We start from the raw sequence: 71,370 nt of genomic DNA, 5'->3' as shown, positions 1-71,370 counted from the left end.
CTCACAGCCTCACCAGGATACAGGTCTGCACCAGTCACCTGCATGTTTAGTATGCATTTAAACACAGATGTGTCAGTCATTCTACCATGGAAAGGTTTAACCATGTACAGTAACTTATCAATGCACCCAGGATCTGAACAAATGATGCAACTAGGGAAATAGCAATTTTCTCCCAGGAAAAGTTAAAGGAAAATGAGTCAACGGTATAATTAAATGTACCATGTATTATACAAATATTTATTCTATTTTAGAAATGCAATAGGATCTCTTGCATATCAGGAATATGACAGACTCTAATTGTAGAATAACTTTAGTTTTAAAAACTGAAGTCAAAACAAGACAGATGTGTTTCCATACCCAAGAAGGAACCCTGTGAATCTGCCAGGTCCTACTCCTTCAGGGGGAGATTTTGTTAGACTACCACACCTGTGCTCCCATGCCAGAACACTGAGACCCAGCTCTAATTCCCAAAACTGTGAGATGGTTACAATCTGCAGAGCCTAGGTAACTTGGCTATGCTCATTTTCACAATGCACATGTTTTTAAACCAATACCTAGAAATGATTCTAGCCTGGAACAAATCTAAATCAGAACAGGAGGCAACAAGAAAAGGGTGCAGTGTGCTGTACAAGGTGATGCCAGTCAGACGTACCTGATCCAGCAGGGTGGGGCGACTTGTGTCCTCTCATCAATTCTCACTCAGTTCTCTTACTTGAGTGCTTCACTGGCTGCAGGATGCCTTGGCAGCTGAAGAAAGGAGCTGGAAACCAACCTTCTTTTCTCCACCTCAGCCTTGCACATGTCAGAGAATGATGGGTACTTTCCTCTAGATGTCTAGGGATATGGAGTTTTGTGTTTTACCTAGGATAACCCATTCAATAATGGGTTATCATTAGTCATTCAATAATGACTGTAGTCTATACAAACGTTTTGTTGCAGAAAAATCTCTCTAGAAAGTTTGCAGGGAGCAGACCTGCAAAGGCTGACTGACAGTTCACCCCCAATGAGAGACAGTGAGTAGATAGTACACTTATGCCTTCCTCAATGGCCTTTTAAATGAAATTACCATGTTTGTGGTCATTTTTTAAAAAAAATTTAAAAGAGATAGAAAATCGAAAGTGCTGCGATGTGATCTGAGGAATGAATCCCCTTGAGGTAGGTCATTTGATGTAGGAAGTCTACACTCCCATGGCCACCAATCTCCACTGTATTTTAGGAACTATGTCTACACTATTGTCAGCGCCTGCGCCGCCAGTGTATGAATATCGGGCATAGGTCTGCGGGATTGAAATAAATCAAGTACATGGATCACCAGTTTTCAGCGAGTGCCATCAAGGCTTTACTGAGATCTCCTTATATACCAGGGGAAAATCCCTAACCAGGAAAACAGGAAAAGTCTGTGAGGTGAAAATCCGGCCCAACCAGGAAAACAGGAAAAGTCTGTGTGGTAAAAGTTCCGGCCCAATCAAGGGCATAAACAACTTCTTAACAACAACAAGCAGGAAGGCTCGGTGGGGAAGAAGGGTGCCATGGAGAATCTCAGCCCCAAATCAGGGGCTAAGAGCAGCTGCCAAGGGTGTAAACAATTTCTTGCTATAGCAGGCTAAAAAGGCTCAGCAAGGGGGGAGGGAAACACCAAGGTAGGGCCCAACAATTCCCCCTCTTTTATTTTTTTTTTAAGTAGCGCCTGTCTTAGGATCACTCTGGGGTTCCAAAACTCTTTCCCATCTCTGAAAATCCTGCCAGCCTCAGGATTTTCTGTCTTAGGAGAGTATGGTCCCAGAAGGTTGCCCGTCTTTGGCTAACTACTTGTCATACAAACTGAGCCTAATTTGGGCCAATGGATTATTCCTGGCCAATGAAAACCAAACCTGTTTGGTTTCAGCCGGAGACTGGATCTGTTGGTACTCTAGAACAGCCCAAGGGCAGCTGCTAAGAGCGAGCAATCAAGATAAGCATTCATCCCCTGTCCCGCACGACCTTGCCAGCAAGAAAACATGTGGGGACATATGAATCCTTGCTGCAGCTAAACATTTATTGAATCTTAAGGAGAGAGCCCGCGCGCCGGCATGGCGTGGCTTATATACACCCTAGCGCGGCGCATCCACACCTGATTGGTTGCTTACCCATGATCTCATTAGGCACGCCCCGGAGTGGGCAAAGACCTGGCACGAAGGCACTCTACACATGCGCACACAGTTAACTTCCTGAAAGGAAGTCCCCTGGCGCGGCAGAGGCCAGCGCCATCTTGTAATGGCGAAAGCTATCCTGGCCTTCCACGTGGGGCACAGTGGAAGCCAGAGCCATCTTGTGGTGGCGAATGTTATAGTGGCCCTCTACATCTCCCCCTTATTATTTTATTTATAACAATCATGATCACCCTATCGCATGCAATGAGGAAACCTCAGCGATGTGGAAGTGCTGATCAAAGGAAATCATTGAGTCTCTCTCATCCCAGTGCAATGGATCCACAGATCCATGGGGTGCAAGAGCAGAGAACTCAGATACCGACTAATTCCTGAGCATAGATAACCAAATTCCAGGGGAGGCCCCTTGTACAATGGCCACAAGTGCTTGAGTGATAACGGCCTTGTCATGTTTCTGTTGAGATCTGAGTGTGCAAACCAACCATAGCATGAACACTAATCCACAGCATAGGGCTGCACCAAACAGAGCCACTCCCAATAAGTAGTGGGCACCTCATTTGGTCCTCCTCAGCTGTTACCACCAAGGGCCGTAGTCAAGCCGCTCCTATAATAAAATTTAGAATTCCCAATTGTTAGCAACTACTCCAGAAAGTTCACCCACTGTGCTTGTCTAACAATAGATTGGGGGAGGATAACTCCAGACACTGCAGACACAATGTCTGCAGCAGTAATGGCTGCTACAATAGCAGCAAAAGTGTCAAGGTCTTTTCCAGGACAGTTCAGGATCAGTCATTTTTCTCTGGAACAACCAGCAGACAATGGAACCATTTCTGAGATCTGTACAACCAGGACAGAGTTCCCAGTCCACAGCAGCTTTACGCAGGTGGCATTCCTGTAAAGCTACAGTCTGTAAAATGACAACACCAGTTAAGGCAGCAAGAGTCACCAGGGAAATGAGGGGGGCAGCAACGGCTGGAGTCCAGTCTTCTCCAGCAAGCAGCAGTGCACAGAGGGTCAGAGAGTGGGCCATAGTGGGACGGGACACACGCAGCGGTAACACTGACTGCAGCAACGGCAAAATCTCTGTGATGACAAAAGATGAGGGGGAATCTTCCATCTTCCTCTCAGGGCAGAGGAATGACTCCAGGGACTCGAACCAGGAGAGCTGAATCTTTATGCAACCAGGAGCAGCAAGTCTCACCAGCCACTCAGGCAGCTGGCACACTCTTGTAGCATCCTGTAGAAAAAATACAAACATTCCCTCTTCCCCATATAAAATATCTGGACAGGATCATGTCAATATGTGGATCTCTCTATTTCACCTAGGCAGAAGTATGCCTAGTTGTAGGGTGCCATAAACTTTGGCATCCAAATTTTAAAATTGAAATAAAAGGAGCATTATTTAGCATACAGGGATAACTCCCCCTTTTTATTTATTAAGAAATAGTAAAGATATTATTTATTAAGGTAAGTCCTCGAGGATTTAATTGAGGACACTGAGCACTTGTATTTATAAATTGACTTGTATACCAAATTATTGTCTCCAGCATTATTGTTTTGGATATATAAAGAATGAGATTTTTTTGACTAATTATTCCTATGTAAGGCCTATAATCTGTCTGGTATCATTGCCCTCCCTTGTTAAGGAGCCCAGGCAATCCAGTTTGAGTTATTAAATGGCCTATAAAGGAACGGTATTTAGTGTTCTTAACCACTAAGCCATCTCTCCAGCACCTCACAAACTTTATTTACCTAAACATAAGCATTAATTAGAAATGTCAAAACCTGTAAATATTGTCTAGATTTCAGTCTTACTAGAAATCCCTGAACTGGCAGGGTGAGGCTTGGAATTGAAAGTAAGCAAATGGAGTCTTCCTCTTTTCATATTAACTCCATTACCATTTTCAAAGAGCTGGGTCTATGGTTTTGTTTAGTTGTCTGAGCCAGAGCACTGAAAGGACAGTGAGTTGTCAGACAATTTACACTGAAATCACTCATTTTTATTAAGTAGAAAACCTGTCTCTAATAAAGCATTAAGTAATTGAAATCAATTGTAAACCACAAGCCACACATTGGCTATCAGTATGTGAATGGAAAGCTTGATTTTTTAACGTTTTAAAAACAGTGGCTATAGCACGTAATTTAATAATCTGTGTTGAAGCAATAGAAGCTCAAGAGAATAAACAAGTGATCCAATCATACATGTAGCCTTTTCATTAGGTGAACCACCTATAAATACACTAAGCGCATTTCCTATGGGTTGTATGCACAAATATACAGGAAGTACAAAAGCATGTAAAGAGTAAAATTATCAATTTTGCCTGAAAAAAATTGTATATGTAATAGGCCAAATATCAGTATTTTGTAATAACCAATTAACTGTTGTTTGGAATAAGATATGTTTTATCAGGTTTCTTTTTAAAATACTTCCATGACTCTAGCCTACAACTTTGTATTAACACAACTGAAGATTTATCTCCAATGTGGATAACAAAGACCTAAGTCCTCTGGTAGGGTGAGGTACTTAGCCAATTAACATATCCTTAGAAGCTTAAAATTAGCTTCAAATATTCTTTTCTGGAGTAGTGCAACAGCTACTCCCCAAATATTAAAGCTCATTTTGAGAGCAAAGGTTTGTAGTAAAAATTTCCATATACACTGAAAGATTCAAGGTTCTAACTTCTTACATCGAAGAAGCGACAAAATTACATAATATAAGGTTATTAGCCATTTTTTGTAAAAATTTTAATGATATCACTTTATGGGCTCTCTAAAATTATAAGCAAGCTCACGAAATGAAAACTCACAATCGCCAGGACATCCTCTAAATCTGTCTTGAAATGGCAGTTGGAGTAAACAAACTGGCTGTAATGTTCTCACAAGTTTCAAAACCTCATCAATCCTTTGTAAATCTTGCAACAATCTCTACCTGTTTAATTTTTCTTAATTACAAATAAGTTTGAGTTAGTCAATGTAACACTGGCAATCCTTAATCACAATCTTTCAGCTCTCCTTGTAACACCAGAGCACAGCCACAATTTTGGAAAGTCACCTGAGTTCTGAGTACTGACTAGGCAGCTGTTCTTGGGACAGTGGAATTAGCATCAAAATACAGATAACTTCAGGGCAAACCACAACTTTGGAAAGCAAAACTCAACTTCTAACAAACTAGCTTCTAAAATCTCTAAGACACCGAGTCTATCCTTTATGCTACTAAGTTTGACTGCCAATTCCTACATATAAACGCACGATGGTGTAGTCTCCAGTACCTCAACAAGATGACATTGTCCTAAATTCTTTTAGAAGCCTGGTTTCTAGAATAAGAATTCCATAAAAATATTATCCCAATTTAGATCTGTTTCCCTAGGTTGGCTCATGCCACATGTTGTCTAGAATGACTCCATCCAAATTACCAGTTTTATGTCAACTTTCTGTTACCAATATTATACCTTTTTAACCATATCCAATAACTAAAAAGCCAACAATCTATGACCAAGGCAAGTAGAGCATATTTACACATTTAAAACCAATGAGAAACAAAATTGAAGTGGCTACACATATCTTTAATATTTAGCCCAAACACCATTTTTACCTTTTTAGCTATGATTTTAAGAGAAGCACCTTGTCACCTGTTGAGTCAAATAATAAGTCAGGGATTTCTCTAAGAGAAACAGCTATCAGCTCTTGTACCAAAGAAGCTGAGAAGTTGCTGGCGCCTTTAAGATCAGCTCGTGCAGACACTTAGCCTCTGGGCAGCTTCTCCAGCTAACCTAGACTCCTGGCTGTAGGTACAGGGCTCTAAAGGCCTGATTGAAACTGTTTTTTATTCATTTGTCCCTTTTTGAAACGAGTTAAAACCAAATCAAGATGTGAACGACCAGCAGATAAAGTTTTTACCATTTTTTCTTTTGAACATGAAACATAAAACATTTAAACAACGAGAAACAAAAACCACAGACATAAACTGACATATAAGGACAGCTTGGTGCACCAAGAACAGACAATAGACAAAGAGGGAAAAAACCAGATGGCGTCAGCAGAGAGGTAGGATTTTCCCTTTCCCACCACTTTCACGGTGACTATCCACTCGAGTAGAGTCGATATGGACGATGGATTGTCTCAATTCCTGGACTAGTCCATCAACGTGTTGAAACCAAATTCCTGTAAGATACTGAGATATATTACGGGATATTTGAGCAGCACGACTGACATTCACAAATGGTATGGAAGTGAAACACAGTCCTGAATATTTTTACTCACAGCCCAATTACATTAACTCCATCAAGCTGTGCATGGGCATTGAGATGTCCTTTTGTTTGATTCTCCTGAATAAATTTTCAGGCGGTCTGCCTCTATCAAGTCTAATCAGTATGACTCTGCAAAGCTTCCAGAGCCTAATCATCTCTTTTACAAGCACAAAGACAAAGTTTTTCTCCCAAAATACTGTGTTCCTTTTATCTCCTCCCTTTTTCTCCCGGGGCGTTTTTTCCCCAACCTCTCGCCTCCGCATTGGAGGGGACTGTCTGCTTGTAATCTTTCCTTGAGCTCTTTAATTTTTTACTCGACCCTGTTTCTGACATGCCGCCTTGCCCCCCCTCCTTCCGCGCTCTTTGCTTTGCTATTACAGCTGGGCGTCTCCCATGCGACCTCTGACGCTGCCTGGCAGTAGCTAGAAACTCAAAGGCCAATAGAAAAAACCCGAGGGCTGCCAAAACAATAATAGAGGCTTCCACCGCATCTAGCAAGGGAGTGAGGTGGAACAGATCAAGGCTAAACATTGTCTCTCAGAGTCTCACCCGCGTCCTGCAGCTTCTGGACCCTCTCCGTGAACGGAGGCTCTCCTCGGCGCCGGCGATGGTGAGGCGTTTGTCCCGGGTTCTCAGCACCAAATGTCCCGCGCGACCTCGCCAGCAAGAAAACACGCGGGGACATACAAATCCTTACTGCAGCTAAACGTTTATTGAATCTTAAGGAGAGAGCCCACGCGCCGGCATGGCGCGGCTTATATACACCCTAGCGCGGCGCATCCACACCTGATTGGTTGCTTACCCATGATCTCATTAGGCACGCCCCGGAGTGGGCAAAGACCTGGCACGAAGGCACTCTTGCACATGCGCACATAGTTAACTTCCTGAAAGGAAGTCCCCTGGCGCGGCAGAGGCCAGCGCCATCTTGTAATGGCGAAAGCTATCCTGGCCTTCCACGTGGGGCGCAGTGGAAGCCAGCGCCATCTTGTAGTGGTGAATGTTATAGCGGCCCTCTACAATCCCCAACAGCCTTGCTGCTATTAAGTACCTTAACAGGGGTTACACACATAAAATGATAAAAGTCAGAACAAGATATAACATGGGTTTCACAGAGGAAGTCCAATTGAGAACAGTTTGTTGGTTGAGATGAAGAATGACCAACTGAATCTGAATATTAACGCTATTCTGCACAGCCAATGCCATGGTGACTTCTCCAGAATGTATCCATAGTACCACAGTCCCAACGACAGCTGCCAATTGAGGTATGGCCACACTGGCCACTGTAGCAACAGTGACTGAAATGGTGATGGTAGCAATGACTGTCACAGTAATGCCAAAGTCTCTTTTATGCCTGTAGAGTACCACTGGGAATCAGCCTTTATCCAGAGGTATGGGGATCACACCAGAAACAATCCATGTAGAATCCTTTTGTTCCCAGCAACTGGTCTGTAGGAATGGACCTGGAAGAACAATTGACAATCTCATCCCTTTACACTGTCCCAGCCCCATTCCGAACCAAAAAGGAAAAAGGGGTGCCAATACACATGGCACAGATTTTAGAAAATGTTTACTCTTCTCATTTGGGCAAAAATGTGAGGTTTCAAAAATATCAGATACACTTCAAGAGGCAGTACTTAGTGGTTTTAAGCCAGCACCTATGTGCTGGTCTAGGAGGTAGATAACTACCATTTCTAACAAGACTAATGGGGTACAAAATATCTCTCAAACCTATTAACACTAGCATTGGTAACAGTAATACTTAAATCAGCTATGGAAACATTACCAAAAGTAAACATGAATGAAAAAAGGAGCTATTTAAAGAGGCTTTATAAAAATCTTAACAAAACATAGACTATCCTTTAAGATAAAAAGTAAGGTTGAGAATCATTCGTTTTACCCTTGTGCGAGCTGCCATTTTACCTGATGTGTGGTCTGTTGTGGTAACAGCGGGCTGTGTTCTGTTATGCATTCCCACTGGCATCAGGATCGGGAGATTCTTCATGAAGTTTTAGTATATCCCTGGGTGGACTGTCATCCACTGGATGCACACAACACTCAGGAACCCTAACAGGAGCCTCAGCATTCTTGGGAAAGATGCAAGCTGAGCCTCTCACCCTGACTAGGATGGGGTCAGGCCCATTCCAGGCTCCTGAAGCCAGATCTTTCCATTTAACTAAACCATTATGTGCTCTGTCCTTCTTCCAGTGCCTGTCAGCCGCTGAGAGACCACTCTTGTCCACAATTTAAAAATTTAAGATATAAAGAATAGTTGATAATTTAGTAGGAGGGGCTGTGTACTCTCCCTCTTTTAGTCTTCCAAGTTGGTTTGTTATGGTTAAATGGGCTCGCTCTACAATTGCTTGACCTTGAGAATTGTAAGGGATACTGGTTTTATGAAGGACATCAAAATAAGCACAAAATTGTTGAAATGTTTTGCTGGTATATGATGGTCCATTATCAGGTTTTATTTGCCTAGGCACATTCATAAAGGCAAAGGCTTGTAAACAATGGCTTTTCACATCTTTGATCTTTTCTCCACTGTGAGCAGAAGCAAAGATCAATCCTGAATAGGTATCTATGGACACATGGACACATTTCAATTTCCCAAAAGAAGGTACATGTGTGACATCCATTTGCCAAGTATCACTGGGCATCAATCCTCTAGGATTGACGCCCAGACTGGGTGAAGGCATTAACGGAGCACACGAAGGACACTGAGTAACTATCTAAACAGCTTGCTCCTTGGTGCATCCTGTCCGATGTTTTAAAGATTGTGAATTTATATGAAATTTTCTACATAATTGAAGGGCCAAATCATAAGAATCAAGGGCTACAGCTATAAATTGTGGCCTAGTATACAGATCAGCAGCAGCATTACCTTCTGCCAAGGGGCCAGACAATCCAGAGTGACCTCTGATATGCCCTACATAAATAGGCTCTCTGTGTTGCCACAATAATGCCTGCACTTGCAAAAGACAAGAGCAAGTAGGAGACATGGGAGCGACATGTGCAGCAGTTTCCAAAGGTAAAATAATATTAAATACATAAACACTATCTGTATAAATATTGTAGGGCTCTTCAGGAAACAAGGATAGAGACAAAAGAAGGGCCTTTAATTCAGCCAATTGTGCTGAGGTGGAATCAAGCATCATTTTCTCCACTTTGCCCTCTGAAAGAACCACAGTGTATCCCTTAGAAGAACCATCAGTGAAAACTAATCTAGCTTTACTTAAAGGCTGATTTTTGACTATAGAGGGAAAGATCACAGGATGTAACTTAAAAAAACTGACAAAATTTTATTTTCAGGATAATGGTTATCCAATTGACTGGTAGTGGAACATGAAAAAATAGACCAATCATCAAAAGTTCAAATCAAATTATTTACCTGTTCTTGATTGTAAGGTAGAATAATAAATTTAGGCTCTGCCCCAAAGACCTGAATACTCATTTTTTGAGCCTTAAAAAGTAATTGCACCACTGCCTGGTAATAGGCTATCACCACCTTGGCTGGAGAGACCTGAGAATGGACCCATAATAGGGGACCATCCTGCCAAAAAAGTCCAGTTGGGGATGCAAAAATAATCAAGGAAAAGGGCTTGTTATAATCAATATAATTAAGAAGAGCTTTCTCCAAAGCATCTTGTACTAGTTCTAAACACTTACGGCCTTCAGGTATTAAAGTTCTTAAGGAAGTTGGAGAAGGTTCTCCCTTCAAAATTTCAAATAACGGTTTTAGCTGTCCTGTACCAAGATGTAATGAGGGATGAAGCCAATTTATATCTCTTAGTAATTTTTGGAAATCATTTAAGGTTTCCAATTTATCTAATCTAATTTGTAACTATAATGGTTTTATTCCCTTTTGCAGTAATTGATGTCCTAAATCAATTACTTATCAATGTCCTAAATCAATTTCCCTTATCAATATAAGGGAAATTCTGTTGTATTTTCTCAGGGCAAGGACCAATCCTGCTGATTGCAAATCCTCCCGAAGGTCTGCAAAGGCCTCTAGTACCTCAGTTTTATTGGGCCCTGACAGTAAGATATCATCCATGTAATGAACAATATAAAACTGAGGACATCTATCCCTAAGGGGCCTTAGGGCAGCAGCAACATAAATTTGACAAAGGGTGGGGCTATTAGCCATACCCTGAGGTAAAACTACCCAATGAAAGCGATGGGCCAGTTCCTTGAAATTAGTTGAAGGCACACTGAAGGCAAATCTTTTACAATCTTTAGGGTGCAAAGGGATAGTAAAAAAGCAATCTTTTAAATCAATAATTAACATGAACCAAGATTTAGGAATTGCTACAGGGGAGGGAAGGCCAGGTTGTGTGGCCCCCCATAGGTTCCATAGTCTTATTGACTTCTCTAAGATCTTGCAAAAGACGCCATTTTCCTGATTTTTTTCTTGATCACAAAGATAGGAGTATTCCAGGGAGATGTAGATGGAACTATATGTCCTGCTTCAAGTTGTTTCTGCACTAAAAGATGAGCAGCCTCCAATTTCTCTTTGGATAAGGAACACTGCCTAACCCACACTGGTTTATTAGAATTCCATGTAATGGGTAAAGGTTGAATGCTTGGAGGCTGTTTAGCAGTGGCCCTTAAGATAAATTTCCCAGGCTACTCTTGTCCCAAGGATGGTGTATAATCTGTTTTTCCTCATTAATACTGTAGGATTTTTCCTGTAAAAATTTTTTTCCAGTCCCCTACCTGGGCTCCTTCCCACACTTTTCATCATTGTTTGAGCAGATTGTGTAGTCAAGACAGTTCCCATATCATGAAGAACATCCCTTCCCCATAGATTAACAGGAATATCATCAATGATAAAGGGTTGAAAATATCCCATATGTCCTTCCTCGTCTTTCCATTTAAGTATTTTACTACTCCTAAAGGGGGCTGAAGCAGTGCCAATTCCCTGTAGTAGTAACTGTGTAGTGTCCAATGGCCGTGCCTTAGGCCAGAAACTCTTAGAAATGACTGTGGAGTCTACTCCAGTATCTAATATTCCCTTGAAGGCCTTGCCTTCAATCCACAAGGTCAGTATGGGCCACTCTGCCAAAGAGGAAGCCCAAAAGGTGCTAATACCAGTGGAGCCAAACCCTTAATTCCCTCTGCTGAATTTCCTTACTGGATTATCAGTGTTGAATTGAGGGAATAATATAGGCTGAGCTATACGGTCTCCCTGGGGGATAACTATCACACCTCTTTCGACAGAGACCATGATTTTAATTTCTCCTGTGTAATCGGCATCGACGACCCTGGGCAGTATTCTGATTCCCTTCAAGAGGGCACTACTGCATCCAAAAAGAAGGCCCAAACTGCCAAAACGCAGTGGCCCATATACCCCCGTCCCTAAGGCTTGCGGACCCATTTGAGGTGTTAACACTGCCCTGCTGGAGGAACAGAGGTCTAATCCCGCACTTTCCGGGGTGCCTCTGATAAGGTCTTGGACCCCACCTGCCCACAGGAGAAGCATGTCTTGCTTCTGTGGTCCCCCTTTTGAATGGCAGCTGCCATCACCTGGCCCATATGATAAATTCCGTCAATTTCCTTGCAAACCTTGATATGATCATTTAGGCTTTTAAATCTATGAGGCCGGATAGCCTCCTTGCAATACTTATTAGCATTCTCAAAAGCCAATTGTTTCACTACAGGCATAGTAGTATCTGCATCCCCAAAGAGCTTCCCTGCCAATTGTAACAATCTGTCTTCAAATTCTTGGAAAGGTTCTGATGGCCCCTGAATAACCCTTGACAGCTGATCTGCTGCCTTATTGGGAAGGGACTTCCAAGCTCTGATGGCCGCTGTGGCAATTTGAAGATATACAGCGGGATCATAGTTAATCTGTAAATGTAAAGGAGCATATTGACCTGTACCAGTTAACATTTCCAAATTTCTATTGCCGTGGTCAGCCTGGGCATTAAGCCTGGCAGTGACAAGACATTGTTCTTGATATTCACTCCTCCACAAAAGATAATCCCCACCGCTGAGTACTGCGTGGCAAAGCTGTTGCCAATCACTAGGTGTCAAGTTGGAATTGGTGTAGGACTCGAGCATGACCATAGTGAAGGGAGCTAGGGCCCCATAGGACGATACTGCTTCTTTAAGGGCCTTCAACTCCTTAAATGAGAGTGCAATGTGCTGTCGAACCATCTGATCTGGATGGCCAGGATTAGGGACCTCCATGACTGGATAAATATTTTTACTTCTTGAGGGTCGGAATATTACTCCCCTAAGGGGAGATTCAGAAGTTACAATTCTCCGTTCCTCATCAAAGAGATAATCATCATAAGTGGGGGGTGGGGTGGCGAGGGCTCCAGCAGAGGGAATAACTCCTCTCTTCCCTTTTTTCTTTGATTCCAACATTTTCTCAATTTCCCCCTCAATTTCTCAATCTCCCTCTCCAATGTTATCTCCTCATCTGCATCAGACTCATAGGAAGTTGAATCAGAGTCACTGCTGTCCCTACAAATTGACTCTTTAGTATGTTCATCCTGTGCAGTCCCAAATGTTCTTTCAATTTCCATCCTCTGTTCTTTGACCCTCGCATTTTCACTAAGTAAAGAATCCTTCACTAATCTCCATAAGGAAAAGGTAGCAATTGGAATGCTCTCTGATCCCCCATCTTGGAGGGCCTTCTGTAAATCCCTTTTAACCTGTTTCCAATCTGGAATATGCAAACCGCCACTAGCTATAAACCAAGGACTGACTTGTTCTATAGTTTTAACAAACTCTTGGGCTATTTTTACCTTAATGCCAGTACCTTGTTGTTTGAGTAAACTTACAAGCTGATCTATGACCAATAAAGAGGAACTTGTAGTTCCCATGGCTAAGACAAAACCTTTGTAGCGCTACTTACTTCCAGTTTTGCCCCATGGTCGCCGCTTGTCCCCAATACATTCCGCTTCCTTGCCAGCCGGCCTTTTGGAACGATCCGGTCAGTTGGTTCTCTCTTTCCCGATCTCGGTGGAACCTCCAGATGTCGGCGCCTGCGCCGCCAGTGTATGAATATTGGGCGTAGGTCTGCGGGATTGAAATAAATCAAGTACACGGATCACCAGTTTTCAGCGAGTGCCAGCAAGGGTTTACTGAGATCTCCTTATATACCAGGTGAAAATCCCCAACCAGGAAAACAGGAAAAGTCTGTGTGGTAAAAGTTCTGGCCCAATCAAGGGCGTAAACAACTTCTTAACAACAAGCAGGAAGGCTCGGTGGGGAGGAAGGGTGCCATGGAGAATCCCAGCCCCAAATCAGGGGCTAAGAGCAGCTGCCAAGGGTGTAAACAATTTCTTGCTATAACAGGTTAAAAGGCTCAGCGAGAGGGTTGGGAAACACCAAGGTAGGGCCCAACACACTATGAACTTGGAAGTTGTTGCTTTTGCCTTATATAAACAGACCTTCAGTCAGCACTGCAAACTTGAGTGGAAAGTAGATTTGAAATAAAAACACGGTCATTTTTTTTCATCCTGGCAAGCGCTTAGAATGTCTCTAAGGATCTGGCTACCTGATGAAAGTTTGACTCACATGGATTCTATCTCGTTCCCTTTGGGAAAACTAGTCCCTCATTCACAATTAAACACGCTGTATAGAACATGTGTTTCATTAGAGCTCATGTCAGCATTCCATTTCAGAAAAGCATTTAAAATAGAGTTCATAATCAATGCTCAAAATTTTGTTCAAATTAGCCACAATTGGAAGTTTGAAAACTCTGGTTCTAAGGTTCATGTGAGAGACACACAGTTACTCACAAGCAATGAACTGAGATGTATAGATAACCCAAAGCAACTGTATGATATTTTATGAGTTGAATAACCCAGGCTATTGTCTGTCCCAGCTATCACAACATCTATCCCTAAAACCATCTTGATAATTGAAGTAGACTCAAACTTCCCAGAGTTCCAGGTGCTAATACGTCATTGCATCCTGAAGAGTTAAATTTCAAAAAGACCCGCCCCCTCCCCTTCCTTCACTCCCTGAGGATGGGTCATCCCCCTGCTGAGTGAGATAAGTCACCCTACCCTCATTGCTGAGATACTAGGTTGCACGTATTCTTTGCTGATGTAACTCCGCGCCAAAAGTAACTGTGCACCATTTGAATCAGCCAATCTTGTGTAACCTCCAGAAATCCCCTGGCTTTCCCTATATAAACCCCTGCCTTTAGAGGCTCGTGGTCAGCTCCTCTATCTCCTGCGTGAGATGCGTGTCGGCCCAAGACCTCGGTGTCGGCCCGAGATCTCATTAATAAAACTACCTCTAGCTGTTACATCAAGATCGGCTTCTCGAGTTTCCTGGGGCACACCGCCATCCCGAGACTGGAGCGAGAGTCTCCCAATTTTGGGGTTCTTTCAATCCCATGGAGAATGAATTCAGTTACTTCTAAGTGTCCACTTAATCTCTCCCCTCTGAAACAGGTTGTTTAATTGAAGGTAGTTATTTTAAGACTGAATAACATGAATGTCCTTGCACACTGATGTCACATCAGTGACCCTTACTCAGGTGGAAAGAGATTGAAGCAGGGCCTTGACAGAGTGATGACTGCTCTTGGGATCCAGGGAAAGTCATTGTGGGTTCAGCCTGACTCACAGGCAGCTGGCTCCTATGTTCCTAGAAAATACAGGTGATTTTAATCTCCTTTCCTTCACTATGACATATACTACTATTAGTTTGGGCTATTTGTCTCTCTATTCTCTATACAACACTACAACAGTGCCCATGGCAGGAATTTTCATTTTCAGTCAGTGCTAATGAAGGGTTTGGGTAGGAAATCCATGTTGAAGATCTGTCTAGAATGTGGAAAAGAAATAGATAATTTTGGGTCTTAAGAAGCAGAAAACAAAGTCAGGTACACTATGAAAAGTATCTTAATCCATGTGAGAAGCCCTAGGGATTGCAGAGGGGCCTGGTAATGCTATAGACGACGATGTTCAGTAACAAAGCCATGGACTGTGAGGTGGATTAGCAGAGTGAGGGCAATCACAAGGACCAACACTGTCATCTCACCACCCATGTACCAAGCCTGGTATCCTGCTCATACCTGTACCCTGGCTCCTAGCTGTGAGAGACAGGAGGATGACTGGTGCTTGCAAGGTTCCTGTGTACCTGAGAAAATATGATTCCCAGGGTCTGGGAGAGTCCCTGCCTCAAAGGCAGAAGAGGAAAGTGATAGAAAAGGAGATACGCACCTCTTCTGTCCTCCATGTCTGTGCAGGAGTGTGGGGGTTTGTGTTTGTATCTCTGTGCCTTTGTGTGTGTGTGTGTGTGTGTGTGTGTGTGTGTGTGTGTGTGTGTTTTTATGGTTCCACATGCCTCTTCCCCAACATGTCTACATTCATACACACACACTTCATACACACACACACATACACACATACACACACACACACACACACACACAGGCAAAAGTAAGTTATACCTCCACAAACAATAACCTATTGTGACAATAAACAACATCCCTAAAATAAAATGAAACCATTTGGAAAAAATACTGTTTCCAAAGAAATGATGGGTAGCCTGAGTCACTTGCCTCTTTCTTCCAAATACTCCAAATAAATTTTCTTCTCTTTTTTCTATTGGACATTATTTTTTACATTTCAAATTGTTACCCCCCTTTCCAGTTTCCCCTCCAGAAACCCATTATCACAGCCCCCCACCCCCTGCTTCTATTAGGGTGCTCTCCCAGCCACCAACCCACTCCCTCCCATCTCCCTGCTCTGACATGCCCTTACCCTGGGACATTGAGCCTTGATAGGACCAAGGACATCTCCTCCCACTGATGCCCAAGGCCATCCTCTGCTACATACGCAGCTAGATCCATAGGTCCTTCCCTGTGTACTCTTGGGATGATAGTTTAGTCCTTGGCAGCTCTATGGTGTCTGGTTGGTTTATATTGTTGTTCTTCTTATGAGATGCCAAGCCCCTTCAGTTCCTTCATTCCTTTTTCTAACTGTTCCATTAGGGACCCTGTTCTCAGTTTAATGGTTGGCTGCAATCATCTGCATCTGTATTTGTCATGCTCTGGCAGAGCCTCTCAGGAGACAGCTATATCAGGTTCCTGTCAGGATGCACTTCTTAGCATCCACAATATTGTCTGGGTTTGCTGACTGTATATGGGATGGATGACCAGTTGGGGCAGTCTCTGCATGACTTTTCCTTCAGTCTCTGCTCTACATTTTGTCTCAATATTTCCTCCTGTGTGTATTTTTGTTCTCCCTTCTAAAAAGGACTGAAGCATCTGCATTTTGGTCTTCCTTCTTCTTGAGATTCATGTGGTCTGTGAATTGAGTCTTGGGTATCCTGAGCTTTTTGTCTAATATCCAATTATCAGTGAATACATAGCATGTGTGTTCTTTCGTGATTGAGTAACCTCCATCAGGATGATATTTTCTACTTCCATCCATTTGCCTATAAATTTCATGAAGACATTGTTTTTTAATAGCCAACAAGTATTACATTGTGTAAATGTACTACATTTTTTGCATCTATTCCTCTGTGCAAGGATATCGGGGATCTCGACACCTTCTGGGATTATAAGTAAGGCTGCTATAAACATAGTGGAGCATGTGTCCTTGTTATGTGTTGGAATATCATTGTAGTATATGCCCAGGTGTGGTATAGCTGGGTCCTCAGGTAGTACTATGTCCAATTTTCTGAGGAACCACCAGACTGATATCCAGAGTGGTTATACCAGCTTATAATCCCACAACAGTGGAGGAGTGTTTCTCTTTCTCCACATCCTCACCAGCATCTGCTGTCACTTGAGTTTTTTATCTTAGCCATTGTGACTGGTGTGAGGTGGAATCTCAGGGTTGTTTTGATTTGCATTTCCCTGATGATTAAGGATGCTGACCATTTTTGGGGGGTGCTTCTCAGCCATTGGATATTTCTCAGTGGAGAATTCATTGTTTAGTTCTGTACCCCATTTTAACTGGTTTATTTGATTCTCTGGATTCTGACTTCTTCAGTTCTTTGTATATTTTGGATATTAACCCTCTATCAGATGTAGCATTGGTAAAGATCTTTTCCCAATCTGTTGGTTACCGTTTTGTCCTAATGACAGTGTCTTTTGCCTTACAGATGCTTTGTAATTTTATGAGGTCCCATTTGTCACTTCTTGGTCTTAGAACATAAGCCATTGATGTTCTGTTCAGGAAATTTTCCCCAGTGCTCATGTGTACTATACCCTTCCCCACTTTTTCTTCTATTAGTTTGAATTTATTTGGTTTGATGTGGAGGTCCTTGATTTACTTGGACTTGAGCTTTGTACAGGGTGATAAGAATGGATTGATATGTGTTCTTCTACATGCTGACCTCCAGTTGAACCAGCACCACTTGTTGAAAATGCTATCTTTCTTCCATTGACTAGTTTTAGCTCCTTTGTCAAAGATCAAGTGACCATAGGTAAGTGGGTTCATTTCTGGGTCTTCAATTCTATTCCATTGATCTACCTGCTGGTCTGTGTACAAATACCACACAGTTGTTATCACCTTTGCTCTATAATACAGCTTGAGGTCAGGGTTAGTGATTCCCCCAGAAGTTCTTTCATTGTTAAGAATAGTTTTCACTCTCCTGGGTTTTTGTTATTCCAAATGAATTTTCAAATTGCTCTTTGTAACTATGAATAAGTGAGTTGGAATTTTGATGAGAATTGTATTGAATTTGCAGATTTCTTTTGGCAAGATGGCCATTTTTACTATATTAATCCTGCCAATCCACAAGAATGGGAGATCTTTCCATCTTCTGAGATCTTCTTCAATTTCTTTCTTCAGAGATTTGAAGTTCTTATCATACAGATCTTTCACTTGCTTAGTTAGAATCACATCGTGGTATTTTATATTATTTGGGACTATTGTGAAGGGTGGAGTTTCCCTCATTTCTTTCTCAGCCTGTTTATCCTTTTAGTAGAAGAAGGCTACTGATTTGTTTGAGTTAAGTTTATACCCAGCCAATTTACTGAAGTTGTTTATCAGGCTTATTAGTTCTCTGGTGGAACTTTTGGGGTCACTTAAGTATACTATCATATCATCTGCAAATAGTGATATTTTGACTTCTTCCTTTCTAATTTGTATTCCTGTGACCTCCTTTTCTTTTCTGAATGCTCTGGATAGGGCTTCAAGTACTATATTGAATAAGTAGGGAGAGACATATCTAATCTCTGATTTTAGTGGAATTGCTACAAGTTTCTCTCCATTTAGTTTGATGTTGGCTACTGGTTTGCCGTATATTGCTTTTACTATGTTTAGGTATGGGCCTTGAATTCCTAATCTTTCCAAGACTTTTAACATGAAGGAGTTTTGAATTTTGTCATATGCTTTCTCAGCCTCTACTGAGGTGATCATGTGTTTTTGTTCTTTAAGTTTGTTTATATAGTAGACTACATTGATGGATTTCCATATATCAAACCATCCCTGCATCCCTTGGATGAAACCTACTTGATCATGATGGATGATCATTTTGATGTGTTCTTGGATTCAGTTTTTGCGAATTTTATTGAGAGTTTGTACATTGATATTCATAAGGGAAATTGATCTGAAGCTCTCATTCTTTGTTGGGTCTTTGTGTGGTTTAGGTATAAGCATGATTGTAGCTTCATAGAAGGAATTGGGTAGTGTTCCTTTTGTTTCTATTTTGTGGAATGGTTTGGACAGTATTGGTTTTATGTTTTCTTTGAATATCTGATAGAATTCCTCACTAAACCCTTCTGTCCTCTTTTTTGTATGTTTGTTTGTTTGTTTGTTTGTTTGTTTGTTTGTTTTGTTTGGAGATTTTTTTAATGACCGCTTCTATTTCTTTGGAAGTTATGGGACTAATTAGATGGTTTATCTGATTCTGGTTTAATTTTCGTACCTGGTATCTGTCTAGAAAATTGCCTATTTCATCCAGATTTTTCAGTTTTGTTCAGTATAGGCTTTTGTAGTAGGATCTGATGATGTTTTTTGAATTTCCTCAGGTCAAGAGTATTTTAGGTGAATTGGTGTCCTTATGCCTCCACTGGGGATCATAGTTGGTTACTGCAGGTGGCCTCTTCAGATTCCGTGTCCCCGTTAGGCTAAGTTCACTTGCACTGACTCCTGGAAGCCTCCTCTATTTCAGGTCTCTGAGACTTCTTCCTAGGGATTTCCCTCACCCCTCCCCCACACACACACTACAGCTGCAGATTTCTGTTCATTCTCCAGGCCCTCTGAGCCTATTTCCCTTCTCTCCCGGTACCCGATCCTGCCTTCTCATTCACTAGGCACACACACACCCAGTTCCCTCCCTCCCTCTGCCTCCTATGACCATTTTGTTTCCCTTTCTATGTGATTAAAATATCCTTGCTGTGCCTTCTTCTTGTCTAACTTCTTTGGGTCTGTGGGAGCTATCATGGGTATTCTGTACTCTATAGCTAATATCTTCTTATCAGGGAGAGTATACCACCATGCATGTCCTTTTGCGGTCTGAGTTACCTCACTCAGGATATTTTTCTAGTTCCATCCATTTGCCTGCAAATTTCAATATGTCCTTGTTTTTAGTATCTGAATAGTATTCCATTATTCAGTCATTGGTTGAGGGACATCTGGGTTGTTTCCAGTTTCTGGCTATCACAAATAAAGCTGCTATGAAAATAGTGTAGCATGTGTCCTTGTCATATGGTGGTGCATCTTTTGGGTATATGCCAAAGTCTAGTATAGCTTGGTCTTCAGATAGAACGATTTCCAATTTTCTGAGAAACCAACAGGTTGATTTACAGAGTGGTTGTACAATCCCAGTAGCGATAAAGGAACATTCCCCTTTCCCCACATCCTTACCAGCATGTGCTGTCCCTTGAGTTTTTGATCTTCGGCATTCTGGTTGATGTAAGGTGTGTAATCTCAGGGCCATTTTGATTTGCATGTCCCTGATGACATTCCCCTGTTAAGAACTATCTGTTTAGCTCTGTACCCCCATTTTTAAATTGTATTATTTGGGTTTGGGGGGTCTAACTTCTTGAATTCTTTATATATTTTGAATATTAGCTCTCAATCAGATGTAAGGTGAATGAAGATCTTTTCACAATTGGTAGGCAACTGTTTTGTCCTATTGACAGTGAATTTTGCCTTACCGAAGCTTTTCAGTTTCAAGAGGTCCCATTTATCAATTGCTGATCTTAGAGCATGCACCATTGGTGTTCTGTTCAGGAAATTTTGTCCTGTGCCAATTCATTCAAGGCTATTTCCCCACATTTTCTTCTATTAGATTCAGTGTGTCTGATTTTATGCTGAGATTCTTGATATATTTGGACTTTAGCTCTTTGCAGGGTGATAAATACGAACCAAGTTACATTCTTCTACGTTCTGACTCCAAGCTTAGACCAGTACCATTGGTTGAAGGTGTTTTCTTTATTTCCACTGTATGGTTTTGGCTTCTTTATTAAAAATCAAGTATCCATAGATGTGTGAGTTTATTTCTGGGTCTTTGATTCTATCCCATTAATCAACTTGTCGGTCTCTATACCAATTCCATTTGGTATATCACAATTGCTTTGAGTACAGCTTGAAGTTACGGATAGTGATTCCCCTAGAAGATCTTTTATTGTTAGGTTGCAGAGAAATTTTCCCCTAATTGATTAAAATAATAAATATAAGAAGCCATTCACTGAGCAAGAAGGAGGTGGAACTTCTGGGTAGAGAGAGGAAAAGGGAAGGCAGGAGGAGGAGACTTCCTTTTGGACTGCAGGAGCAAGGCAGACACAATGTAGGCTGGAGGGTGTTAGTTCAGGTGGATCTGCCACCAGAAAATTTCTAACATAGAACATTTGGTGAAACTAGGTTTCTAGATTTCTGGCCCACCAATTGTGTTAGTTGATTCTAAACCAGGATTACCTGGTGTTTTCCTTCTCATGGATATCCAACTGAGCTCCAGGGAAGGTAATCCTGGCAGTGTGGGTTTGTGAGAGTGCACCCCAGCTAGCCTCTGAAATGCTGAGCAGATTTTGCAGAAGCCAGCCTCAGGGACGGAAGCTATTTTGGGGCTGTGGAGAGACAGAGCCAACTTTGGTGGGACAGGCTTTGGCAAAAGGAAAAAATGAAGTCTCAGCTGGGCTGGGAACAGACTAAGACCACCGACTGGTGCCCAGCAGGTCATAGCATGGATTGTTTTTCTAATATTACATGCTACACTAGGTTTTTGTTTTTCCATATGAACTTAAAAATTACTCTTTCAAGGTCTGTAAACATTGTGTTGGAATTTTAATGCGGACTTCATGAAATCTGTAGATTGCTTTTGGCAAGTTGGCTGCTTTCACTATGGTTTAAGCTTTAGGTTCATTTGTTTGTTTGTTTTTTACACAAATGTGGATGCCCTTCCATCTGGGGCATAGATGTTGAGAACTGAGATGTCCTCTTGTTGGATTTTTCCTTTGATTATGAAGTGTCCTTCCCTGTGTCTTTTGATCACTATTGGTTGAAAGCTTATTTTATTAAATATTAGAATGACGACTTCAGCCTGTTTCTTGGGCCCATTTGCTTGGAAAATCTCTTTCTAGCACTTTATATGAAGAAAATTACTACCTTTGTTACTGAAATACGTTTCTTGTATGCAGCAGAAAAATGGATTGTGTTTTCACATGCATTCTGTTAGCCTGTGTCTTTCTATTGGGGAGTTGAGTCCATTGATGTTGAGAGACAATAATGACCAATGATTGTTAGTTCCTGTTATTTTTATATTGGTGGTGGTTGTGTGTGTGTGTGTGTGTGTGTGTGTGTGTGTGTGTGTGTGTGCGTGTGCACGCATGTGTACATTGGGTTGGAGTTTTCCTTCTGTAGAGGCGGGTTAGTGGAAAGGTACTGTTTAAATTTGATTTTGTTATGAAATATCTTGGTTTCTCCATCTACAGTGATTGAAAGTTTTGCTAGTATAGTATAGCAGCCTGGGTTAGCATTTGTGTTCTCTTTGCATTTACAAGACCTCTGCCAAGGCTCTTCTTGCTTCTAGTGTCTCAGATGAGAAATTGGGTGCAATTCTGATAGGTCTGCCTTTATATGTTACTTGGCCCTTTTCCCTTGCAGCTTTTAAAATTCGTTCTTTATTCTATATATTTAGTGTTTTAATGATTATGCAGTGGGAGGATTTTCTGTAAGCTTGTACCTTTGTAGCCAACTTTTTCTTTATCTTAGGAAATTTTTCTTCTGCTGTTTTGTTGAAGATGTTTTTGAGGCCTTTTAACTAGGCTGATGCCTCCACCTCCACCTCCTCCTCCTCCTCCTCCTCCTCCTCCTCCTCCTCCTCCTCCTCCTCCTTTTATTCTTCTCCTTCTTTGATTCCTATTATCATTAGGTTTGGTCCTTTCATAGTGTCCCAGATTTCCTGGATGTTTGTGTCATGAACTTTTTAGATTTTGCATTTTTTTCTGACTGATGTATTGATTTCAGTTATCATATCTTCTAAACCTGAGATTCTCTCTTCCATCTCTTGTATTCTGTTGGTGACGATTGTGTTTGTAGTTCTTCTTCTCTTCCCTAGGTTTTCCATCTCCGGGATTGCCTCCGTTTGTGTTTTCTTTATTGCTTGAACAGTTTTATTCATATCCTTCACCTGTTTGATTGTGTTTTCCTGTATTTCTTTATATTTATTTGTTTCCTCTTTTAATGTTTCTAGCTGTTTGAATGTGTTTTCCTATATTTCTTTAAGGGATTTATTCATGCCCTATGTGGACCCTATTTTGCAGGCTGTGTCCCAGTGAGACCTTTTCTAAGGAGTATTTTTTCATCTTACATCACAGAAAGGTCACTGTCTCATACTAGGAGTTCTATTGTGCTTCATCCGAGTTTTCTATTCCTGAGATCCACTGAGCATCTTATGGAAGAGCTTGAGTCATGGTCCACATTAAGCAATGGGAACTACAATGGGTGGTTTCTTTTGTACCTGGAAGTGTTGGTACATACACCACCATTTCAATACATTGGTATTTTGCCTTTGAAATTTCCCTGGGTAAATCTGAATGAGCAAACTAACTTTTGTATAGTAAGATGTTTATGTAAACATAGCTTAATCTTTAACAGTTAGTGATACAAGAAATAATTTAATACCTTGACTGTATTGACTAGCCCAATAACTTTATGAATATAGAGTCTTAAGCTAGATGGGAAAATTAGTTAAGAACATCAGTTTACTGATCCTGTGCTTGCAAACTAAGATCTTTGTTCTTTCCTCCTAGTATGACAGACAGAGGTGGAGCACATAAGAAGAAAAACACACTAATTACCTGATGGAGACAGGGAAGAAACACGCTGTGTATTGAGTCCCGGAGCTGACAGTTCTTCCCCTGGAAACTGGAGTAAATTCACAGCTTGCACTTTGCTTTGTTCTCTCTCTCTCCATATAGATCCATACCATAGCATGCCAAAGCATTCTCTCCCACCACCATCATCACCACCACCACCAGCAGGAGCAGCAGTACAACCACCACTACCACCTCTACTATCCTGCCGCACCTATCAGGTCTCTGCACACTGGGTTTTGTGTACTGAGACACAGTGAATGAGTTAGTTATTTGGAACAATAAACAAAGAGCTATCATTTTATTTTCTGTTGCGCGCGCGCGCGCGCGCGTGTGTGTGTGTGTGTGTGTGTGTGTGTGTGTGTGTGTGTATGAGAGAGGTGTTGTGTAAGAGTGAATGCCACAGAGCCTATGTGGAGATAAAAGGACAGCTCTCAGGAGCAGGATCTCCATCTGCTTTGTTGAATCCAGCTCTCTTGCTTTTATCACGTTGTATATTTGCCCTTGCTGGCCCATGAGTTTCTGGATGGCTCTTATGTCTCTGCCTGCCATCTAGCTGTAAGAGTGCTGGGATTACAGATGTGTGCCACCACTCTGGGATTCTTTTCTTTATGGGTTCTGGAAATTGAACTCAGGTCCGCAGGCTTGGACAGCAAGTGCTTTTACCATCTTGTGAAGCCCAAAGCGTGGACTTATTTCTGCACTTTATTTCCATTTGCATAATACCTGTTCTCTTCTTGATTGACATGACAGCCGAGTTTAGGGACACTGGTTTATCCTCACTTCTCCTGATGCTCCTGAAAGCATTCTGGTAGATGTGAAAGTATTCCAAAGAGAGACACTGTGGTCCTCACTTTGGCTGTCAGACTACTGAAACAATAAATGTAAAAAATTGGAATTTCCCCAGGAATTCTACACATGGGGAAGAGATAGGCTGAAGCTTGGGGCTGGCCAGAAGGAGCCCTTGTATCCCAGAAAGATATTTCATACATTTGCAACAACCATTAGACCAGCTTGCAGGAGAGACTAGCAATGACAGTGATGGGCAAGCCAGAAAATGCTTTGGTGGGAATATTGGAAACATAAACCACCAGACTATGCAGAAGTCAATGCTGAATGGTGGTCCTAAAGAGTCATCTTGTTCATGGGAATAAAACACCTAGCATGTGATTACAAAGTTAAAAAACAGGGTTGGCAAGATGGCTCAGTGGGTAAAGGTGCTTGCTGCCAAGCCTCTTGACTTGGTTTGGCTCTTCAGGACCTGTACAATTAGAGAGAAGTGACTCTGCAAGTTGTCCTCTGATGTCCACATGTGCACTGTGAAACATGCCAGCCTACACACACACACACACACACACACACACACACACACACACACACACACACACAGTAATCAAAAAGAAGTTTAAAACAAATAAATGGAATAAATTTCTAAGAAAAGTTGTGTCCTACTTGGCACCAGGATACGAGTTGGTAGGGTTCATTTATGGGTTCATTAATTAGCTTTACTGTTACATTAGTTACCTTTATGGTTACATTAGTTGCCATTTCATTGCCATGACTAAGTCACTTAGCTTTGATAAAGAAGTAACACCCTGAGGCTCGGGTTCCAATGGTTCTGTCCATCTTGTGGAGAAGACGTGGCTGGCCGGGCCGAGCTGCTCTTTACCTCATGGCAGCCTGGGAACAGCAGGGAGATGTGGCTTCCTCCTTGTTTCTTTCTTAGTCTTATTAACCATCTGGGTGCAGAACCACATTCAGGATGGGTTCCCCCCCCCTCAGTTAATGCTCTACAAACACCCTCACAGACGCACTCTGAGGGTCTCCTAGATTCTAAACCTAGTCATGCTCACAAGAGGGATGAGTGAGAATACTCTTTATCGATTCATGGCTCATCATGGGGTAGAACAGTTGGGAAACCTAATGTTCAGTTCATTCACAAAGCAAATGGTTTGGGACCTTACACAGGATTTTAGAGAGCCCAGAAGATGCCAATCAGTGGAGAGCTGCCCACTAGAGTTGATCAGATCCAGTTCTGCCAAGACTACTCAAAGCCTTACATGTAGTGACATCCAGGCCCGGGATGCCTGGCCCTCCCATACCCCTGATAGCAAAATAGGGACATACGTGGGGACAAGAGAGCTTAGATGCTTATGTCTGTAACTGTAAGACCAGCTATCCACAGTCACACTACCCTAATCCCCCTAATGTAAAAAGTGCACAGAGGCAACTGTTGTCCCCCATCCCTTAACGGGAGAACACATTTCACCATGTACAGGATAACACTACACCAATTTAGGGACAAACTCTCAGATATGTATCTTTCATGGAAAGTCTGTTTTAATCACAAGGAAGAAATTTAAAACACACACCTTCCTCATGACCACCAAATACCAGAACCCTTTAAGAATCCAGTAACATGCGTGTGTCCCAGGACAGCCTGAATTTTAACCAAGTCACTACAGAACATTTTCTCTCCCCGCCCCCTTCTTTTTTATTAAAACGTTTGCCTGAGAGTTTGCGTTCTCTCAGTATTCACTGCCAACCTCACCAAGACAGCTTGCCTCTGGTCTGTCTGGAACCAGCCCTTATTTCCCCTATCTCTCGGCTACCCAGCAGCAGCCTCCTGAGCGCTCCTTTCACCTCCTTGTTCCTGAGGGTGTAGATCAGAGGGTTGAGGAGAGGAGTGACAATGTTGTAGAAGAGGGTGAGGAACTTGCCCTGGTCCTGGGAGGAGCTGTTCCCTGGCTGCATGTACATGTAGATGATATTCCCATAGAAAAGCGAGACCACAGTGAGATGCGAGCCGCAGGTATTGAAAGTCTTCTGCCGCCCTGCAGCGGAGCGGATTCGCAACACTGCTCTCACGATGTAGCCATAGGAGACCAAGATGAACACCAGAGGTGACAGCACGATACCTATTGCCAGGACGAAGACAGTGCCTTCCACTGCGACGGTGTTGACACAAGCTGTCCTGATGAGAGCTGGCATCTCGCAGAGGAAGTGGTCTACCCTGCGGTGCCCGCAGCGGGGTAGGCTGAGGGTCACCGGAGACATAGCCAAGGAGTTGGCCACCCCGCAGCTCCAGGCCACTGAGACCAGGCCCATACAGAGTCTGGGGCTCATGATGACCATGTAGTGCAGGGGCTTGCCGACTGCCACAAAGCGGTCATAGGCCATGACAGCCAGCAGCAGGCACTCCACACCCCCCAGGCCCAGGAACAGGACCAGCTGCAGAGCACAGCCCACATAGCTGATGGTCTTGTCCGGCCCGCTGAGGTTATAGAGCAGCTGTGGGATGGAGCTACTGGTGAAGCTGAGGTCCAGGAAGGACAGGTGTGTGAGGAAGAAGTACATGGGGGTGTGCAGATGCGGGTCCAGCCTGGACACCAGGATGATGGTGCTGTTGCCTAGCAGGGTCAGGAGGTAGGCAGGCAGGATGATGGCAAAGAGGACCCTCTCCAGCTGGGGCCTGTCAGAGAAGCCTATAAGGATGAAATGGCTGAAGGTGCTGTCGTTGTCTGCGCCCATCTTTAGCGCACCTGAGGAAGACATCAATGACAACAGTGATCGGAGCGGACAGAGCTTCAGTTATTTATTACTTGTTTAATTCCAATAAGGATGTAGTAATGCTGACAGACCAGCAAACTGCGCCATGTATGTGGGAAGCCAGTTGTTTTGAGTAGAATGTGACAGGGTTGGCTTTGACCCCAGCAATTGCTCCTTAGTGTATCTGCCACACTCCCTCTACTCTCGCCTCTAATTCCATAAAGTGAACCATTCTATGGTCTAGATTTTTATTCTCTCCAGACTCACAGCCCCAAGCTGTCCAAAGGCAAAGAACACAAAATTCAGTCCAGCATAATCAACCAAGCGCATTTGAAGTTGCCCAGCACAGATGATGGGAAATGGGGACTTCACCCATGTGAGCCCATATGGGTTGACTCCCACAGAGATGTATTTTAAGTTAAATTTCTGGGGTTTTTTCTTGAGATTTTTGATAATTTGGTAATTCAAGGACAGACTGGTGCTACCTAGAAATATGTTTAAATTTTTTACAAATGTATGAAATATATATATAATGCATTTTATAATCTACTGAAAAATGTAAGGAAATCTACCATAAACCATTAAAGTTTATCAAGACTGACAAGAGCAAAAGCATCTAGAGCCATGTTCCCAGCAGAGAGGAACTTAAATGTGGAGGTGAAGCACCATCCTCATCTGGATCAAACGAACTGTCATTTGCTTGGGATACATGGGACACATTCTGTTCTTTTGATTGTTATTTTTAGTGAATTTTGGATTTCTGGATAGGAAAATGGCGTAGGAGACAATGGGTTATCAGTGAAACCATGTGCATGAGACCTCTTTCTGGGCCTGCTGTCTTGGCACCATGGTGCTTGCTTTTTTTTCCCAAAGGACATAGGAAATATTGCTTAAAGAAAAATTAGATCCCAATTAAAGTTTTGTTTTAATTACATTTGTGTGTGTGTGTGTGTGTGTATGTGTGTGTGTGTGTGTGCGTGCGTGCGTGCGTGCGTGTGTGTGTGTGTGTGTGTCTGTGTGTGTGTGTGTGTGCGTGTGTGTGTCTGTGTGTGTGTGTCTGTGTGTGTGTGTGTGTGTGCGCGCGTGCGTGCGTGCGTGCGTGCGTGTGTGCGTGCGTGCGTGTGTGTGTGTGTGTGTGTGTGTGTATGTGTGTGTGTGTGTGTGTTAGCTTACCTTAGCAAATACAAGGAAAACCTTTAGGAATCAGTTTTCCCCCTTCATCATATGAGCTCTGGGGATCAAATTCAGGTCATCAGGCTTGGCAGGGAAAGTCCCTTTCCCACTGAGTCTTCTTACTAGAACAAGAAATGGGGAAGGCCCAGGATCCAGGTTCAGATCCTGCTGGGAGAAGATTGGTCAACCCACCCCCACAGCTAAATAGCACATGCATAGTCCCTTGCTTCTGTAGCACGTTACTGGAAAGGCAGAGAGAAATGGAGGTTCTTTCCCACCCAAGCTTGGTCAAAGTGTAAATAAACCCAATTTCTCTACCAATTTCCACCCCCTAATCTCTTTGGCATACAGGAAAGCTGAGGTGGCCTGTATGCCCTGCACCAGTGCTGCATGGATCACTGAAAGGCATGAGACATTAACCTTTTCGTGGATGCTTGATGAGGGTTTAAGTTGATATCATAGTTCTTAAGAGATCCCCACTTCTCTGTATACACCTCAAGGCTGTGTATGTTGTTTTAATAAAAGAAACATGTTTCTGTTACAGAATTGAGAATTGAGTGTTTTTCTCTTTGCCACCATTAATCTCATGTGTAGGAATCAGTCCTGAACTTTTTGACCCCCTAGTCAAAGGGTACACACCTTCCAGAGCATCTTCACCGCATCAAAAGACAGATGGTTTGCAGAACGAGTGTGTGTATGTAGTTAATAACTTCTAGTTAATAACAGTAGTTATTTAACAGACAATGGTATTATAAATGGGAAACAAGCAATTGCTAAATTCAGATGAGCATAGGCAGGTGATATCACTTGAAACGTTCACCACCCAGATATTGTAAGTTCAAATATGTAGAAAACAAAATATAGGGCTTGGGGTTCACTTTTGTCTAGCATGCATGAAGTCCAAGTTTCATCCTCAGCACCATCCAGCACCATGTAAATAAAATGTGGTGTATCCTAGTGGTCAGGAAACAGGCAGGCAGATTCAAGGCCGTCTTTGGCTACACATCAAGCTCAGAGCTATCCTGAGCTACCCAACAAAGCAAAATGTATTATGAGAACACACACATAACTGAATAACTAAATAGTAAATATTATCTCTGTCTCTCTCTGTCTCTGTCTCTTTTTCTCTCTCTCCCTCTCTCCCTCCCTTCTTCCTTCCCTCCTTCCTTCTCTCTTTTTCTGAGACAGAGTTACTTTGTAGCCCCACTTTGCCTAGAATTCACTATGGAGATAAGGGTGATCTCAGATTCACAGAGATCCTCCTGCCTCTACCTTCCAAGCACTAGAATTAAAGGTATGTACCACTATGTCTGCAAATAAATATTTTTTTCCAAAATCATCCATTGGCATATTTTCTAAGTATTTTATGCAATTTTCAGATTTCTCTTAAATATATAACTCATTGTTATTGGTGATTATAAGTCAGTGCCTTCATGTTTTAAATTTCAAGCCCTCGGTCATCAATAAGAACAGTTCTCATAACGGGACCCCCTTTGGGGGAATTAGAGGAAGGATTGGAAGAGCTGAAGGAGCTTGCAACCCCATAAGAAAAACAATGCCAACCAACCAGAGCTGCCAGGGACTAAACTACTACCAAAAGACTATACATGGACTGACCCAGAGCTCCAACTGCATAGGTAGCAGTGAATGGCCTTGTTGGGGTACCAGGGGAAGGGGAAGCCCTTGGTCCTGCCAAGGTTGGACCCCCAGTGCAGAGGAATGTCCAGGGGTGGGGGTAAGGGGGTGTGTGGGAGGAAATACCAGTATGGGAGGACGGGAAGGGGATGGAGGCTTATGGACAGGATACAGGGAAAGGGAATAACATTTGAAATGTAAATAAAAAATATATCTAATAAAAAATTTTTAAAAAAGAACAGTTCTCATGTTTAAAAATCACTTGTTTATAAACCTTTTATAAACAAGTCATTTTATTTCATTTCTTATTCTGTTATAGTTTTTTGAAAAGATGTAAAAATGGATTCTCTTACTTCACACTTCACTTTACAAGTGTGTCCTTCCAGATACTTTCTAGTTCAAGAGTATAAGCATCTGTTTGTCTGTCTGTCTATCTGTCTGTCTGTCTCTGTGCAGGTGCCTGCAAAGGCCAGAAAAGGACATGGGATCCACTGGAGCTGGAGCTATAGGTGGTTGTGAGCCTCCTGACATGGGTGCTGGGAACCCAACACAGGTCCTCTGCAGGAGCCATGAGAGTTCTGAACCACCAAGCCAGCCCTCCAGACCCAGGAGTGGTGAACAAATGCCAGCCTATTTTTTTATCTTTGTCATTACCTTCTCAGGGATCAGGACCCCAACTCTCCGTAGCATTCTCCTAAACATGGAGACGAGGGAGGAAGATGAAAGAGGGCTGAACACACAAGCCGCTGTGATGGGTCTCCAGTCACTGTAGCAACAAGCTGTGCTTCCAACAGGGTCCTGGGAACTAAGAAACACATCCTAGCACAATTAAAAAAGTGAATGAATGAATGAATGAATGAATGAATGAGTGAGTGAATGGATGAATGGTTTGGGTCTGATTTTTCAGGACAGCGTGAGTTCAGATTTCCTTCCCTGACTGTTTATTCTCCTGACTGACACAGCCAAGAACGACTTTCCCCTGGGAAGAATTGGTGACTTTCTATGTTCATGTCTAACGGGAATGTTTACACTAGTGCCTTCTGTGCCATCAGATCATAAAAGGCTGCTTTGCTGACACTCTTTTAAAATAAATCAGCTGGCTCTCATACCCTCAGGCTTGGGTCTCTGTGAGGCCTGAAGACATTACCAGAGTACCTAGATTTCACATAATGCACTATGTCAAATTTGATTCTACTGAGCTGTTGATTTCTCTAACATGAGTTTTTTTTTTCTTTCTCCATGAAGCCAAAACAATATTAAAGCACAAGAAAACATTAGACCTCAAATCAAGACAGAGCACCATCCTGCCAGCAACTCCACAGGGCTGTCCCACTAGCGCTGGCCTTTGTGAGGAACCGGCATTTAACAGGTACAGGACACCTTTGCTGTCTGAAAGGGCACACCCCTTATTCTTTCTGAATCAGACTCTGAAGGGATATTCTTTCCCCTGCTGCTCCCAGCACTTTACCTTAGGTCCAAGATTTCAGCTCTCTGTGCAAGTACTTCTTGTCCAGAGCAGCGTAATTGTTGTTGTATTGATAGAACTTGATGGAGAGAAAAAAAGAATTAAAAGAGCCGTTCAAAGCCAACTCTTCCCAGACCAATTAGAGGTATATGCCTATGTGTGCCAGTTTCATGGTCAAAATTTTCTGAGCCATAGCTGACCAGATCCTTTCTGATGTAAACATGGGTGCCTTGGACATCTGGTCACCTCCCTGAGAGATATGAACACTAACACAGGGACCTCCTCTGAGACAAATAGCATTCTCAGTCAGCAAGTCACTTTACAAATGACTTAGTTATTTGTCAATAACACCCTTTCATTTAGACACCAGGGGCTTTGCTTGTCTAGACAAAGCTGAAACCTCCTTAGACTAGGGGGGAAATCTTATTTCGCCCTTAGGGAGACAAGCCAGAAATTGAAAGGAAACAAGACTCCTCAGAGGACATGAGAAATGGGTTGTCCCTCAGTGAGAAATGGGTTTCCAGACCCTAGAGCCCTCTCCCAGGACAGCTGCTTACAGGCCCTCCCTGCTAAGCCTGCCTACTCAGAAAGAGTAGATTTTTTTTTCTTTGTCTCTATTTCTTCTTTCCAGGTACTTGCCAAAATCCATTCTTGCTCTTTAACCAAGCGCTCACCCAACTCAAGCAGCTGCTGAGAATCACTATTGAGCCTGCTGTTCTGATAACCTCTAATGTAAAGAAACCTGTCTCCCTTTCCCTCCCTCTCCCCTCCCTCCCTCCCTCCTTCCCTCCTTTCCACCCTTCTTCTGTCCCTCCCACTCTCCCTCCATTCCTGTCCTTCCCAGCAGCTGCTGAGATCTCCATCTTTCCTGCCCCTTGGTTTCTTAAACTACAATAAAATAAAACTGTCCTTGAGTTTTCTTCTGGGTCCATTTTTAAATCACCTTATCTACAAGGCTAATGATCAACAAAAAGGACCCTGAGTGTCTCAGAGACATTAAACCAAATGAGATCCCTTTGCATGCAACAAGCAGAGCTCCCTGTGCTGGCTAGCCTGAGGTTGCATGGTTCACACCTGAACACAGAGCAAGCAGTTACTCATGGCTTAACTTGGCCTCACAGCAGGGTGGGTTTTCTTGGAGAAATAATTCCTCTTTCTCTTCTTTGCTCTGAGGGAAACATGGATAGGACCAGACACTAAATTGGAGCCCTGAGTTCTCCCTACACGGGTTGAGGTGACAGGTAGAAAGGCCAAGAGGAGACTGAAGATGGTGTTGGAAACAGCAGAGCTGTTCACCTGCACAGAGAGGTCCTTTTCCTATGAAGCATCTCTATAGCTTGTGTGTTTGAGAGCATGAGCAGACAGTGTGTCACATTGATGTTACCTGTGGGTGCTGATGGGTCAGACAGTGGAGGTCTCCTGTCCCCATGTGTGCAGCTTCATCTCAGAAATGTCGGTAGTTGATTGGAGTCAAAGCTGTGAACTTTGGCCAGATCCTAAGGGGCTGGCAGTATTCAAAAGGATATACTCCCACTTACTTGAAAATTAAAAAAAATTTAAACAAAATTATTTTATCATTTAAAGACTAAAGTTCTGACCCACCACCACCCCAAGTTTGACTATAACAATGGTGTGCAGGATACTGAATTACCCTTTCAGAGCAAGGAACCTGGGTCATCCAACAAGGAGCCGATATACCTTTCATTTCTGTTGTGGGGTTGGGTAACCCAAATAAAACTCGGTCCTCAGATTTCATTTTCTTTTCTTTTCTTTTCTTTTTTTCATCTGACAAAAATCAGTTTTTCATTTTCCTACAAACTCTAGTTTCAATATTAAGGCACAAGTAAGCCCATATTTTCTGTGTTTGTTCAGCACTTTTTGACCTAATCCTGTAAAAATGGCGCATCACTTACAGTTAAGCAACACAATGTGTGTCCTGTGCTTCTGCTGCTGTCCTGCCTCAGTACCCCGGAGTTACCTTCCCCCTCACCAGGAACTGGCATGAGGTAGCTGAGCACTTTACTGCTGAGCTAAGCCCACAGCTTGTCTTTGTTTAACAAACCAGCTGAGAAGTGCAAATCTATGAGATCAGCTCCCACATTCAGGACCTACATGCCATGGTACCTGGGTGTGGCTAGTGTACTACACGCCTCAGTGCAGAAGGTGTGGCCCCACAGATGTGCAGTGCCTTCCCCATTAGATGCACATAGATGCAGCTGGAGTCACTGTGGAGAAAATCAAGGTGATATTCCTGCCATGACATCACCCTCTGTCTGAAGGTCCTGATGTTTGCAGATCAGAAAGCTGTAGTTGCAAAGACGGTGTTCCCCAGAGGAGCCTGGAGAGAGTTCCACGAGACTCTGAGCCCATCAGCATCCATGAGGGAGGCAAGGCCAGCATCCCTCGGTATCCCCACGCTCTAGGCAATCTTCTGAACCCACCAGGGTCATTAGCACGTTCATTTTGTTGTTGTCCTGTGCCACCTCGGTGCTCCAGTCCCCACAGATCCAACCAGGAAATGAGAGCCATGAGAATTTGTCCCTTGATAGAAAATAATTTAATATAGCATGCAAGTAAAATGTGGGCACTAAATCTGTTGTTCAAAGGACAGAGATACATAGGGACTGCTTTTCTTCTTTCTCTTGTTCACAAGAATTGCTGGGTAGCTTTAAAGTAAATTAAAAAAAAAATCATCTGAGGAACAACTAGACCAATTCAACCAGACCAGGATCACACACCTTTTAAAACCCAAGATCCATTGAAAATCAGTCATTTTTTTAAAAAAAATCTTTAATCAATAATTTTATGTGAAGAAAGATTCTGGTTTTCTAGACATTGGAAGGATGTCATAAGTAAATGGTTTAGCAGAAAGACTCAGTTAATGAGTTGTCAGGCTTTCTTCTATCTCTTCAATTTTACTATTGAATTTGGGGAAGGGTTGGCATACATGGATTTATATTTTAGCTTCAGGAACTGATCATTATCTTGAGCTCCCTGATTTCCTTGTAAATACACATATATTTATTGCTTCTCTCTGGTATTGTGAATAGACTCTAGGACCTCATATAGCCAGGCAAATGTTGGCCACTGAACGACCTCCACAGACTTGTGTCCCTGTTTTTAATATTACTGTGGAGGGAAAAATAAATAGAAAAATTAATAGAAGCTGAATCCTTCAAGTCATCAAGGCCATGCTGGAGACCAACAGATGGAATGGGGCGATTGGCTAAGGAAGGCACCAAGATGGCGGAAGAGGCCCTCTTGACTAAATGTAGCTTCAGCTACATAGAATATCCCCTGCTAGCAACCGTGTGCCTAGGTGAGTCCCCAGGTGAGAATCTGCACACATGCTGGTGTCTACACCCTTTCTTTCCTCCTTCACATGCAGTAGAACAGAGCGTCAGACACCCAGTCACAAACCGAGGGGCTGACGTGGGATAGAGGACAAATTTAACAAATTCTACTGCCTCAAGTTTCTCTGCCCTGTGGGATGCTGTGAGTAGGGGCTGCCACTCTGAGTGAGACTAGTGGATAGGGCCAGTGCCACCCGCCATCTTCCAGTGTGCTGGGAAAACTGGTCTATTTATGTAGTTCACATAATTCATTGGTAACGGACCAGTAATTTACTGGTCTATTTAGGTAAAAACTTGTGACTTGATTCAGGAGAGTAGGGCTGGAGGAGAGGAAAATATTTATGAAATTAGTTCTGTAAAGAACTCATCTAGTCTCCTGGAAATGCAGGCGTTGGTATTCATAGACACAACTTGAGATTTGTAGCTTAGGACAATGGGTTCTAATGTTGGGGGGTATAGTGAGAATTTTGGCTTCTTTGAAAAACACAGAAATGCTGTGGGCCTCTGGTTTTGTTTCAATCAGGTGTGAGGGGACACAGGGCTGCTTCACAGCAGCAGCTCACTATGGTCTGCCTCGTGCTCTAGCAGAGGCATGGTTTTGCCAGCTGCAGACAGTTTCTACAGCTTGGAATTCTGGGAATTTTTCAGACGGTATGTAAATGCTAGGGCCCCAATAGCTGCTTGGCCAGCTGGTGGTTGGTCGCAGTCCCTTGCAGTTTGTCAAGTAGCCATGTACAAAGGGATGAAAAGAAGAAATTAGATACCCTGACATTGAAGCTCAACTTGCCCTAAGGAACTCAGCCTCCCTAATCAGCAGGAAGCTGTGTCAATAACATGATTAGAAGTAACAATGTCAGCATTAAAATTATCCATGGGAAAGGAAAAAAATACTTGAACTTTAAAGTAGAGTTAGAGAGGAAGATAAAAAATTTTTGTAGAATATCAAAGACACAGATAACTAAATTTGTCAATAATTCCTATAGGGTTGGAGGTTCAGAACTTGGCGTTTTAACATTTATTTGCTTAAGACTTATTTAGCAGACACAGATACAGAGAGGTGACAGGAAGTGGCTTTCAGTGACCTTTAGGGGTTTCATTAAAAAAGAACACAGAACACTTTACTGTAGAAATAAATCAGACATCAATATCATTTATGTACATAGTATTTAAATAAGTTCTGGCCTCTCATCAGTGATAACCTCGAATGTCTCCATTACACTACAACAGGTCATCTGTGTTTCCTGCCTAGGATCCACGTCCAGCCTGGGTGATTTGATTGAGGTCTTAACAACCAGTACCATGTGCAGAGGCAGAAAGCAAGCACGTATTGTCCCCACACCAAGAAGATGTACCACTGTGAGTGAATAGAGTGTAAATGGAAGTCTGACTTCAAGCCAGTTACTTAGCCATTAAATCCTGAAAAAAAGTTTAAGAGAATGAGAGATTTTCGCCTGTTTAGGTGTTGAAGATTAAATTCAGGATGACGAATAAGATAACCAAATGCTTTTACAACTAAGCTACATTCCCTGACTTCTTTGTTTCTTTCTTTCTTTCTTTTTCTTTTTGTCTTCTGTTTTGTTTTGTTTTTTGATTTTTATTTTGTTTTTTGTTTTATTGTTTGTTTGTTTGTTTGTTTGAGGTAGGATTTTGCTAGAGTGTCCACATCACCCTCAAAGTCCTGCCTCTGTCTTCCTGATGCGAGGATGACAAGGAGGCACCACCACTAATGTGAGAGCACGGGCTTCCTTTAAAAATTTAACCCAGGATAGAGAGATTGCTCAGTATCAAACAGCACTTGCTGCTCCTACAAAGGACCAGGGTTTGGTTCCCAGCACCCACATGGTGGCTTGCCACTCACTGTTTAGAACTCCAGTTCAAGGGAAGCCGATGCTCCAGTCTGACCACCTGGGGCATTGCACACACGTGATGAATTAACATACATGGGAGCAAAACACTTATACACATAAATCTCTTTAAAAAATAGTTTAAAACAAACAATGACTCTAAAGAAAAAAGAAAAGATCTAAGAATTGGGGATACTGGGTTTAGAGTAATGGATTTCAAAGTCGTTGAGAACTGATCCAGAATAAAGGGGTTTGGGACTGGAGAGATGGCTCAGTGATTAAAACTGCCTTCTGTTCCATTCCCAGCACATTTTGGGCAGCTCACAGACACCTGTAACTCCATCTCGAAGGGAGCTGACACTCTCTTCTGACCTCTGCCAGCACAGCTGTGACATAGCATACACACGGACATGTGCACTTGTACACATAAAAAGGATAAAATCTTTAAATAAGCAACAACAGGAAAGATTATTGAACACAGTGCCTGGAAATACAAACCTACATTTGGAGTGATTCCAAATGTATTAATCTACAAGTACTGTAAGACTAAGTAGAAACAAGACTAACTAGAAACAACACAAAACAGTGAGAGAAGGGAGGGAAGGAGGGAGAAGAGGGAAGGGAAGAGAGAGAGAGAGAGAGAGAGAGAGAGAGAGAGAGAGAGAGAGAGAGAAATAAAGGAAGTAAAGATTCTGAATAATTATGGACCTCAGTAGAATAAGGTTATTCTGAAGCAACCTTATTTCTAAGCCAAGCCTTGTGGCACACACCTGCACCCAGGACACTGAGTTTTAGGGATAACCTTGGCTATAAAGGGAGCCTGTGTCTCAAAAGTAAACATAAACAGAAATGAATAGAATTAATATTCCCAAATCTCCCCGTATGGAGGGTTGTAGACGCAAGGAGAATAACATTTAATTCTAGCTTTTCACTGAGAAGAGGCACCGAGAAAATTTGAAACCTCTGGCAACAGTGTTTGATGAGCAGGCTGCCTTTCCTGAGTCATCCACTCCGTGTAGTTCCTCAGTATGCGAACCACCCTGGATCCACTCATTAGTCCTGCAGAGTGGGCATTGACGTGGTTTGTGGAAGCGGGCACAGCCCCCCCCCCCCAATCTATCCAGAGCCTCTCTGAAGAGCAGCACTTCTGGGTGGATTTAGTATTCCTCACTTCTGGCAGCAACAGCAAAATCAAGGAGACCCCTGGAAGTCCAGTTTCCAGGTCCTGCTTCTGTCATGGGTGGCAAGATAAGAGGAGTTGTGTCACAGACGAAGAAATAGGGCCTGAGAACACCGGAGAAGAGATGGTTAAATGTGTAGATGTAAGACCCATTTGTGACATTGTAGAAGGAGATTTGGCCGGCTTCGTAGTCCAAAAAGATCCCGATGCGACGAGGTCGCTCATCTTGGAACACAGGCACCGAGGGAGAGGACAGGACCATGTACTCGCTCCCCCTCAGGAGCCACATGGCCCAGACACCATTCTCTGGGGACGGTGTGGTCTCCCCTTTTCTAAGCACTGAGTCTTGGCAGACCCCTAGCCCCCACTCTGCTCTTTCCCCCACGATGACTTCCCAGTAATGCCTCCCGGAGGAGAAGCCCTGCAGGCCCAGGATGCAGGGCCAGGTGTCAAAGCGCTCAGGGTTGCTCGGGACATCCCTCCAGACCTCCGCATCCTGCACACTGCGCAGATCCGTCGTTAAGAGCAAGCTTGGGTGGGCAGTGGCGGGATCGAGTTTCACGTCCACTGTGGAAAGGGTTTTACAGAGCATGAGAATAAACAGAAATGCATAGTAAAACCTTACCTCTTCCCTTCTTCCCTTCCTCCCTCCCTCCCTCCTCCCCTCCCTCCCTCCTTCCCTTCCTTCCTTCCTCCTTTCTCCTTCCTTCTTCCTTCTTCCTTCCTTCCTTCCTTCCTTCCACTGCTGTGCTGAGGATGTGCCCTAGGGCCTGTGTAGTATCCTTGAGCATCAGTTCCAGCCTTTGAAACCTTAGGCACTACTAAGAACCCTCAAGGTTTCTTATTTCTCTCATTCAGAAAAGCGGAGCCTGGCAAACGCCTTGATTTCCACCTCACAGAACTCTGATGTACACAATGGGACTTCCAGAGTCCCCCAAATGTCATAGTTAAACCTTGTGTGTGAACAAAAAAATAAATAAAAATTAAAAAGGAAAATGTCAGAATGTGGCCTCCAGACAGCTAACCCCACAGAGGTTCCTGGAAGGAGTAGACAGAATTGGGGGTGTATAGGAGTCAGGGTGGGACAGAAGCTGAACCTCTTCTCCTTGCTCCCTACTCACCTTTTCTGTCTGCCTGTCCCTCTGCATGCTCTGTGACACCTTCACATTAAATGGACAAGGGAACTCTCCTGTGTTCTGTAAGCTGGCCTAGCAAATTAATTGTATTAATAGCTCCTGAGGAGGGGAGTCTGAAGAAACTCCACTGACAGCTGCTCGATCAGAAGTAGAGGCCAGGGCCAGTGACCTGCACTACTTCAGGATGCCACCAAACTCTCTGTGGAGCCAGGATCACCCTGAAGCCAAAGCGAGAGAAGGGCGGCACCACAGAAAGCTGCAAACATCCATTATGAAAACAGAGGCAGAAAATGTTGGTAAAATACTTCCAAGCCAAGTTCTAGAACACATTAGGACCATTCCATTGTTAAGCTGGTTTCATTCTAGATAGGAAGAGATGGTTCAATAAACACAAATCAACATACCCAACCCAGCTATGCTGCCCAGTCTTACATCAGTCTGACACAGCCGGAGTTATCTGGAAGGAGGGGATTTCAATTGAGAAAATTCAGCCATAAGGTCCAGCTGTAAGGCATTGTTCTTATATATTTGGTTACGAGCCTTTAGAGACTGAGCCATCTTTCCAACCCAAGCATTTTCTTAATTAGTGATTGATGTGGGAAGGCCCAGTTCATTGTGGGTGGGGCTACCCCTGAGCTTGAGGTCCTGGGTTCTATAAGAAAGCAGGCTGAGCAAGCCATGTGAAGCAAGCCAAAAGCAGCACCCCTCCATGGCCTCTGCATCAGCCCCTGACTCCAGGTTCCTGCCCTTCTTGAGTTCCTGTGCTGACTTCCATTGTTGGTGGACTGTGGTGTGCAAACATAAGCTGGATAACTGCCCCACCCCCAGAGTATTTTTGGCCATGACATTTCATCACAGCTACGGTGACCCTGACTAAGACACCAGCACATAAACAGACCTAAGGACAGAAATCACAAGATCATCTCAATGGATACAGGAAAAACATTTAAGAATGCTAAAAGTGCCCTCCTGGAGTAAAGAAAAGCCATGAAGAAACTAGGAACAGAAGAGATATATGTCAATATAAGTTAATATAATAAAGGTTGTAAGATAGGCATAGCATTTTTTTTAAAGTTAAGGCTGAGACAAGAATACACGCAGTCCTCACTGTGTAAGACTTGAAGTCTTAGCCAGAGTAATAAGGCAAGATAAACAAATTTGGGGAAAAAATAAATTATCCCTACTTACACATGGTACAATCGCATACATTAAAGGATTTTACTGGGGAACTTTAGATCTGATCAACATTTTCAGCAAAGCAGTGGAATGAGCAACTTGCATATAAACATCAGTATCTGTTCTGTCTACAAATTGATCTGGATGAAGAAGAAGAATACTATTCACGATAGCTTCTAAAAAGTCAAAATAAGACAAAAATAATAATAAAAGCCCTCCTCAAAATTCTGGGAATGAACCTATCCAAGGAATGGGAGAGCTTCTACAAAGGAAACTTTGAAACAGAGAAGGAAGAAGCTGAAGGAATCAGTCAAAGATGGAAAGCCGGCCCTGCCCATAGATTGGCAGAATCGTTATGAAAATGGTAAGGTTGCTTAAAACACTCTACAGATTACAGTGATCCCAATCAAAATCCCAGTGGGCATCTTAGACATAGGGAAAACGAGCCTAAAATTCATAGAAAGCACACGGGACAGAAAGCAATCCTGAACAGAAAGAGCAATGCAAAAGGCACCACAGTACCTGATCTCAAATTATACCACAGAGCCATAGTGACACAGTCGGTGTGGTGTTAATACAAAGAGAGACGAGTGGAACAGCGGAATACAAGAGAGGACCCAGCTGTAAACTCACACAGCTACAGCCAAATGAGTGTCAGCACAAAGGCCAGAGTCCTGCACTGGGGAAGGTAGTCTGTCAGCAAATGGAGCAGAGGAAACTGGATATCCACATGCAGGAGAATGCAGCAACCTTTCACCTGACATACAAATCAACTCAATATAAATCAGACCTGAGCTGAAGCCCTGGAGCTCTGAAGCTGGTAGTGGGAAATATGTAACCTTCGTGCAGATTTAGTGTATGAAAGCAGAAGGGGGGATATTTGAGTGAGGGACAAAAACCAACCGGGGTTAAGGCCACAGCGGGTGATGGGGTTGAGAATGAGCAAAGTGCAATGTCGCATGTACATGAAAATGTCATAAAGAACACATTTCTGGGTATGGGAAGGTGTCTCTGGGGTTTGGCTCCCAACACCCACATAGTGGCTGATAACTATCTGTAACTCCAGTTTCAGAAGAGCCCTCTTCTGGCCCTAGAAGGGACTGTACATACATAGTGAGGCAAAACACACTCACGTATAAAATAAAACTAGAGAAAAAAATTTAAAGAAAAAATTCATTATTTTGCATGCTTACCAAAACAAACAAACGAACAAACAAAAAACAAACTTTTAAATGGAGCTACCGGCAACCCTCGGGCAACACAGCCCACAGCCCTCAGCCTGCTTGCTACTGACATGGGAAGAGTGTCGGTCCTGTAAGGTGGTCGGTCTTTTAGCCTGATTCCATTTCTGGGCTGATCTTACCATAAAGTGAACTGAGTTAGATTCTCAGCTGGAGAACCCACTGGGGCATTGATCAGCTGTTGCAGGAAAGACTCTAACACATTTTGGTGACCTAAGGCTCTGGAGTCATTGAGAGATGGGGGGGGGGGGGTTCTGTTTTATTTGCCCTTTAACTTGATGACGCACCGAGGCAGCCTTTGCTGACTTCTGCCTCTAGGATTTAGGGCTCGGTCTGTGACCACTGCCTGATGTCCGCAGTCAGCGGCACTCACAGCCTGGCCCAGGCATCAAGCCTCTGTCTACCAAGGCTGCTGCGGGTAAGAATAGAACAGAAGCCTCAGAGCCAGAGAGGAAGAGGCAGATCTTACAGCTGAATCTGCGCATGTGCACACCCTGGTCTTAGTTTTTCTTTTAAACACATTGAGAGACTTACAGGCAATGTGGAGAGGAATTGTGAGTTTATCTTTCTCCAGCTCTGGCCCAAACTAATTTCCTATGACCTATTCTTGTCTCCCATTCTTTTTGAAAAGTGGACCGCGCAGGGAGCCTGGCTACCTACCTTGGAACTTCCTCAGCATCTCCCTCATCCCAGGGATGCGGCACACGGTCTTCAGCTCCATAGGGACAGCCTCTGGTTCCAGCCTGGTCATAGCTTCGCTTCTAGAAATATGCAGAGCCCACAGGTGTCAGTGTGGTCTCCAGGAACCTCCCTCTGCACCAACCACCCCACACTGATTCAGAAACGAAACTTACCGCGTCAAGACTCCTCTCGCTCCCTGGAAATGAAAGACATACTAGGATGAGTCGGATCTCCGACTTCTTTCTGAAGTCAGGCCGGACACACAGAAAAGACGTCATTAGAAATATTTGAAAGTTGCTAACATCTAAGATGAAACTTCAGGGGACAATGAACTTTACTGCAAATGCTATTTACAGTAAATAAATAAGACTTTACATAATCAATCAGCCACAGTCGGGACAGAACCGAGCTGCATGAAGTTTTTCTCCATTCCCTCTAAACCCATCACCGCAGCTATTTCCTGAATTGATCATTCTGCCAATCGGCTGTTCTGGTAGAGTTGGAGCTTCTATCTAATGAAGATAGAATTGGGGAAGGGTATCGAACATTTGAAGATTATTTGAGGTAAACACACACATTTGAGGTAAACACACACACACACACACACACACACACACACACACACACACACACGTTACCATTAATGCCTTTCTAAGAGAATACTAAATGTCTTTGAAGCATCAAACTAAAGCTGATCATTTGATCTACACCGATAAGGAAGGAAGCCATTAATATCTGGGAGCATTTTTCTCATTTAAGATATGCATGTGAATATGAGTCACCTGTAATCTAAAGGTAGTCAGCACATAACTTCCTGCAAACATTCTTTTGTTTACTGTGAGTCATTTAGGTTTTTGTATTAGTGTGAGCTATCTGACCCTCTAACGTCCTCTCTGACTCACAAGCCTTGCGTACCAGTTTCTACACGCTTTTACTAGAGTGAGCATGCCTAGGTGTTAGTGATAAGATCCACCTCTGTCCCTTGGCTGCACACCTGCCTCTGCCCCCCTGGAGCTCTTCTCACCTCCAGCAGTGCTACCGCTGGCCTCTGACTCATCTCCTCCAGCTCTTCAGCCAGTTCCTTCAGGGCTTTGTTCTGTTGGGCCAGCCTGTTCCTACTGTCACGCAGTCTCTGCAGGGTTGCTCGCTCCTCCTCTTCCAGTCGCCTCAGCTGCAGCTGCTCCTCCTGGGCCAGAAAGCCCCGGTGTTTCTCAAACTCCAGCCTGAAACGTTGTCTCTGCATCTCCACTTTCTCCTATGGGGACACAGCAGGTAGGGGCATGGAGATGAAGTGAGGTGCAGCTGGGGCCTCCTGCTCTCACTTGTGGAGCAGTGGAGCTGGGAAGACAAGCCCAGAGGCCTCTCTGCTCTCCCATCCATGAACTGACTGTGGGCTGTACTCTGCCTGATGGCTGTATTCTAACAGCATGAAGAAGCTGGAGACCATTTGTATGAGGGGAGTCTGGCAAAGCACCAGTTTGGAAAAGGATGCTGGACCCAGGATCCCAATCTGACACAGCTTTGAAGCATTTCTAGATACAAGATTTAGTATCAATAGGCAAAATAGGAGAGAGGAGTAGCAAGGGGAGGTCAGTGACCATCTGTGAACAGTGTCCAGCATAGGCTCACTATTTACTATGTTACTATTTGTCCTACTAGGACTAGCCGCTGTGTCTACTCGAAACAACAGCAGAAAGATTAAAGAGACCTGGATTTGTAATTAAGAACAGATGTTCTTTTAAAGGTGCCTGTGCGCGCGCATGTGTGTGTGTGTGTGTGTGTGTGTGTGTGTGTGTGTGTGTGTGTGTGTGCGCGCGCGCGCACGCGCGCGCGCGCAGGTGTGTTCACCTGTGAGAGGAAATGTAGAGGGGTAGCCAGAAATCTACTTTAGGTGTCTTCCTCTATCGCTCTCTACCGAATGACAGGGTTCCCCCTCGAACCCAGTCCTTACTGTTTAAGCCAGGCTGGCCAGCAAGCCCCAGGAATCTGCCTGTCTTTGCACACCCAACCCCAGCATGGAGGTTTCAGGCACGCACTGCCACACTGAGCTTTAGATGTGAGTGCTGGAGATCTGAGTTCAAGTCCTCGTGGTTGCACGACAAGCACTTTACCCACTGAGCTGCCTCCCCAGCCCTGAGCGTTCTTCACTACATGGTGATGGTGGTTAGCGTTTCCTGCAGACCAAGCAAGTGCTAAGAGTCCCTCTGGCACTGGCTTGCATTAGCTTCACATTGTTGTCTTGGTCTTCACCTAAAGATCTCACATCTACAACTCCTGAAGTGATCCGAGGAATAGATTTTGCTACGGGTTACTGTGTCTCAATTTGATTCTCATCAAATTAGTATTCAGGAAACCAGTTGTTAACTGAGTGTAAGAGGCAAATTACCCCCCAGAGCATCTACCTCCTGCTTCTAATGTTTATAATTTCCTGGTTTCACTGAAGGACGGGATGCTATTCTCCCCTTAGAACTGGCTGTATCAACAATCTCTTGGGCTGGAGAAATGGCTCAATGGTTAAGAGCATGACTCCTCTTCCAGAGGTCCTGAGTTCAATTCTCAGCAACCACATGGTGGCTCACAACCATCTATAATGAGATCCGATGCACTCCTCTGGTGTGTCTGGAGACAGCTACAGTGTACTTATATATAATAAATAAATAAATCTTTAAAAAAAACAATCTCTTGAGACAGTGCCTTCCTCAGATGTTTCATCCTGCCTCCACCATCTTCTAAATCCCTCCCTTCCTATGGTCATGGTCACCTTCTAAAATCAGATAGATTGGAGTTTCACACCTTTATTTCCTAAAGGCGAGGCTCCTTTCACATATATGTAACACTCTGTCCTGTGGGAGGCTACACTACTAATGTCGAGCCAGACGGAGAGCCTATGTAGTTGTAGGGTTATAATGGGGGTGGGGAGACAGAAGCGTGAAGGTGAGGAGAGGCATCTGCAATCCATCTGTCCTCACTTCGTCCTTCTGTGTGTGAAAGTTACAGGTGCTGAGATGGGAAGATCATGGTGGTATTTATCAAACTTCTCTTGTTACTTGTGAGTCCTGTGGTCACCTTACTGACTGTAAACCACGCAGGGACGCTTGTCTTCAAACAGAAATCTTGGCCTCACATCTATGTCAGCTAGCTAGCCACTAGAGGGTCTAGATGTGGGGACCCTGGGCTTGCTCCTGATCTTGACCTGATTGCCTAAGTCCATGGGGAGGTCAAGATCAGGAGCAAGTGACTTGAATTATAAACCTGGATATCATTAATTTGAGAACAAATGTTTAACTTCACTCAGATTGGACACTGTGATTAGAGTGGAATAAGATTTATCCCTGAAGAGAAATGTAGGGGAGAAACAAAAAACAAAAACTAGTTCTTATAGGGTAAAGGAATCATCTGTATATAAAGGACTTTCAATCAAAACAAGAAGAGAAGATTCAGAGAGATATAGAAAAGGTTATTTGTAGAAGGATGAAAATAGTGTATCTTGGAATATGTCTTGGCTATCATACAACACGTTGTATATATAATATGCCCATTATTTCTAACTTGCACAGTCTGATACCACTGAGAGTCTGATCAAATAGCTCTGTCTCAGGTATGGGTAGAATATTCAACACTGTAGCGGGTGTGTCCAGCCCAGGGCCCACAGGCCAGCTGCTAGTGTGCTAGGGCAGCTGTGCGGCCCAATGCATTTGTAGGTGAGTGTTTTGTTTCAGTATCAAAGGGTGGGACAACCCTCCTACCAGTGTTCAGCACCATTCCCGGCTGTGCCCAGTAGGTGGCAGCAGCGTGCTCCAAGTTGTGACCCAGGTTTAGAAACACTGGGCCTGCCGGTATGCAAATGAGATGCATAAGAAATAAAGTGGGCTGTTGAGGTGCGGAAAAGGAATGCGTGGGTGGATGACTGCAGACAGCTGGTTCTCCTGTGTACAGGATGGTTGCTGCTCTCTGCTCTCTGTTATACGTGCTGTGTAACATTGATTATTTTCACTCATCTTACAGATCTGCTTATGAATTGTGGGCTGAGGTGATCAGGTTCCAGTAGTAAGTCTGACCATGAGATTCAGATAGCAAAACTACTTACTTAAGTCAGGTCATATGAAGAGGATTTTAAAAGGGACAGGTTGGCCCAGAAAGTCACTATCATGCTTTTCTAGAGGGAATAATGAGTTGGAACACGAGTGGGAGAGAGTTGAACGGGATGGAGGAATGGCTCACATTATTGACCTGCAAGGTCCCTGGAGCCACAGCTCTGTCTCACCTTCCAGATGATGGTCTTCTTTCCCACGTTGGCCTCCTGGGTCAGAGCCTCCTCCATTTCCTTCTTCACAAGTTCCAAAGCCACTTGGAGCATCCTCTGTTTGGGAAGACAAGACCCTTGTAGATGTGCCCTCTCAGCCCTTAGACTTTGCTCAGATGTAAAGTACAAAGATAAGCCAGGGAGTCGCCAACAGATTTCTGGACTCACGAAATTCTGCAGACACCTACCTCCTCCACTGCCCAACACCAAGATGTGCCTAAAATTTGTCATTATGTCACTCTTTCCAATAATAACCAAAATGTTAAAGTGTGAGTTAAAAAAGAAAAATATTTAGTGGTCAGAAATACAATTGTAATGACAAATAGTTGTGATCTGTAAAACATAATGCTAATTTTAAAAAATGTTTAATAAAAACAATGTTGCAGCAGAGGAAAAGCTGTCTGCTATTGACAGACTAAAGGGTTATTTATCATTTAATATAAGGGCTTTAGAACATTTATTTAGCGTGTGTGTGTGTGTGTGTGTGTGTGTGTGTGTGTGTACCAACAAGAGTGCCCCAGACACATATGGAGGATAGATATGGTGTGCAGAAGCCAGATATCCTTCTATCACATAGGTTTGGGGATCAATCTCAGATTGTCAGGTTGGCAGCAAGTGCCCTACCTAAGGAGTGGAGAGGACGAAAATCTCTCTTTTCAGCACCAGGGCCCTGCAGGAGGCACATGTGGATACTTGATTGCAGAGGACACATGCACAGAGATGTTTTTGGAAGAAAAATGTCTGAACCTCACCATAAAAGCTACCCGATAAAACACACACACACACACACACACACACACACACACACACAGAGAGAGAGAGAGAGAGAGAGAGAGAGAGAGAGTTCACACTTGAAAGGAGGGCACTATAGGGCTATGTAGAATGTGAATACAAAATGGCCTTGGAACTCATGGTAGTGCCTGACAAGACTGGGTGGGATTTGCTTTGCTGTTGAAACATTTAGCTCAGCAGATGGGGTAAAGCTCCACCAGGCCCAAAGAAACCCTGCCTGAGCCACACCAAGGAGGTGACAAACAGCACAGCCGACCTAGGGACAACAGTGACAGAGCAGATTCTGACAGATCTGTTTGGTTAGGATAAGAGCTGTACACAGTTAGCACAGGGCCTACAGCTGATTGGCTGAGAGGTCGGGATGATGTTTGTTTGGCATTTAATTGAGGAAAAAAAACCCCTACAGAATAAATGTAAAAAACAGTATCAGAAATGTATCACTAGCCAAGCTTTGAGTGACATTTTCGGGACTACAGTGGGGGCGGATCATAGTTCTAAAATCTGACTAGAAAATAATTCATGCCTAAATTTTTACAAGGTGGAGGAAAGCAAGCAGTAAAAGAGAGAGAGAGAGAGAGAGAGAGAGAGAGAGAGAGAGAGAGAGAGAGAGAGAGGGAGAGGGAGAGGGAGAGGGAGAGGGAGAGAGAGAGAGAGAGAGAGAGAGAGAGAGAGAGAGAGAGACCCAACGAGTTGAGGAAAACACCCTAATTTTTAATTTTAGAGAAATCAACCCAGCAAACATCTTAAGAAAGTTAGTGCCCGGTGCAACGCGGTGGTCAAGTTTGTCAAGGAAGGAAAACCACGCTGGTGTCCCTTGTGTTCGTTCCTCAGGAAGTTGGAAACGTAAAGATTCTTAAAACGTGTCCAGTAACTTCGGAGGAAGAAGAGGGAGCAAGCAGCCTTCTGCTTTTGCCAAGATAACACACACAAGAAGCGGTAGGAAACCACTCCTTAGAGAGTGGAGTCTGTGCTCGGCAGGGAGAGAGCCGCGCACAAGCGCTGCCCTTTAAGATAGGAGGCTGGATTTAGCATATGCCCACCCCCCGGGTTCCCAGGAGTGAAAGCCACCAGAGCTTCTGTGAGTGTGAGCTAGTAAGAACCGGGAGGAGACCGGAGGAGGAAGGAGCTTGGGAGTTGTTTAGTTACTAAGTATGCAGTAGCACGGTTTGGCTTTGTCTGGAACATGTCCCTTTACATTCCGAGATCATCAGCCCAGTTTCCAGATGAGAACCTGAGCAAAGGCTCACCTGGTAGCGGCTGGCTGCCTCCTGCAGCGGCTCAGTGCGGTGGCTCCGGTGCTCAGGGCTGGTGTCGCAGACCCAGCACACCATCGCTTGGTCCTCTTCACAGAAGTGGCTCAGGTCCTCACCGTGCCTCGAACACTGACGCGACCCCGCGTGTCCGGTGCCCAGCCCCAGCTGCCGCACGGTGTCCACCAGGCTGGCCAGCTGCCGGTTGGGTCTGAAGCTGGAGGGCCTGAAGGGACCCCTGCACTGGGGACAAGCATAGACTCCCTGAGCGCTGTCCGATTTCTCGCAGAGCTCAGATATGCACCGCAGACAGAAGCTGTGACCACAGTCAACGCTGATGGGCTCCTGCAGGAAGTCCAGGCACACTGAGCACCGTGCCTCCTCCTGCAGCCGCTCCCCGGGTGCTGTGGCCATGGCCCTAGCTTGTGACAGCAGCTCCTATTGCCCTAGCTGTCTGCATAGAAGGGAGGAAACCAAAAAAGGAGGGGAGCAAGCCCTGAGGGTGTTATCTCCTGGGCTGGCTCGGATCCAGCAGCCAAAAAGAGCCACTCCTGGTGACAGCAATAAGTCCAATGATTGTCACCTCCTCAGAAACCCAGCAGCTCCTCTTCCGTTTTCTCCACTTCTTCCTTCCCTAGCTTTATTTTGAGCCTGACGGAATGCAGCATTTACACCACCCTAATTCTCATTTAGAGGCGATTGAAGCTTGTAGCGTTTTGTAGTATGGATGGAACCCAGGGCTTCCTTCCCACAAGCCAAGCCAGTTCTACCACTGAGGAACATTCCCAGTCTCTTTTTACCTTTTAATTGGAGACAGCGGAGCTACCAAATTTGCCTAGGCTGGCCTTGAAGTCACCTGTAGTCCAGGTTGTCTTTGAACTCACTCTGTCTGAACACCCAATTCCTGGCTCAGTCTCCCACATAACTGGAAACAAAGAACTATACCATCAAGGCCAACAAAGTTGCATATATATGTGTGTGTGTGTGTGTGTGTGTGTGTGTGTCTGTCTGTCTGTCTGTCCGTCTGTCTGTCTGTAATTTAAAGCCCATAAGATGGGTTAGTAGCAAAGATGCTTGCCATTAAACCTGACCTGAATTTGAGTCTCCAGGCTCACATGGCTGAAAGAAAAGGCAAAAGTTGTCTTCTGGCCTTCATGTTGGTGTGACAGCACACACACACACACACACACACACACACACACACAACTCACATATTGAGCATTTACTATGTTTTGGGTACACATCTGTTTCTCTGAAAAGGTTTAACTTGGTTGACCAGGAGGATTTTGAGTAGAATTAGATCCAAGAAATACAATGAGGTACCATAAAAATCAGAACAGAATGAAAGTTCAGTGTCATTCACATTAGACAAAGGCACACAAACTAAACTTAAAGATTAACAAAAGTTCACAAATTTTCCTGAAGCATATAAGAACTGGGTTAGCTCTTGAGTCTCTCTGCACACATTACACATGAAGTTGGCTTGGAGTGGTCACTGTGCTAATAGAGCAAAACCAGAAATAACCTGCCTCTTAGGAGCCCCTCATACACATCAGCCAATGTGGGGCACACCTGCCTTCTTCCCCTACACTCACTGAATGGTACCATGGACTTCTCCTGTTGTAATCACTATTTAAAAATGTAAAAAAAAAAAAAAAAGACCCACTCATTTTTCTCAATCTTTCTTTCTCCAAACTTGAGATTTTTTACTTTCAGAAATAAACTACCACTTGAAGGACAGATGCAAGGGATGAGGTGTGTGGTAATGGCAGGTGGGCAGTCCAGCATGGATGAGAACAAGTTAAGAGGTGCCCTTCTGCCTGAGGATGCCAGAGAAGGCCTGGGATCCCCTGGAGATACAGGTGCTCGTGAGCCACTTGCCTTGGGTGTCAGGAACGGAGCCCAGGTCCTCTGCAGGAGCAGGTCCTCTTTGACCACTGAGCCACGTCTCCAGCCTCTGCGAGGAACAATTTCGAGTCCAGTCCATGAAAATTGCACATGTTGATGCAGGGAGGCTGAGGTGATTTCATAGAAGATGTGTTGTCCCCATCAGGAGGCAGGATTGGGGTGAGCATGGTGACATATTAACATCTGTCACCCGAACACTTTAGGACTCTATGAGGGTCAGTTTGTTTGGTGGCTGGCACCCCTCTAGCGCAATTCATCCATCTGTCACCAGCATACATGTGTTTGTTGGGAGTCTTGAGTCTCAGGGGTAGTTTTGGATACTAAGGTGCAAGGAAGAGCTTGGGGGTTTAGACCTCCTCCCTCCAGGAGCCTTGTGCTTGACTGGTGAAAACCATCTCTTAATCAGACAAACATACTGGCAAGTACTAACCAGGAGAAATGCCCCTTACTAGTCCCGCAGGAGCATAGCACAGGAGTCTAGCAAGCAGTGCCAGAGGTTGGACCTCAAACGCCTATGAGCTTACAGAAGAGCAGTGACAACCTGGAAAGGAGGAAGCACCTGTTCCAGACTGTGTGACCCCAAAGGGTCCTGGGCAGAGGGGCTGGCTACATCCAAATGGCTAAGAAGCCTCCAGAAAGGCTGACCCTGACAAAAAATAGCATAGAAGTTTGCTAGGGTGGCCATACTGTGACTCAGGACCTGGCAAACTCCTCTGAGGTTTGCAGAGCTTTTCTATGAGGCAATCTTGGCTTGGAGCTTTGATGGTGTGCAGGGTCAAGTGTTCCTGAGGCCATCTGTCTAGGGGTTAAGTGAATAATTGAAACAGAGTCTTCAGATCTAAATGCAGAAAACATTAAAGATGTGACATCAGAGAAGAAAGGAGGGTGAAAGGCTTGGAGGGAGCAAAGTAAAGCCTAGCTCCAGACGGAGAACAGATCTTGCTGAGTGGCTTGGGGTCACTGCTGCATTTCCTCTCGCATACAAGGATGTCAGTCTTAAAGTATTCTATCTGAAGTTCCTTGGGGTATTACATAGGCACCACGCACTTACTAGAGGTTTTGCCACATAGCAACTGTATGCAACTGAAGAAAGATCAAAGAAATCGGAACACAAATAAAAGGATGAATCAGAATCTAGCTGTGTTAGTCCTGAGGGAATTCACCTCAATCTTGTTTACCACTGTATCCCTGAAACTTTGCAGATTGAGCAGTGGAGCATATGGCCACTCGACAAATACGAGCAGAATAAAGAAGAAAGTGGACACACAGAGTCAACACAGGTTATCCCAGACAGCCTGTATGGAGAGTCCAAGGGTGACTGTCTACTTCTCACAGGGTTCACAAACATTCTAGCTGTGTGTCTCCATCACTCGAACAGATGCCGCAGCACGTACCTGCCCAATCTGGAGACAGAAAAATGTATCAGGCAAATGTCTGGACCCACAGGTCTCTGACCTTGGGGCTTACCTAAAGCCAGACTTCTCTATCTAGAAGAAGATAAAAGGCTAATGAGAAGTGAGAGACAGCATGCTTTGGTGGCAGGGGGCATCCGGATGGGTGAGCTCACTACTAATTTATCACTTGCTGGACTTAAACTGTTTTCCCTCACAGACTTGTAGGCTAGGATGAGAGCTGAAACATTACTCTCTTTAAAAAAAAAAGTTATATTGTGTTTGTGTGTGTGCCGTGTGTGTGCCGTGTGTGTGCCGTGTGTGTGTGTGCATGTGTGCGTGTGTGTGCGTGTGTGTGTGCGTGTGTGCGTGTGTGTGTGCATGTGTGCGTGTGTGTGCGTGTGCGTGTGAGCGTGTGTGTGTGTGCCGTGTGTGTGCGTGTGTGCCATGTGTGTGTGCGTGTGCCGTGTTGTGTGTGTGCCGTGTGTGTGTGTGCATGTGTGCGTGTGCGTGTGTGCGTGCGTGCGTGTGTGTGTGTGTGTGTGTGCTGTGTGCGTGCGCGCGCGCATAGCATGTCACATATATCATATGGAGGTCAGAGGAGAACACGTCAGAGTGCCCTCCTTCCAGCATGTATGTTTAGGGGATCAAACTCAGGTTGTCAGGCTTGGCAGAAAGTATATTTACCACTGAACCATCAGACTGGCCCTACTATTCTTGAAATTACATGAGATTCTCTTACAGGACACACATCCAGGTATGTGGTGAACAGAAATGAGAGGAACTGCAAGTGGGAAAACATCCGCGGCCCTTCCTAGCTTTCTAGGGAGAGGAGGGCCTAATTTATACCTTCTCGGGACCTTTTCTCTCTGGTGTGCTTGCGCCCATGCAGCCCAGCTGTGCCCGGATACCCATTCTGACCCGCCCCTCTCCCCAGCTCATGGGCAGGCTGCTTGGGCTTGTCTTTTTCTAAGATGCCTCTCTTTTTACCCCTCCTTTCCATCTCTGTTCTGTCTTCTCTGACCTTGTATTAGTTCACCACACCTCTATCCCAAATACCTTTGCTCCTTTGGGGCCGTGGTCTGGCTTCCATCACTTCAGAACATCAGTCAGTGCTTCTTTCCAATGAGCTCCCAAGGCTTGTTAGTCCCACCTTGTTGCCACTAGGGGGAGCCACAGCCCGATGCTCAACCGCCTGGTGCTCAGTCCAGTTCTCTAGCTTTGGGTGTGCTCCTGGGCAGTTTGTATTCTCTCTCTCTCTCTCTCTCTCTCTCTCTCTCTCTCTCTCTCTCTCTCTCTCTCTCTCTCTCTCTCTCTCTCTCTCCTTTCTCCCTCTCCCTCCCCTCTTCTCTCCCTGCTCTCTCTCTCTCTCCCTCCTTCCTTCCTTCCCTCCCTCCCTTCTGCCTTTTTCTCTTTTACTCTCTCTCCCTCTCCCCCCCCGCCCCTCATCTCTCACCACCAAACTCAGCAAGTTCCTTCCCTCTTGTTTTACTTTTATGACTCCAGTTTTCATTTAAGCGACGGTATTTTTCTCTTAATTAAAAAAAAATGATAGATGGACCTTACAAAATTTAAAACTTCAAATGTGCTAAACGTTTTAATCTTTCAACATTTAAACATGTAAATGTGTTAACCTTTAAAAGGAATACAGTTTAAAATTTAAGTATGAAGTTCAGCGGCATTGAAGGTATTGATAATGTATTGGTTTTCTCTACAGCTCTTTCCCTCTTAGCCAGTGGAAGCTCTGTGCTTGCTAGACAGTAAGCTTCTCGCTCGTCCCATTCTTCCCGTGCTTATGATGACACTAGCTTACGTTGCATAAGGGGACTCAGACTGTAATTGTCATTTTGTGGCCTAATTATTTCACTTAGCTCAGGCCCTCAGCAATCATTCAGGAAGTGACCTACTGGACTGTCCTGCCCACCCTCCACCAACTAGTCCGAATAACAAGTCCTTTATAAAACTCTATAAAACCTTTCTGCTTTAGAGAAACCAGGAAAAGAAAGTCATTCCGTGTAACATAGGACTTTCCCTCCTTATGTAAGAGTGAAACTGAAATTGGGAGAAACCTTGGAGGATGTTTGAACCTTGGAGTTGAAACCGTGGAGGATGTCTAATAAGATTCTGCATTCTCAGAGAAACAAGACAAAATTCAGCCCCACAATAGATTACAGAATATATATATATATATATATATATATATATATATATATAGAGAGAGAGAGAGAGAGAGAGTAACTTTTCCCGTTTAGAAGTAAAATTGTTTCAATTTTGTCAGAAAAGTAGATCTCCTCCAATGAATACAACAATAGAAAGTACCAGACCAAGGAGCTGTACCCCAAGTCTCCCCAGCTCCATGTGGAGGTGGCTCTCTAGAACCAATTCACCACTCTGATTTGGGGAGTGTCTGGTCTCATAGCTCTGAACTCCATGGCTGGGCCAGAAACCCGGTATCTTAAGGTAGCACTCACTTTTGTAGGTGAGCAGGTTTGAGACCATATTGTAGCACCTGCAAGTCCTATAATTTTCCTCAGAGTTCTCGTTTTGGGGGCTGAGATAGACCTGGGTTCATACCCAGTGCTCTGCCGATCCCAATCCCCTTCAGGGCCTCTGGTGAGTTATGCAAGCCTGTTGCCTCCATCCTCTGACCTACACCAGGTCATTTAGGAGGCTTGCTCATGTTTATTGTGAATGGAGATGTGGATTCCAAATACAAACAGCCAAGGTACCTATTTAACGTATTAAAGGAGACCTGGCCTCCCTGCTTGTTATAGAGTAGGGTTGGTATAGCCTGCCTCTACCCTAAACTCTGCAGCTACAGTGCTGGGTTGAGCCTCCCTTCCCTATATTTTGGTTCCCACACTTTTGTGTCTTTGTCCTCCTGGCTGCTGTGCCTGGGTTCCCCCTTTCCTCTCTCCATCCTCCTCCCTGTTTCCCCACACAGCCTGGTCCTATTTATCCTGGACTCTCCCAGATGTCCCTGCCTCTGATTAGGTCTCCCTTTTATCTACAGTAAACTTTTCATTTCCACCGTACCTAGGGAATCATGTCCTTTCCTTTCCTCTTTTATTCTTTTTTTTTCCTTCAGATTTTAAACTATACTGGCCCCTCCAGATCTGACTCCACAACCAGATAACCCACGAGGGAGAAGAAAAGGAAGCACAGACCACAGGGGAACACACTCAATTGTCTGCAGGGTCTAATTGTTCTGAATTTCTCTCTCCTCTGTTGTGGGTTCAACACGGGATGCTCCAACGTGAGACTTCCTAATTAGGCACCAAGAGCCTCGAGAAGACAGTAACAAATCACCTGCCGATCATCTCGTGATAACTGCTGACCCCACACTGGGCATTTTTCTCCCGTGGCTCTTTGCTTTCATTCAATCGGTGGTCTGTTCATTGGCTCGATTTCAGACAATGGTTCTAAATCAATAGTAGGCCCGCGCCCCAAATCTTCCCCTGGAATACTAAGAAACACTGATAAGATTACAGTGCTATCGATCGCTCTTCCCGGAAGATGCTGCCAGGCGGTGCTCACACCAGCACGTCCACACTACAGACACACTCCCTCGATGCGGGTTCGGCCCTCACTCCCATCCCTTATAGGCAGGACAAGGAGGTGACGCTTGAAGATAAATCTCCCAGCGGCCACGGTTTCTGACCCTGGGTTTCCCAGGCTGGGTCAGAATAAGAACATTGTTGGCCGGTGTGGATCGTGAGGCAGGGGGGCTTTCAGGAAAGAATCCGACTTTTAGAAAAGTCTCCCCCTCTGTCCTCATACTGGCAAAGCTCATATGCGGTGTGCATCCAATTAGTACAAATAAGTAAATAAGTAAGAAAATAAATAAATAAAATATCTTTTGTCTATGAGATCATAAAATTACATTCTAGAAAACATGTGGCCCATCTCCTGCCTGTCACATCATTGTTCCCTGTGTGGTGGGTAAGTATGGCGGTCTTCTGAACAGAGCCTACGCTTTGGGTCATCCTTCCCTCTAAACCTACATGTACGTGTCTAAAATCTCCAGCTGCTAGTGACATTTACAAACCTGTGTCTAGCTCTGCATGGCGACACACAACTTTAATCCCAACAATGGAGAATCAGAAGCAAACAGATCTCTGCGAGTTTGAAGTCCGCCTGGTTTGCATAGAAAGTACCAAGTCAGTGTGGAATACATATTTAGAGTGTCAAAAAATGTATTACAAACATGCAGGAAACTAGCAAATTAATTGCTCTTGTAAACTCATTTAATTCAATTTCTCTTTCTTTTCCTTTATGTTTTTGGGGGAGGTGAGGGGACAAGACAGGATTTCTCTGTGTAACAGGCCTGGCTGTCCTGTCCTGGAAAAAATCTGCATGCCTCTGCCTCCCTAGAGCTGGGATTAAAGATGTGTGCCACCTCCTCTGCCACTGCCGTCACCGCTGCTGCCACCACCGTCAGGCTTCAGTACCTCTTTCTAAGTCATCTGTTTATCTCTCTTTTTCTGCATCGGATGAAACACCTCTTCTTCCTTTCCTTTTCATGTAGTTCTAAAGCCTCATTCTCTCATTACCATAAACTAATGATCTAGAAGCTTCCAGAGCACAGACTGAAGGAAAATACTGCAGCAGGAGAGACGCTGTGCCCCCAGCCTAGTGCACGGCAGCCTGAGAGGCACAGCAGTGGCTTCACTCGTCAGTGTTTCATGACTCCATCAAACACGACTCTCCCACGTCCTGCATTTAAGGAGGGGAGGAAGAGTTACATTTACCAATATGGCCTCCGAAATCTAGACGGAACTATGGTACTGTAGGGAGTCTGCATGTCTGTGAGTGAGTTAGCTTTTCAGTGTTGTGATGAAATGCCAGAGATTACTATGTTGGTGAGGAAATATTTATTTTGGCTAATGGTTTCAAAGGTCATGTCCATTGGTACAGTGGCTTTGGATCTGTGATGGTAAAACAGATTAGAGGAACCCCAGGGCAGTAAAACAATAGTTATGCATTGTTAGATCAAGGTTTACTATTGAGTTACTAATAGTCATGAGAACCCGTGGCAACCACTCTTTTTCATGCGTGTCTTTCCTTCACATGAGCTTAAGATGTAGGGACCAGGATGACTTGATTCTCTGACTGATAGCTTATGGTGTTTTTTTTTTAAATGAAACTCTGTCTCTTTCTCTCTGTCTCTCTCTTTGTCTCTCTGTCTCTCTGTCTTTCTCTCTCTGTGTGTGTGTGTGTGCGTGTGTGTATGTGTGTGTGTGTGTGTGTGTGTGTTTCTGTATACATGCATGTGGTGCTGTGGTGGTCAGGTGGACTCCTTGTGGGAGTTAGTTCTCTCCTTCAATACCATGGCACACAGGGATTTAATTCAGGTCATTAGTAAGTCCCTGTTGAGCCATCTCACCAGACTCCATGACTCCCCACCCCCCCCCACTCAAAACCATCCACTTCCTTCTGAGAGGTGATGTTTGACCACCCAAACTCTCCTTGCCCCAGGAAAGAGAAGCCCTGTGTCAACCTGGCCCTCAGTGCCTTGACATCCTCTCTCCCTGTCACACATCTGCCTGGGAGGCTTGATGTCTGACTACACATTGCCAAGTTCTAGGGCCCTTTGTCTGGCTCTGGCTCAGGGATAAACTGTGACTTTATCAACCCCAGGACCCTCCTGTCTCTGCTTCTCCAGCAGCTGTCGACCCAAACAGAAGCTCTATTGGTTTGTTTCTACAGCTGACAAGGAAAAGAAGTACACGGTCGGCTTTGTGGGCTTCTCGTGTCTGATGCCATCCAGGCCTAAGATCTGTATCCTGGCAGAGAGGTGTGAAGAAGCCCGCAAAGCCTAACATGCTACATGAGCCATAACTGTGTCTAGAGCAGTCATACTAATACCCACAGTAAATAATTACAAGATTTCAGCATGTTAGAGTTTTTCATGAGAGAGAGAGAGAGAGAGAGAGAGAGAGAGAGAGAGAGAGAGAGAGACTTCTATGGTAAACATTGACTGTGAAAGTGGTCACAAAAAGAACTAAGATGGGTGTTATATTATAATCCAATTGACAACTTCATATGTGGAACAGAGATGCTTGGCTTTGGAGCCCGGAATTATGGGTATTTAAGAGGATATAGATTTGTCTACATTTTACTTGCCACTCTGAATTTTATGAAGGCTATACACACAGATCAAACAATTTTGAAAATATTCATTTAATAAAGCATGAATCAATAAGAAAGGCACCACACACCACCACATTAATAGTAAGGAAAGTAGCCTACACCACCATCTTAATCATAAGGAAGGCAGCCTATACCACCACAGGGTGCTGATGTACCTAACGTCTGAAAGAGCCCCAGGCATCTTAAATTAGCTCTTCTCAATGACTCAGTTCTCCATCCAGTCAGCTTTTATTTCAAGTCCTGCTATATTAGAGATGAGTTTAAGATCATCTTTTTTCCAATTCCTCTTCCAAAACATAAATGAGTATTACTTCCCAGGCTAAGTCCTTCCTACATTAGCCTAGTTAAACTGACATTCACAGACCTTATGATTTCTGGCACAGATCTGTTTAACTGATGAGCTAATTCATCTGTAGTTGTATAAATATTTAACCTCATTTGCAATTATAGTGGAACAGTGAGATACCACTCCACAGAATGTAGAACTCACACCAGCCTTTAGAAAGTTCATCACAATCATACAACCAAACCACTGGGCTTAAATGAAACACCCGTTTGGTTGACAAAAGTCTTAGGTCAAAATTAGTGGGATCTACCCTAATCTAAAAATTCGAACAAGTTCTTTCCAAAGAGAATGTAACAATGGCCTCTCTCTCTCTTGAGCTTTGCCACTGAGGGCTCCTGGGCAGAGCTGGATCTTGGCAGGAGAGTCTTATTGTTTACCCTCTTGATTGGGAAATTATGCAAAACCGTCCTGGGAACAAGGGTCTCAGAAGGACCGTGTCTCCAGGAAACCTAGGACTATTGAAAAGAGAAGTCTGGTTCCCTCAGCATCCAACAGCAGCAGGAGATGGCAGATCCCAGATCTCACCATAGAAGCCCAGCACTCATCCCAGCTAAGGGAAGCTTGGTCCTCAGGCCTCTGGGCTCTGCTCAGAGGGGCAGGTATGGGGGAGCAGCCTGGGCATGGAGGTGAAATCGCCTTCTGGAGATAACATGGTATGTGTCTGTTCAGTGCACATACTTGCTATTATTTGAGGGGGAGGCTGAATGTTAGATTTTTAAAGTTACACTGACTCCAGTGTGTCATTCCTCATGACCATGGCCTTTCCACCCCAGACACATTCTCTGTTTGTATGAAAGAACAGATCATTGTACCTCAGCTGACCAGAAAATTAAACTATAATAGCAGAGAAGTAACTCCAGCAGAGGACCCGGGAAATCAAAGGGTCGCTGCAAAGACCAGTAACGTCCTTGATTGTGTTGACTTGATAGAAAGGAGACCTCCACTGTAGTTAAGCTGAGGTTACACCATTCACTCCAGGGCTTCAGAACTCAGCACTTTGGAAAGCAGAAGTGTTTCTCCAGCTCAGTGTTAATAAAGTCCTTTTGGGAGCAGTCACCTTTCAAGAGACCTGTCTTTTAATAGGCAATGAGCAGATTATATCAGAAGCACACTGTGCACTGGTGTGTGTATTGTAAACAGACTTTAGTGAATGAGAACCCAAGTTAACCTTTTGGCAGCTTGGTGCATTTTAGTGCAGTGCCTCTATGGTCTCATCAGCCTGCAGACCATCCCTCCTTAACTCTAAATTATTCTTTTAAAATGTGTTTGGTGTTCATTTTAATTAGCTCAGTAGTGACACACTTATTGGAAAGCAAGAGGAAGCTAAGGTAAGAAAAGATCATTTTCTTAAAGATAACGAGGTTGATTCATCCAGAGAATTTGTAAGTATAGGCACGACTCAACAGCTCTTTGGTCACATCCCCCTGCTTGAGGACACTGCCATCCGTGTGGATTCAAGGTCTTGCTTCATACACATGCAACACCAGGCAGAACACTTCTGATAACAGATGTGAACATTTAAAGATAGTAAGAAACACAGGGCCACGTGAACATGGTGTTTCCAATGTGTGGCCCAATCATGTAAGGAGAAAACAGAACCAACTACATATAAACCACATCAGAGACGAAGAACCAATGTGGCCAATTAGCACAAGAGCTTGTGCCCAGGGGTGACTAAGCTGACTGGCGGCCATGTCCTTCGTGCTCTCCGTATGATCTGCCTGTGGCTTAAATTTTTAGCTCAGTTACCTTTTGGGGTACAGTGGATTGGACATGAGGACTGCAAAAGACAGCATTGCACAGATGCAGGAGGGAGGGGGTGGCGCTTTGTTCACAGGGCAAGCATTGTAGAACAGAAAGTAGACGGGAATTGGGAATATCTGGACTTAGCTGATATAACAAAAAGCATCCAGTACCGAGTCTGAGATACACAACTTCACAAATCCTGCCCTGAATAAGAAGGCAGAGGGAGGTGAGGTGGAAGGCATTGGGCACTGAGGGAGACATGCGTGCTGCCAAAGGTAATGAGGAGAGTCAGTTTATGTGAAGGCTCAGATCCTAACGCTGATGAGCCTGACCTGTGTTCCAAGACTAGCGTGTGTTCCAAACACAGCAGTTGTCATGACAAACCCCATGGTTAGCCTCATGCATGAACCTGAGAGTCAAGAGCCAACATAGGATTTAGAATCAAAGGGAAGTCTTCTTTCCCCAGAACCACATATAATAGTCAAAGGTTGCAAGCAGCAGAAAGATGAGCAGCCTGGGAGGTGCTCAGACTCATGGCTATGCAAATGGAGAGGCAGGTCTGGAGCGTGGGGTTATAGATACTGAGTGACCAGTGGGTCAGAAAGAGGAAGAGGTCAGTGAGCTGTGAGATGGTAATGACAGAAGAGGATTAGGAATGAGGGCAGTTTGGGGCAGGTCAGGAGGGATGTGGCAGAGTCCTTGTGGAGCAGAGATGACAGAAAAGCCCTGACTGCTGTTCATAAGGGAATAGGCCCAGCTGGAGAAGGCAGCTGGGAAAATGAGCAACATAAGCAGTGTTTGGAAAACTTAGTTTAAGACCCTTCTTTGCTGTGTTGCTGTTTTGAAAAGGGGAAATAAACATCGGTGTTTTGGTCAACAAGAAGAAATGCAGCAGAGAGGTGGCCAGTGCGGAGTCCATGGAGGTCAGTGGGATCACTGCCTGACCTTTCAGAGTCTAGGAGACCTGAAGTGGGGCAGGCTGCTTCCTCAGGAAGTGTGGGTGACCTGAGAGTAGAGTGATCCAGTGTTCACAGACATCCCACTGCAGGGCTTCCACTGGGGACAGAGAAAGACACAGGCTTCTTAGATAGTGGAGAAGAGAGAGCAGAATGAAATATCCCTGGGGAGACCTCAAGGAGAGCAGGTGAGCGGGGAGAAACAAGGGGGAGGTGCTCTGCACACCAGGCACACTGGGTTCTGGTGTGAATTTTAAAGATGTATTTTATTGTTGATTATGTGTCTAGTCTCTCTCTCTCTCTCTCTCTCTCTCTCTCTCTCTCTGTGTGTGTGTGTGTGTGTCTGTGTGTGTGTCTGTGTGTCTGTGTGTCTGTGTGTGTGTCTGTGTCTGTGTCTGTGTCTGTGTGTGCGTGTGTAGAGGTGCCTGCACTGGATACCCTGGAGCTGGAGTTATAGGCAACTGTGAGCTGTTTGACTTGGTACTGGGAACTAAACTCCAGTCCTCTACAAGAGCATTACACACTCTTAACTGCCGAGCTACCTCCCTAGCCCCTCCTCCTTTACCGATTTTAATGTGGCAATGCTTTTGTTGGTTCCCACCGAGTTAACACTTTTGCTGGATCCCACTCCATTAGAGGCACAGAGTTCAGGTATGGCAGGTGAGTGTGGACTTTTTGCTGTGTTTGACAATGAGTTTAAATAAAAGTACAAGGTGTCTGTCCATGTTGGATGTTGGTACAGAAGAAGGGTCAGAGTGATGAGTGTGTTACCTAATAGGTAAAAAGAAGGGCCTTTGTGGGAGTGAGAAATAAATTAACTGATCAGTGAGCTACACACACATACACACACACACACACACACACACACACACGCACTCACATATATACACTCACATGTGCTCACACATAAACACACTCATTCATACATACATTCACAATGCTCACACATACACACATACATTCACTTATACATGCTCACACATACATACATACATACATACATACATACATGTACTCATACGTGCTCATGCATACACACATTCATACATATACATACTCACACATGCTCATACATATACACACTCACACATATACATATACTCACATATGCATACACTCACACATGCTCACCCATATACACACATACATATATGCTTACATGCTCATACATATGCATACACATACATGCTCACACATGCATACATACTAATATTCACACACACACACACACATGCGTGCACACACACACAGTATACTGTCAGTAAAATGTTATTAAAGGAAGAATGAACAGACTTTCCCAGGACCTCAGAGTGCATTCTCTCTCCCTTTTCTTCCACATGGTTTTAATCAAGTTTTGTTGTGTTTGTCGGTTTCTAAGATTTTTCCAATGTTATTGACGTCAAACATAAAAGTGTACATTTAAGGTATGCATTTTTATTTTTGATATGTTGCTATAAAGCACATCTCCCACTCTGCCTACCTCACCCATCATCTCAGACCATTGCAGGTGCCTCCTTCTGTCTGTCCTTTTGTCCTGTCCTTCTCTGTGTGTGCTACTACATATATGTCTTCTTATGTCTTTGGATCTGAGACTTCAGTATTTCACAAACTCCAAAGAAATAGAACCTGATAAATATCTTTCCAGGATTTAATATCTCTGTTCAGCTTGTTGCCTTAAATGTGGCTGTAAAAGTTGGGGGTGGCAGTGGACACCTCAGCACATGGCTGATTGGGGCAGGCAGACTGTAAATTTCAGGCCAACCTGGATACTTAGCGAGACTCTGTGCCCCCAAATTAAAAAAAAAAAGCAAATAAACAAAATGTGTTTATGCAAAGGAAAGCTGGAACTAACACATTTGTCCCTCTGAAAACTTGCATGCAATTTGATTGCCAGTTTGACATCTAGATCATCAAACAGACAAAACCTATGGGCATGTCTGGGAGCGAGTCTCTAGATTAGGTCAGTTGAACTGAGAAGACTGACTGACAGCACCATCCACTGATCTTGGATAAATAAAAGGAGAAAGAAGAGCAGTGAATCCCCTCCCTTACCCCAGACTGTGGAGACAATGGGTCCTCCCGCTCCTACTACCACAGCATCATGATAAACTACCTCCCAACTGTGATCCCAAACAAAGCCTTCCTCCCAGAAGTTGCATTTTGTCAGACAAGTACCCAACACACTACACACTAGTTTCAAACTACTAGAGGACCAACTCTTGCAATCCAAACATCAAACGTTGCGAATGTCTTATGCCTTGTACGCAGTGTTTTTCAAAATGTGTTCTGCCTTCACAGAAAATGGAGCCCCAAAACCTGTCCAAGGTCACTGAGTTTCAGCTCTTAGGATTCCGGAATCTTCTTGAGTGGCAGTCCCTCCTCTTTGCCATTTTCCTGTGCTTCTATCTCCTCACCATCACGGGCAACATGGTGATCATTGCTGTGGTGAGTGAGGATCCGCGCCTGCGCGCTCCCATGTACACGTTCCTCCAACATCTGTCCTTCCTGGAGATCTGGTACACATCCACCACGGTGCCCCTGCTGCTGTCCAACTTGGCCACCTGGGGCCACATGCTATCTTTCCCTGCCTGTATGACCCAGCTGTACTTCTTTGTGTTTTTCGGTGCTACTGAGTGTTTCCTCCTTGCCGCAATGGCTTATGACCGATACCTGGCCATCTGCCACCCGCTCCACTACTCTCTTCTCATGAGTCCTGACAACTGTGCTGCTCTGGTAACAGTCTCCTGGGTGACAGGGGTGGGCACGGGCTTCCTGCCTTCCCTCCTGATTTCTAAGTTGGACTTCTGTGGGCCCAACCGCATCAACCATTTCTTCTGTGACCTCCCTCCATTAATCCAGCTGTCCTGCTCCAGCGTCTTTGTGACAGAAATGGCCATCTTTGTCCTGTCCATCGCTGTGCTCTGCATCTGTTTCCTCCTAACCCTCGTGTCCTACATTTTCATAGTGTCCTCCATTCTGAGAATCCCTTCCACTACCGGCAGGATGAAGACATTTTCTACATGTGGCTCCCACCTGGCCGTGGTCACCATCTACTATGGGACCATGATCTCCATGTATGTGCGCCCAAATGCGCATCTGTCCCCGGAGCTCAACAAGGTCATTTCTGTCTTCTACACTGTGATCACCCCACTACTGAACCCAGTTATCTACAGCCTGAGGAACAAAGACTTCAAAGAGGCAGTTAGAAAACTCGTGAGAACAAAGTGTGGTGTCTACAGAGCCAGAGGGAAAGGAAGTGTCAGCATTAAATAGGGACCCTGAACACACAGTGCTTCAAGCACTAGCATTTGTTTCTCCCCCCGTGGAGCTTGGAAATGGTTGCTCTAAAGCGGTGTTAGACTGGCTTCTTAAACACAAAGTTTGGTGTTATTCAGTAGCTGTACAAAAAATGAATGGGAAAAGATAAAACTTTGAAATGCCCTCACGGTAAGAAAGAATAAGTAAAAGTTTCTGTGGTGCCAAGCATTTCTTTTTTTATAACCAAAAATTTTAAGGTGTTTTAATTAATGATTTTCTAGAAAAGGAAAACAAACAAACAAACAAACAAACAACAAAAACAAAGGGAGGAAAAAAGATCCAGAGATCCTTATATCTTGAAATTCAAGGCTTCACTTATTGTCCCATTTGTTTGCTTTCCTTCCGTCTTCCCTCCTTTCCCCCTTCTCTTCCTCCTCTATCTCTTCTTCTTCATCTGTTTTCTTTTTGAGATAGTTTTATCTGTGCATCCCTGGCTGTCCTGGAGCTCCCTCTGTAGACCAGGCTGGCCTCAAACTCAGAGATCTACCTGCCTCTGCCTCCTGTGTGCTGGGATTAAAGGCGTGTGCCACCACAGTTGCCTGGCAATGAATTTATTTATTTAGACTAAGAGCCCTGGCTAGCCTAGAGCTCACTAGACAGACAAGTATTGCCTTGAACTCAAAGAGTTCTACCTGCCCCTGTCTCCTGAGTGCTGGGATTAAAGTTAGGAGCTATTTTCTTAATTCAGACGATATTTAGGAGGTCTGAGCTAGTCTTGTCCACTGATCTACTCATTAACCCTGAAGATATTTTTGATCCCTTGACCTGTACCAGGTCAGTGCTACAGTTTGACAGGGTACACAAAAAGCCAGGGAAGAAAGACTTTACCTTAATGGCTGATGCTCTGGCAGGGGTGGAGTGGGGACAACGCAACCTCTGACGAGCATCTAGAGCTGACCACTGCGAAACAGTCACACGAGCTGGGGTTGAGACTTGGAGAAGGAATCAGCCTATGAGTTTAGCACAGCAGATCACACGTTGTGTGGGGCAGGGGATGGGGGGGTGTTCAGCCTCCACTTCTCAGTGAGAAAAAAACTGAGCAGAGCAGTGAGTCAGAAGACAGACACTGAGGACAGAAGACATGGAGGCACCGGGCAAGTGCAGAGGATAGTTTGTTGAGGAGCAGGGAAGGATGGTATAGGTTAAAAGCCCTGCAGAATTTTAAAACTCTGTAAATGATGATCATCAAAGGGTAGTGTATAGGCAGTGGAGTGATTTGTTAAAAACCTCAGTGATGTGGAGAAAACAAGACAATGACCCCCCACAACCACGAAGGCCACCACAGCAGCTGGTGCTGTGAAAGAAACCGGCTTGATTTTAGGTTTAGCAGTATAATCCACCAAAGGAAGTGTGCTGGTGGAGAGCTCGAACCAGTGGAGAAAAGGTCACTCATGGAGGAGTTTCATGATATGAGGCATGAGGAAGAGAAGTCCAGTCTGTGAGCAACCACGGTGGTGGTGGCAGGGGTAGGAGCTGGGGGACTCCTGCTATGGATGAAGAGGCTGTCGGCAGGCAAGACAGGGATGGAGACAAGCATCTCAGAACAGACACTGCTGCCCTCCCTTTGCAGAGTGGTGGCCTCATTATTGGAGAGTGACAGTGGAGGAGGGGAATGGCTGGTGGGAAACCAAAGCGAGAGTGTAAGTATATAGCTGTCCTGAGAAATGTGCTTTCAAAAGGTGAGGGGGGAGAAAATCTTACTGCAGAGATGGTTGTATTTTTGTTAACCGTAAGGTTTTAAGCATCTGGGTACATTGAAACAGTTGTGGGGAAGATCAATTAGTATATTAAAAATATAAATGATTACTGGAAGTGCTAACCAGAGCCCAAGATACGGCAGGAAGGAACTGTGAGCAGATGTGAGCACCAACACAGAACAAGAAGTACTCTATTCACTATAGGATTTGGGGTGTGTGTGTATTTTGATGCCATTCTATAGAGGCGAGGATAGGATTTGCTTATTTGTCTAAAGAGAGATCAGTAAAAAGTAGTGGTCTGAATTTGAAGAATGTGGTGACATCAGGTAAGAGGAAGGGACCAGTAGATGGTCACTTAATACTCCTGAAGGTAGAGAGAACTACGTGGGAAGACAGAACCAGCTGAGAGAAAATGGTTTCCAAGGGCCTGGGATTAGTGTAGGAGGATGTCCTAAACGAAGCTCTAAGCTGTGTGGAATATAATCTGAAGCAATGGCGGTGGACACAGGTTTCACAGGGCAGAGTTTTCACTTAGCTTCTGCTAGGCAGAGTTGGGGTGTGTGCCTTCCAACACCAGCTCACTAATGAGGCTGCCCACTCCAAAGAGAATATCGGTGCCCCCAGATTTACAGAGAGGAACTTAAAGTGACTGAATATAGTACAAATCTCAGTTCCCTTCGTCATACGACTGGGCTATCAGGCTAAATTAGCCAATACCATACTTTAAATCTTTTTAGATTTTTTTATGTGTATGACTATTATGGCTGTGCATATGTATGTGTGCCACATGGAAACGTGGTACCCACAGAGCTCAGAAAAGCTCACCCAATCCCCCGAGAACTAGAGTTATGGTTGGTTGTGAGCCATCATGTAAATGCTGGGAACCAAACCTATATGCCCTTTGTAAGAACAACAAATGTTATTAAGTACTGAGACATCTCTCCAGCACTCCATTATCACATTAGAAAAAAATACTATTGGTTTTCCTTCTACATGTACTGTCCTCTTTTTTTTTTTTTTTTGAATTTGGTTTTTTTTGGGGGGGGGCACCTCACTATGCAGTCTTGGCTGGAAAAAGACCAGGCTGGCCTTGAACTCACAGAGATCTGCCTTCCTCTGTCTCTTAGTGCTGAAATTAAAGGTGTGCCTTGCATTTATTATCTTTTTAAAGAATGATTTCAGACATCTGAAAGTTTTTTGGTCATAAGTTGGTATTCTTTCTAAGCTCCACCCCCACAGCTATCTGGCAGCAGTTAGGCATGCTCCGCCCCACAGTTGTCTAGCAACAGCCTGACTATACAAGGGGTTGCTTGCCCCCTGCTCTCCCTCTTGCTCTTTGTTCTTCTCTGTTCTTGCCCCCTTCCGCCTTCCCCTTCCCCCTTCCCCCTTCCCCCTTCCCCCTTTCCCCTTCCCACCACATGCCCATGGTGGACCTCCTTTCCCCTCCTCTACTCTTCTCTCATTAAACCTCTCCATGTGGAACCATGTTGGTTTGGTGTGTTCTGTCCAAGATTTAAACCCTAACACATAGAAATGTTGGAGAAGCCAGGCAGTGGGAGCACACACCTTTAATCCTAGCACTCACGAGGCAGCGGTCAGCCTAGATTCCGGAAAAGCCAGGGATTCACAGAAACTTTGTCTCAAGAAAGAAGAAAAGGTTGGAGGGACTAGTTCAGAACAAAGCCCATTCACTACCATGAAGGACTCCTGTGTACCCCAAAATGCATGTTTTCTAAACTAAACCATGGAAACCATTGAATGGGCTATAAATAAAACATGGTACACTTGCTACTATGGGATTGTCCTTGTGTTTTGGTTAATACTCTATCATACCAACAATTAAATGATGAATGGGGAAATGGGCTCTGAAAACCATAAAACACAGGTCTGGTCAACATCATTTTACTACTTATTGATTGATTGATTTTTATTGACAAGATCTCATGTTGTATTGCAAAGTCTGAAACTCACCTTGTATCCCACACTGGCCTTAAATTTAATTCAATTCTGCCCCCATTTCCAGGGTGCTGGGATGACATGCGTGAGCCACCATGGTGGCTATCTGACCACTTCTATGAAGATATCAGTCAACCTGAAGGTGGGAATCAACTTTTTCTATGGTAAAAAAGAAAACATTATAATAATCAAAATTATGAAAAAAAGCCACAACATTAAATCTTAAAAGGAACACATTGATTAAAGAGGGTTTTAGATGTCAAACGAAGCCTCTTATTTTCTTGTTTCTTCATGTAAAGTCTGTATACATGATACACAAGGCCGTAGAGTGTGCTGACCTGCATTTTCATCCAAGTTCCAAAGGGCTTAGCTCTGCTGTGAGAAATGGAGTCTCAGGGAATGAGGGTAAACATGACTGTTTACACTCTCTCCACATGAGAGCAACCCAGTTTCTCTGTTGTATATGACTACTTGTAGCTTCGTATTTATCATCGAAACAGCTCGATACAGCTGGACATTTCCAAAATGATCACACCGTTTTGTTTCTGTGTGTGCATGCATGTGTGTGTGTGTGTGTGTGTGTGCATACATGTGTGTGTGTGTGTGTGTACATACATGTGCATGAATGTGTGTGGAGGCCAGAAGGAAATCTCAAATGTCATTCTCAGATTCCATCTACCTTTCCTCTTTATTCCTTTTTCCTCCTTTCTTTTTCTTCCTCTTCTCCTTTTTCTTAATTTAATTTGTTATGTGAGAATTTGGTCCAATGTATTTTGATCATGTGTATTTTCCCTCCTCCATCTCTTCTTCCCCACTCTGCATTGTGTCTGCCACCCACATCAGTACCAGTCTGTACTATTCACACATTTTTGGGTGTGTGGATTGGCTTATCAATGGCTGTACTTTTAGAGAAAACCGACCCTCTCTCAGCAGCTAACAACAGCTCCTCTGCTAGGGACGGAACTTCACGCCTGACTCCCTCCTCCACGAGAGATTCTGTCTTGTTTAGGCTCTCACAGGTCTGGTGACCGGCGGCACAGCATTGTGAGTTCATTATGTGTAACTGCCCTGCCGTGTAAGGTTATGTGGTTTCCTTGGGGTCATCTGCCACCTTTGCCTGTTACACTCTCTCCATCCCCCACCCAGTCTTCTGCAGTGATCTCTGACTAGCTCTCTCACAAGTCTGGAACTCATCAGTTCACCTAGACTGTCTATCCAGTAATCCTCAGCGATCCCCGTCCCTGCCTTTCCAGTGCTGAGATTTCAGGCTCACAGCCGAGCCAGCTTTTCTGTGTGGGTTCTAGGGCTCAAACTCAGATTCCTCATGCTCGTGAGTCAAGAATTGCTTTATTAACTAACCATCATTTCTCATCTCTTAATGGGAAAAAAGTGGATGCTGAGCTTTGCGATTTGAGGCAAAGAGATATCTAGCAATATATCCGAGTGCACAACTTTCCAGACGGTCTTTGTAAACTTTTGCAGTCTTTTAGACTGCCCATGTGGACAAAATTCTTTATAGCTTTGGCAATATATTAAGGATAAATCTGAGAGCCTGGAGAGATGGCTTAGCAGTTAAGAGCACTTGTTGCCCCCCCAGAGGACTAGGGTTAGGTTCCCAGCACCCTTATGGTGGCTCACAAACCTCCTGTAACTCCAGTTCTGAGGAACCTAGTGCCTTCTTCTGTCCTCTGAGTGTACAGGTGCACATGTATATAGACATACACACAAACAAAACATTCAAGTACACACTTAAAAAACAAAACAAGCCAGAAGGATGATGAGTGAAAGATTCAACTCAAATCACTGAAAAATGCTGAAGGACACAGTAATGTGTAGCCCCTACTTGGTCATTACTGACACGTAAACACATCCAGTTCTTACACTCCTTCTCATGAAGACGCACAATTCCTATGTATCAGAGCCTGGACTGCAGAGTAAGTTCCAGGCCAGCCAAGGCTACCTAATGTGACCCTGTGACAAAAGACATGTTTTTAATATTTCCTTTCCTTATGGAGTTCTTTTGTTTTTCATTCATATCAATATCTCACTACCTCTAAATGAACATTTGCTGTCCACATAACTCAGGTCCTGCAGTCATCTCTGCCTTGCTTACTCTTCCGGCCCCACAGGCATGAGAAAAGCAAAAGCAATCTTTGAGAAGTAGCCTGGTTTTGATTACAATTTCCACTTAATTCTGTAAATATCAACTCATACTTGCTTACATGAAAGTCTAGCCATGCATCAAGAGTACATTTTGTCCTGACCATTGACAACATGCAGATACAGAAAGTATAGCATTTTAATAGCAACTGTTACTGGAACCATCTAAAAATATACTTGAAATTATGGGAGCACTGAAATTATGGGAGAGATGGAGAGGAGCCAGTGTCTGAGATGTCTTCAGGAGGAACATTCTGTTCAAGGAGGAATTACACAGTCTTCTCAGAAGTCTCAGTGACTTCTGGCCTTTAGAGTGGTCTACTGACTTCTCCTCCAGGGAGTTTTTAGTCCAGAGGCCTTGTGTCTCAGACTTCTCTGCACTTTCTAGCAGCCTTGCTTCCTAGAACATTCCAGGCTCCCCACCTGGCCTCCAAGGACTTGTATCAGTTGGTACAGTGAAATCCTTCTTAAATGGGAGCTTAGTCAGTGATGGGCAGTGACAGGAACACCTGGGTTCCCTCTCCTGTCCTTGGCCCAGGATAAATGAGGTCCTCTTCTCATGCCTCCTGGTAAGCCTGTTCAGGAGACTTCTACTCAAGTTCCTGCCTCTGTCTTCTCACTTCTTTTCTTTGAAATGAAGGTGGATTCCTTCATTGTTGCCTAATGGGGAAGGCACACAGTAGATGCTAAATAAATTGTCTCAATGAGGGCAGCCATCGCTCTGAAAGCTTCAGGCAGCCAGGCATCCTTTGCTCTGTGTTTCTCCTATAACTGCATAAGCCTAATAAACACCCACAAGAGACTTTCAGCTTTTGAGGAAACTGAGGCACAGAGATCCTGAGTCACTGCATGAAGGCCACAAAACAGGACTAGGATTTGTACCCACGTTGTCTCGGTCAAAAGATTCTCATGCTGGGAAGTCAAGTGTTTTCTGAAGCCTTAAGACCATGTGTTCAGGGAGTTGTCAGCAAGACTCTCTCACATTCAAGCTTTCTTCCCTTCAGCCAAGAGCACACACAGAGTTCCTGGGAACAAACCTCTATGCCTCCAAGGCATCCTGGATGAATCCAGGAAGGGCAAAGCCAAACTAACATTGAAGGGCCACCTCAGAGGCTTCAACCTTCTTCTTGTCTTATCATGTAAGCCTCCAGCCAGCTTGAACCTCCATGCTGAAAACCTGGCATGGCCTGATCCTTCACACTGTCAGGTTGTCTCCACCTTCCCAAATGCCTTTCCTCACCAAAGGAGTGGGAGGACCAACGATGAAAGGGAAGGAGACAGGGGAAAGCAAAGAAGAGACGTACAGAGGCTCTCTTCCAGGGCCTAAGCCC

At 44.2% G+C, this 71,370-nt stretch overlaps 3 protein-coding genes across 10 annotated transcripts; 1 reads left to right on the top strand and 2 right to left on the bottom strand.

Annotated features, from left to right (window-relative positions):
* Window positions 1-25,527: 25,527 nt before the first annotated feature.
* Window positions 25,528-29,393, bottom strand: Olr1433 (olfactory receptor 1433). 2 transcript variants are annotated; one of them, XM_039086466.2, is made up of 2 exons: window positions 28,353-29,393; window positions 25,528-27,172 (listed from the first exon to the last, which is right to left on the bottom strand). In XM_039086466.2, exon 2 carries the CDS (start codon window positions 27,159-27,161, stop codon window positions 26,178-26,180), a length of 984 nt encoding a protein of 327 aa, XP_038942394.1. In that variant the 5' UTR covers window positions 27,162-27,172; window positions 28,353-29,393; the 3' UTR covers window positions 25,528-26,177. The 2 variants fall into 2 exon arrangements, with proteins under 2 accessions (XP_038942394.1, NP_001000525.2); NM_001000525.2 differs by lacking the exon at window positions 28,353-29,393 and having other exon boundaries at window positions 26,178-27,161.
* A 6,397-nt stretch (window positions 29,394-35,790) lies between these two features.
* On the bottom strand, window positions 35,791-48,885 carry Trim58 (tripartite motif-containing 58). 7 transcript variants are annotated; one of them, XR_005489809.2, is made up of 6 exons: window positions 48,406-48,885; window positions 46,328-46,423; window positions 43,088-43,318; window positions 42,237-42,306; window positions 42,043-42,143; window positions 35,791-36,221 (listed from the first exon to the last, which is right to left on the bottom strand). XR_005489809.2 is itself a non-coding variant. In XM_039085946.1 (6 exons), exons 1-6 carry the CDS (start codon window positions 48,820-48,822, stop codon window positions 37,884-37,886), a joined length of 918 nt encoding a protein of 305 aa, XP_038941874.1. In that variant the 5' UTR covers window positions 48,823-48,882; the 3' UTR covers window positions 35,791-37,883. The 7 variants fall into 7 exon arrangements, 4 of the variants coding, with proteins under 4 accessions (XP_038941874.1, XP_038941876.1, NP_001178570.1 ...); XM_039085946.1 differs by having other exon boundaries at window positions 35,791-37,933; window positions 42,237-42,259; window positions 48,406-48,882; XM_039085948.2 differs by having other exon boundaries at window positions 42,237-42,259; window positions 48,406-48,881.
* Window positions 48,886-63,209: 14,324 nt separating this feature from the next.
* Window positions 63,210-64,181, top strand: Or11l3 (olfactory receptor family 11 subfamily L member 3). Its single transcript, NM_001000012.1, has one exon. The coding sequence runs from the start codon at window positions 63,210-63,212 to the stop codon at window positions 64,179-64,181; it is 972 nt and encodes a 323-aa protein (NP_001000012.1).
* The last annotated feature ends 7,189 nt before the right edge of the window (window positions 64,182-71,370 follow it).

Source organism: Rattus norvegicus, chromosome 10, assembly GCF_036323735.1.
Source record: "Rattus norvegicus strain BN/NHsdMcwi chromosome 10, GRCr8, whole genome shotgun sequence".
Classification (NCBI taxonomy): domain Eukaryota; kingdom Metazoa; phylum Chordata; class Mammalia; order Rodentia; family Muridae; genus Rattus; species Rattus norvegicus.
Note: the sequence above shows the minus strand (reverse complement) of the source record. Positions and strands in the feature narration are given on the sequence as shown.

Bases quoted from the DNA above. Each gene is read 5' to 3' on its own strand.
- Olr1433 (XM_039086466.2), bottom strand. From the start codon at position 27,161: ATGGGCGCAGACAACGACAGCACCTTCAGCCATTTCATCCTTATAGGC.
- Trim58 (NM_001191641.1), bottom strand. From the start codon at position 48,822: ATGGCCACAGCACCCGGGGAGCGGCTGCAGGAGGAGGCACGGTGCTCA. The intron at 43,319-46,327 runs GTGAGACAGAGC...GTGTCCCCATAG, and splicing joins AGAAGACCATCATCTGGAAG to GAGAAAGTGGAGATGCAGAG. The intron at 42,144-42,236 runs GTAAGTTTCGTT...GCATATTTCTAG, and splicing joins GCGAGAGGAGTCTTGACGCG to AAGCGAAGCTATGACCAGGC.
- Or11l3 (NM_001000012.1), top strand. From the start codon at position 63,210: ATGGAGCCCCAAAACCTGTCCAAGGTCACTGAGTTTCAGCTCTTAGGA.